The 72,089-nt window shown below is 41.3% G+C and overlaps 2 protein-coding genes across 7 annotated transcripts; both read left to right on the top strand.

The window, feature by feature from the left end:
- Positions 1-18,827: 18,827 nt before the first annotated feature.
- Positions 18,828-34,707, top strand: LOC121876636 (coagulation factor V-like). 4 transcript variants are annotated; one of them, XM_042381918.1, is made up of 6 exons: positions 18,828-19,970; positions 22,579-22,781; positions 25,407-25,547; positions 30,298-30,499; positions 34,121-34,225; positions 34,280-34,707. In XM_042381918.1, exons 1-6 carry the CDS (start codon positions 19,910-19,912, stop codon positions 34,546-34,548), a joined length of 981 nt encoding a protein of 326 aa, XP_042237852.1. In that variant the 5' UTR covers positions 18,828-19,909; the 3' UTR covers positions 34,549-34,707. The 4 variants fall into 4 exon arrangements, with proteins under 4 accessions (XP_042237852.1, XP_042237851.1, XP_042237850.1 ...); XM_042381917.1 differs by having other exon boundaries at positions 22,582-22,781; positions 34,121-34,707; XM_042381916.1 differs by having other exon boundaries at positions 34,121-34,707.
- Positions 34,708-39,402: 4,695 nt separating this feature from the next.
- Positions 39,403-58,155, top strand: LOC121876637. Of its 3 annotated transcripts, none has more exons than XM_042381920.1 (6): positions 39,403-39,459; positions 40,215-40,325; positions 54,018-54,214; positions 56,305-56,428; positions 56,895-57,074; positions 57,418-58,155. In XM_042381920.1, the coding sequence occupies exons 2-6, from the start codon at positions 40,250-40,252 to the stop codon at positions 57,588-57,590; spliced, it is 750 nt and encodes a 249-aa protein (XP_042237854.1). In that variant the 5' UTR covers positions 39,403-39,459; positions 40,215-40,249; the 3' UTR covers positions 57,591-58,155. The 3 variants fall into 3 exon arrangements, with proteins under 3 accessions (XP_042237854.1, XP_042237856.1, XP_042237855.1); XM_042381921.1 differs by having other exon boundaries at positions 39,422-39,454; XM_042381922.1 differs by lacking the exon at positions 40,215-40,325 and having other exon boundaries at positions 39,405-39,454.
- The last annotated feature ends 13,934 nt before the right edge of the window (positions 58,156-72,089 follow it).

Below are 72,089 nucleotides of genomic sequence, written 5' to 3'. Positions count from 1 at the left end.
TGAGTACTTTACATTTGTCCACGTTGAATTTCATCTGCCATTTTTTAGACCATTCGAAAAATTTGTTTAGATCTTCCTGTAGTTTTGCCGAGTCCTCGTCAGATATAATAACACATCCTATTTTAGTGTCATCAGTAAATTTACTTATGTTGCTGTCTATGCCGATATCTATGTCGTTTCTGCATATAATAAATAATAATGGTCCAAGTACTGAGCCTTGGGGAACTCCACTTGTGACGTTGCTCCAATGGGACTTAGTGACGTTAATGCTCACTCTCTGTTCCCTGTCCTGTAACCACGCCCTAATCCATTTAAGGATGTTACCTTTGATGCCATGTGCTTCTACCTTTCTAATTAGTCTTTCGTGGGGGACTCTGTCGAAGGCTTTGCTAAAGTCGAGATATACCACATCATAATTGTGCCCCTCGTCCACCAATTCGAAAACTGATGAAAAGAATGTTTATAGATTAGTTAGACAAGAATGTCCGCTTGTGAAGTCATGCTGGGAATCATTGATCAATCGGTGCTTCTCCAGGTGATTTTGAATAGAGTTTGAAATGATTGCTTTCAATAATTTGCCTACTATTGATGTTAGACTGATTGGGCAGTAGTTAGAGGATAGTGATCTATCCCCCTTCTTGAAAATCAGTATTACATTCGCTATCCTCCAGGATTCTGGTACTACACCTGTTTTTAAGGACATGTTAAACAACTTTGCTGAGGGCATACTAAGCTCTTCCTTACATCCCTTTAATACTCTGGCAAATATCTCATCGGGACCAGGTGACTTATTAGGCTTTAGTTTGTCTATTTGCTTACTAACATCGTTACTAGTCACTACTATCTCGCTTAATTTGTTTTCTTCACTATCTCTGAATAGAGTCGGTGCCTCGGGTATCATGTTTAAATTTTCGGTGGTGAAAACTGTTGAAAAATATTTATTCAAATTATTGCTCATTTCTCCGTCGTTATCAGTGAGCTCGCCGGTATCTGACCGTATTGGTCCAATCTTTTCTCGTGTTTTAGTTTGATACATTTGGTAGAATCCTTTGGGGTTTGTCTTCGCCTCCCTTGCTATCCTTACTTCATTATTCCTCTTGGCTTTCCTTATCTCGGTTTTAACCCTACTCGCCAATATCTTATAATAATCCTGCAGGTAAATTTCGCCACGCTTTATCCTTCTACCTATAGGCTTCCTTTGGCCAATGATGTTCTTTAAATAATTATTTATCCATTTAGGGTCATTGTTGTCTGATCTGAGTTTTTTGTATGGTATGTTCTGCCTGTGTGCATTAAGTAACTCATTATTAAAATTGTCGTGGAACTCGGCAATCTCAGATCTCGTTATCAGGTCGGAGTCATCTGTCAGGCTCACGGCTAAGTGCGACACTCCCTCTCTCAGCTGCCTCTATAAACTGTCAAAATTTGCCCTTCTGAAACCTGGTACTTCAGTGGAATTTTCCTTACGTCTGCCCTGAAAATCTAACTGGAATCTAATTTCTTTGTGATCGCTTCTGTTTTGCAAAGTTCGTTCCCTACCTCGACATTGCTAATATGAGGTTTTCTCCTGTTAAACAGAGAACTAAATCAGTATATATTACCCCGTGGAGTTCTGTTATATGTTAGCAAGGAAACAGTCCTGGATGGAGTCTGAAAATACTCTGATTCTGTGAGTTACCGTGGAGTCAGTCAATCTATTTGGCCAAGGTTAAAGTCGCCTACTATACCACAGACTTTGTTGTGTATGGAAGAGCCTGCGCATTTCATCAGATAAGTTGCTCATTGTCTGTAAAGATTGCGGTCTATATATTACTCCTGTGATTACTTTTTTCCCTACATTAAGCAATTCTATCAAATTGTTTCTGTGTTTCCTCAGTTTTTTTATTTCCTTATTTATTTCACCTTTAGCTAATCCCTAACATAGATTGCTATTCTTTCCCTTTCTGGTCTGCCCCAGTATGGAACAATTTTGTAACCACATTTGGTATTCGACCGGCAACTCACGTGAGTCTGGAATTGATCCATGTTCAGTGAATGCTATTATATCGATTTTTTCGATACATACCAAAACCCTAATATCATCCATTTTGTTTCCTCATGCTTCTGCTGTTACGTTAGTAGACATTTAAGTTAAGTCATGTTCAGGTCCTCCTTTACGCGTTTAGTTTTAAACTCCCCTGTTTAATTTAGTTTTGTCATCATTCCCTAACACTATTTCCCTGTAATCTTTTTACTTTGTTTACCGCTCCTGCAGTTTCCCCCACCCCGTGCCTATATATTTCCCCTAGCAGTTTAAAAGCTTTTGATCTCCTTTGAACTGCCCCCTCTAGAGACCAGCCAGGGTTGCCACCCCCACATCCGGAGACAGGTGCACTCCATCCGGAGACAGGTACCAGCACTCCTTCTAGAGCAGGACACCCGCGTTTGATGGGATCCTGCTTAGACCTAACTATGATTCTGCTGCCTTGAACTTATCAAAACTCCTCATACTACACCGGCCAATATCATTGCCTCCTGCACTGAGGCAGATAATGGGTTTTGTTCCCGTACCAGACAAGATATTGTCCATCCTGTCAGTGTCCCCCCACCCCAGCTCCTGGCAAACACCCCTCACCCAATTTTTGTTTTTACCACAAAGACCCTGTCCAATGCAGCATCCCTTGTCATCCCCTGTCTGACTGTACCCTTTAATTCGTCTATCAAGGGACTGAACGAGTTGGTACCTTAGCTGCTGTTGTCGTTATTTATGCATTATCGCCCGGGTGTATTTCTTCACCACCAGCGGGTCCTCCCTCTCCTCATAACTTTCCACTCGCTTGAGTTTTCGTCAGACTTTCTGGCTTTCCCTGTCCCGCCTCCCCTTGTAACCTCGCCAGCTTGCAGGTGACAGTAAACTCGTGCATGAGTGACGGTTAACTCATTCATGAGTGATGGTTAACTTGTTCATGAGTGACGGTTAACTTGTTCATGAGAGACGGTAACTCGTTCATGAGTGACGGTACACTCGTGCATGAGAAAAAATTACAACTTAATCTTCAGTTACTTCTGTTGATCTCCTGTGAATAACCTAGGTCAACTTAACCCCTATCTTAACCTAACCTAACCAAACGTATTTGTTCCCTCTTTTTAATCCTGGCAGATCAGGGATGTGCTGGAACTGTTAGATGAGAGTCCCGGGTTCGAGATGTGTCACGTTTTCACTTTGGGAAGAGCAAGGATGGTAGACGTAGGTATATTTTAATTATCTATCTATTCTTACGGATTTTTTCTCCTCTGTTAATATCAGTCATTTACTCCATATAACACTGAAGATACAACACAAATTTGAAGGAAAGGAAAATCTATGTGCTTCCCGTGGTCATCCCCCTGCTCTATTGTCGAAGAATTAATACTTCTTGTAACACTATATTTAGAGTACCTGCTTTTATTGTCCCATCAAAACAGTTTTATCGGAAATTATCATGTAAATAAATAAGTAATTACCATTGCAATAAACATAATTGCCAACTAGACATAATCCTGAAAGCTCTGTCCTCTTGTTCAACCTTATTACTGTACAACCCAGGTTGTGCTGCTCCCCCATTATACTTATGTTTTTAAATTCCACTCTAATTTATATGTATATATATATATATATATATATATATATATATATATATATATATACATACAGGTTGTACCTCTCTAGTCCGGCAACCTCAGGACCTGACCGGTGCCGGACCATGGAAATTCACCCTTTTCCTGGATAGATAGTGAATTGTGCTTATGCCTGGAAGCACTAGCACCACTTTCTCTGCGTCATGGTCTCTTTGAAGACATATTGAAGGGTTAAATGTCGTATAGTAGCTTCTCAAATTTCGCGAGTTTTTAATTCTTAACGTATTTTATTGAAACACACAAAAAAATAAATAAATAAAAATATTGACGGCGGAAACTTGAATTTCGACGGGTTTGAACGGCCCGCCAACGTGCAGACGACGTGCATAATCGCGTAAACAGCGTCATTTCTCTTATGTACAAGAGATTCATTATTTTTTATTACTGAATGTCTTTTTTATCGAATTAATGTTTATGTGTGCAAAATGAGCAATACAATTCATTAATAATACGTAGAATATTAAAACACACGAGGAAATGACACAACGTTGTTTTCGTTGATTACAAAACCAGTGACTGACTGGTTCTACATATAAAACTGAAGAAAATAAGACCTTGGTTGTAGCTGTAGTAAAATTAATATGGTTGTTTTAAGTAATGTTATTTAATGTTAATAAATGGAACAATAGAAGTAGCTAACGATAATGGTAAAGGAAAAAAGAGATCGCATATGTAAGTGCGCATGCGCACACGTGAAAACATATCGTCATTACTTTACATAAGAATATGAAAGCAACACTTATTTACTGTTCATATATATTTTAATTAATGTTTCTGAATTTGTTTTTATTGAATTAATGTACGTGTGTGCAAAATTAATAATACAATTTATTAATAATACGTGGAATATTAGAGGAGACGAGACGGCTGCCGGCATTGTTTATGTTAAAGCTTACGAAACCAGTGACTGACTGGTTCTACATATAAAACTGAAGAAAATAAGACCCTGAGTTTAGCTGTAGTAAAATTAATGTAAAAAATGAATATGGTTGCTTGAAGTACCTGTAATGTTATTTAATGTTAATAAATGGAACAATATAAGTAGCTAACCATTAATGGTAAAAAAAAAAGTGAGACTGCTCGTATGTAAGTGCGCACATGTGAAAATATATCGTCAGTACTCTACATAAGAATATGAAAGCAACACTTATTTACTGCTCATATATATTGAAGGGTTAAATGTTGTACTCTGTATAGACAAGCAGAGAGAGAGAGCAGCCGAACTGCCGGATGTAAACAAACGTTAATTTCCCGCGGCTTTTTTTTTTTTAAGGGGATTAGCCCACCCGGGCATAGGTCACTGACCCACATTGGGGCCTGAGGGGCAAAAATTTAATACTCCTGTAATAATAATAATAATTCAGAGAAATAAAAAAAAGAAAAAAAAAGAAAAAAGCTGCCTATCTACCTATTGGACAAACTAAAATCGTTCCGGACCACGGGAGTTTCCGGACCACAGAATGCCGGACTAGAGAGGTACAACCTGTATATATATATATATATATATATATATATATATATATATATATATATATATATATATATATATATATATATATATATATATATGTATATATATATGCAAGTAAATCACTATAGGTGCGCGTGATCTAGGTATATGCTGATAACCACAAGGAAAGAAGAAAACACGAAGTTCCCAAGGGCTTTCGTGTAATTCACATCTTCAGGGGTGAGTACAGACTAGAGAGAGAAATACAAATCAAGGTGTATATATACAGAGAAGGGTGAGACCAGGTCCACAATGGTCAGGTATTAGGTAATGACCCTACTAATCTTTAAATAGCACACAACGGTTGGTGGTCAGGTCAGATGGTCAGGTGACCCGGCCTTCTCACCTGGTCACAAATCTTCTTAATTACAAAATTGTCCAGCTTGTACATGCCGTTACTCAAATTCATGTTGAATGCTTCGGTATGTTTAATAAGACTAGATTCTATGATGATCCTACTATCAATTGAATTACATGGTAATATTGAGGAGGCATTATCCCAGTCAATGCAATGCTTGTTATCCCTCAAATGAACAAACAGAGCAGTGGATTCCTGGCTTGTCCTAACACTGTATTTGTGTTGTTTAATTCTAGTTGCAAGATCTTTACCTGTTCGAGTTCGAAGTCGAAAGACGACTTCATTGAACTCATCAAACTATGTATTAAGGATTGCAAATTCGAATTCAATGGGGAATATTATGCTCAAAAATTTGGTATGGCAATGGGTAATCCACTCTCACCTGTATTAAGCAACCTATATATGGAATTCTTTGAAAATAAACTATTAAGTAATATTTTACCACCCTCAGCAGTCTGGTTTAGATATGTTGAATGCTTCGGTATGTTTAATGAGACTAGATTCTATGATGTTCCTACTGTCAATTGAATTACAAGGTAATATTGAAGAGGCATTATCCCAGTCAATGCAATGCTTGTTATCCTCAAATGAACAAACAGAGCATTGGATTCCTGGCCTGTCCTAACACTATATTTATGTTGTTTAAGTCTAGTTACAAGATCTTTACCTGTCTGACCTAAGTAAAACATATTACATTCCTTGCAAGGAACTTTTATAACTGCAACCAATTATGTTGTTGGGGAGTTCTTGATTAACATTTGTTTAACAGTGCATGAGTTTTTAAATGCCACATTGACGTTCCAGGTTTTAGTTGTAAAGGAATGTGAGAAATTTTTGTGTGAAATGGTAATATTAAGATATTCTTATGGTCATGGGTGGGCTTGGGATCAGTTCTATAAAAGTTTTCTTAGTAATGTTTAGGCATTTGTCAATGAAAGATCTAGGGTATTTAAGGTTTGACCAATATCATAGATATATTTATATTCCTCATCAATGAATTCCGAACTGCAAATTCTCAAAGCACGTAAAAACATTGTTGAAAATACTGAGTGTTTGACTCTATTATGGTGGGCAGAATGATAATGAATGCCCACCATAATAGAGTCAAAATATCAAATTTGTAACCAGGTGAGAAGGTTGGATCACCTTACCCTCTGACCTGACCACCGACCGTTGCGGTGCTATTTAAAGATTAGTAGGGTCATTACCTAATACCTGACCATTGTGGACCTGGTCTCACACCTCCTCTGTATATACACTGATTTGTACTTCCCTTCAGTCTGTACTCACCCCTGAAGATGTAATTACACAGCGCTTGGGAACTTGTGTTTTCTTCTTTCCTTGTGGTTATCAGCATATACCTAGATCACGCGCACCTACAGTGATTTACTTGCATACATATATATATATATATATATATATATATATATATATATATATATATATATATATATATATATATATATTATATATATATATATATATATATATATATATATATATATATATATATATATATATATGTGTGTGTGTGTGTGTGTATATATATGCACAATACAAAAGGCTAGAACTTCGTGTTTTCTTCTTTCCTTGTAGTTATCAGCATATACCTAGATCACGCGCACCTAAGTGATTTACTTGCATGTATATGTATGTGTATATGTATGTATAAATAAATAAATAAACAAAATAATAATAAAAAACTAATAAAAATAAAATAAAAAATAATAAATAATAAAATAAATAAATGTTGAAGTGATAACCGTGGTAACACTATGAGATGTTCTTATTACTACCATGCTATTGTACTATTCCAGTTGATACTAATTATTACATAATACTTCCTTGACATAAATGTATATATCAGGTGCCTCAAAGAGAGCTCAGGTTCTCAACTGGCTCAGCCATGTTAATATTGTTATTATTATCCACTCTGTATCTGTGTTTTTCTGGCTAAATAAACTGTTTCAATTCAGTTCAATGCATTCCTCCCCCCTCTGCCTGCCTCTTCTCTCCCCTACCTAGCCCTCCTCTGCCTGCCTCTTCTCTCCCCTACCTTGCCCTCTTCTGCCTACACCTTCCTTCCCATATCCTGCTCTCCGTTGCCTATCTCTTCTCTCCCCTACCCTGCCTGCCTCTTCTCTCCCTTACCCTGCCCTCCTCTACCTGCACCTTCCCTCCCCTACTCTGCCCTTCTCTCCCCTACCCTTCTCTCCCCTACCCTTCTCTCCCCTACCCTGCCCTCCTCTGCTTGCCTCTTCTCTCCCCTCCCTATCCTGCCTTCCTCTGCCTGCTTCTTCTCTCCCCTACCCTGCCCTCCTCTGCTTACCCCCGCCTGCCCCTTTCCCTACCCTGCTCACCAAACCCTCATTTCTGCCCCCCCTTTTTAGCCCTCTATACCCACAATTGTGTCTCCTATGCCCTACATACCCTCACATGGGTATTCTCCCGCCCTCAGTCCACACAGGAAAACACAACAGCTCACCAGCGGCCTTATGTTGCAGATCTTCAGCTTTGTGGCCACTTACCTCATCATATTGCTGCAGTTCCGGCTGACAGAGACAAGCGTCAACCCCTGCAATAACGGTACACTCTCCCTGAACAACAACGGTACACTCTTCCTGGACCACAACGATACAGTCTCCCTGAACAACAACGGTACACTTTCTCTCGAACACAACGGTACCTCCATGGAGGGAATTTAACAGAGAAGAGTAATTTCGAAATGACAATAGTCACCTTCAACCACAACTTACAATCCCACAACAGTAGGTTACACTCATAGACCCACAACAGTATGCTACACTCATGTACCCACAACCGTAAATTACACACACACACACACGCAAAGATTAGCATTACACGGTACACGAATAAGTGTATAGGTGTGTGTTAACTGTAAACCAACAGTAGTTACATATGTGTCTGTTAACTTCTACACTAACAAGATTTATAATTGTTAACAATATACATACAAGAGTTATGACAACATAACAACAATCTTCATATATTATACACAATTGAAAAAAATCTAGATATTTAGCGAAAAACTTTATTTAAGAACAACTATATTTGCCACGAGAAAGTTTATATGAATATAATGATAATTAATCAACAAATGTAATTGTTATATAAAGTAACACAAATACAACTTAACAGTGTTCTTATTAATTAGAAAATGGTTAAAGATGTGTTAGTATGACATTCCTATTGATTTAGGCCAGTGACATATATTATAGGCAATGTTATGATGGTATTATGAGAGAGTGGTTGAATCCACAACACAGACGGTTTTTATTATTGACCGGCTCAGGGATGGACTGAAGCGTTTCACAGACTACTCCCTGCAACTCACTGTAATTTCTCATGTTGGAAACACGGATGTACTAGCTTCGGGTTACCTGTGGAATCCCTGATTAGAGGTGAGCTGGAAACAACATTCATAAATGTTTATGAGTTAAGTTTTAAAACCCAAATGGTATTTTCTCTATTTATTAATAAAAGTAAACTATTGCACAATTACTAGGATATCACCGTAATTAATACTATGAGCTGTGGGCGTGAATAAGGGACGAAGCGTATATGTAACTGGCTGTGTAAACACACGTCTGGTGTGCTTGAGAGACAGGAACAGACTGGCCAAGGACCGGGGTTATTGAAAGGGAACTTTAAATGTGTGATAACTTCTTGTTCCAGCCTATCCTGAACCATGTGTGCTGGATATGAGGTAGTCTGTAAGCTGATATGTAAATCGGGTTTGTGTCCATTTTTAAAGATATGTGATACGAAGTTAAACTCGACCGACCTAACTGTTCTCCTGATAAGGCTACAATATTTCTGTAGGAGGCAAGCAACTCGAGAAGCCTAGTCTTGCCTTGATGGTGACCAATTACCTTAACGTGTGACGCTATTTTATCTATCCTCTCCTGTCTGGTTTGTGTAAGTGTATGTGTAACACTACCAATTGAGAATTGTGTAGGCTGTAAAGCAACACTTGTGTAGTAAACCAGATAATCATACAAGTAATATCGCTCTTTCAATATTCTGGGAGCACCTATTCTGTTGAGAACGAGGACATCTGTTAGACAACCAGGACGATTCGTACTCAATGAAGATTCACATGAAAAATCTTTAACCTTGGAAGTTTCCATATGACAGACTACATCAGTCCCAGTGAAAACGCCAGGTAAGCGAACAGTGGCCCTGGTTATTTCCTCATTCTGAAAATGCTGAATACTTGTTAAGGCTGCAGGTACTAGTATTCAATTTTTGCTGTTATAATCACTCCGAGTAAATGAGTCGGTAGGGTCTGGGACGTACTGGAACTCGGGATCCATCTTCCTCGTAGTAGGAGCGTCCGATAAAATATTCGTGCATGGCACGATAGGTGACGCCATAAACAATGACAGTACTCGTATGTTGACGTGGCTGGACATTTATCATATTGCGTTTAAGCTTTGGAAGATCAATTAATCCTCAGCTGGTAAGTTAAAGTATTTAAATATGTAAAACTGCTGGAAATGGTTTGCCACATCTAGAAAAATATAGAGGTATGGTTACCAATACCGTATTGTCCAGCTGGGCACCGGAAACTCCTGAAAGATCGGTGTCAATTAGACTAAGTTGAAATTCTCGGAGAGTGATCGTCGCTGTAGTTCTTGATAGGATACTAGTGAGAGTACATTTGCACAAGTGCGTTGGTCCCCACTCTCACCAGAACAAACAACACTTCTGCTTTGTTCAGCGCCTCTATTAACGAAACTGCAATAGAATTACTGCTTGTGTTGGTACTGTTGTACCTATCCTATGTCTTGTTGGACAAGGGGCTGATCTTCCCCCGGCTTCTTATAACAGTGACAACGTGACTGCTGCTACTATGGTACCTCATGCATCATATCCCTATATCGTTGGAGAGCTAGAAATTCTTCAGAATTATGTGAGGCAGACTCATGATACATACACCACATATAAACTGTCTGTACAGTAGCAGACCTGATCTGAGCAACTGCTGAATGGGACCGAGGTGGGTCTTATCGTAATCGTGGATTTGTTGAAGGGGTTATGTGGTGTTTGGGTTTGATACCACCTGGCTGGAGCCTGGAGCTGGTATCAATTGTCAATTGCATGACCGTTCTTATTGCAGTGTTTGCATACTGGAGTTTGTATAGGTTTTGTGCCAGTATCCTTGGAAACCCTTAGATGAACCAGGACCACAGGTGTAACCATTCTGGCCAAGGGGGTATGGGGTACCTTAAGTGCGATCTTACGTGAGTAAGAAAGAATTGCATCAGTGTGGGCATAATCATCAGTCTTAGCTTGATTATACGCATGGTCCTGTATCAACAATATAGAAGTAAGAAATTCAAACTTGTGAAAATTGCTCCAGTGACATTTTGCAGCCAGCATCCATCCATGCCGAATCACGAAAATTAGCCATGATATCTTGACAGTCGTCACCCGCTATGGAGACACTTTTCATAATCTCCTGTGACCATCCAGTGCTTCCAAATCAAAAATACCATTTAAAGTACTTCGGAACACATGATGTGAACGATGAGCAAAGCCAAAAGCATCCAGGTGTTCCCTCGCAAGACTACCTGCCGTTATGTGATCGCAGACGAAAGCCTTGCGATTCTTATCTCCTGTGATTTCAATGTTCTGCATTACATCCTCACATGACCGTAAAAACGTACTGTAACTATGCCGTGAACTCGTGAATGCTGTCATTTTGCAGTAATACCTATAAGATGTTAGAATTGTTAGCTCACATGCTTAAGCCAGCTTTAGTCATGGTGAGTTGGTTTTTAACCAACTTAGAGGTCACTGGAAGATTAGTGGATGCTGGAGGTAAAGGAAGATTCCCTGACACACTGGGTTTCGGTGTGGGATGAGAGGGAACAGGCCAGTAATGAGGTGTGGTGTCATATGTACGGTGTAAATGGTGTAAATCGCCAAAGGATTGATCGATTAATTGTTCACTGCTCTCAATGGAAGTGCGTCGCTGTAAATAAGATTGTGTTCTTTGCAAATCTTCCGGGAGGCCAGTGTCAAAGCCAACTCCGGTAAGAGGCACTGTGTCAGACAGTACTGCATTTTCTGAGGGTACAGAGTCACTGTTGTAGTCTTCCGCAAATTGCGTAATGTCTGAATCCGATAAATGAAATAAATTATCCATAAATGATAATTCAATAATACAAGATTATACTAAACAATAACCTAGGCCACCCATTTACAGTAAATGAATTAAATTATAAGTAAATGAGTAAGTGAAAATACTAATTATATATTATGTCAGAAATATATAAAGTAAGGCACTAATTAATTCAAAACTAGCCTAACATGACGTGTGATAGTAAGCAGTAGAATAAGTTTACTGTCTGCAAAAATTTACTGCATATCTGTAAAATGTCTTGTACGAAGGGTTGATTGAAGTACGAAGACTTGATTGAAGTTCTGGTCGTGAAGTCCGTAGAGTTCTGTGGAGGAGTCGTGTTTCAGTATAAATGTGAAATCCAAGATGGCGTCATGCTATGATGTTTGAGTGACGTTTCCAATATGGTGTCGATGACGTGTCCAAGATGACGTTGATAATGTAGTAGTTGCCAGGAGCTGGCAGAAATGATGACCTAAGCGCTGTCGAAGACAGCTGTCCAATGGAACCCGGGTGCACTGGGTCACACATGCAGTCACACGGTGCAGTCACCGATGGTTGTTGATCAGAATCGAAAGAGCACTGAGGCAGACGTTGACCAATCTGAACAACAAGTAGGCTGATTTACATGAAATATATATATATATATATATATGCAAGTAAATCATTGTAGGTCGAGGGTTCGAGTCCTGGCTGGTGAGGTTGTTGATTATATGTTCAAAGTCCGCATGTTATATGGACTAAAAATAAAGTATATACACATACCATTACTCAAATTCAGGTTGACGGCTTCGGTATGTTTAATCCAGTTTCATTAAACATACCAAATCCGTCAACACGAATTTGAGTAATGGTATGTACAAACTGGGTAATTTCGTAAATAAGAAGATTTATAACCGGGTGAGAAAGTTGGGTCATCTTACCCTCTGACCTGACTACCGACTGCTGCGGTGCTTTTTGAAGATTAGTAGGGTCACTACCTAATAACCTGACTATTGTGGACTTGATCTCACCTTCCTCTACTGTATATATATATTTGCCATGTTATGTATTTCTCCTGAGTCTGTACTCACCCCTGAAGATGTGAATTACAGGAAAGCGCTTGGGAACTTCGTGTTTTCTTTTTCCTTGTGGTTATCAGCATATATATATATATATATATATATATATATATATATATATATATATATATATATATATATATATATATATATATATATATATATATATATATATATATATATATATATATATGAAAAAGTATTGGAAACAGGTTAAAGATAACATGTTTTCTCTCTTGCTTTCAAAATCAGTCGTCATTAACGTCACAATGAATAAATTCATAATGAGTAATTATTTGTCAATATAATCTGTTTTACCTTGTACTATTAATCAAATGTATGTGTCTAACTAAGTAGTAAATCTGCATATGAATATTAGAGTTGTTATATATTTTCCTGAAACTAATGAATGGTGAACATGATGGATATTGCAGGCACTCCTACAAGATTTGTGGTAAACTGCTTCATGGGAAAGGTGAGTGGAGGTAATATCTGAACCAGCACAGTGCACCTCGACGCTCGGAGCGACTTAGGACTAAGAAGTCCGCTCAAGACAAAGACTATGAGCGTGAGGGGGGGAGGGAGATATTGGTTATGTATCTATGCTACTATGCCGAGTAGCAACCTTGTAAATAAGCTAGTCACCACTTGTATTTCTCCTACCCGTTAATAAATGGACTTCAGTGTTACCCGGTGTTTCCCTACCCATCACTGCCTTCTTCAGGGAACACTTGGAACCTTCAGTCACCACTTGTATTTCTCCTATCAGTTAATAAATGGACTTCAGTGTTACCCGGTGTTTCCCTACCCATCACTGCCTTCTTCAGAGAACACTTGGAACCTTCATGGCGCAGTGAGTAGGATGCGAACCTATGCGGGAAAATCCCATCTGATTTGAAATACTAAAATGAATTGTATCCAACGAGTTTGACTGAATAATAACTTCGAGTGGAATGAATTGGTCTCATTATCCTATAATCGCTCTGAAAGCGATTACAGACTGTATGTACATCTCTCGTTTCAATGTTTTCATTTGCTGTTTTATTGTTTCAGACAAAATTTAACTGTAGTAAGTGTGTGATGATGGATCAATTTGTATTCAAACAAAGGCGCAATAATGATGAGCAAGTATCCCAGGTCCGGACAGCTCAAAATGAGGACAAAGGGGGTCAGCAAGCAATCACAAAGGAAGGACATACTCACACCAAAAAGAAAAAGGTACAAGCAATACTAGATGAACACAGAAAGTTTCAAGAAAAATGGACGGAAGAATATATCTTTATGTTTCGAGGTACAAATCCACTTTTTTTAATTTGTCAGCAGACATGCTCTGGTTTTAAACGTGGCAACCTGGTATCGACATTTCAGAACTTTAACCATATGTACCCGCCGGACTGCTACTTGAGAAAAAACAAAATCGAGCAACATTATGCTTTGATCACAGGATGGCGAAAATTTATTCACAGGTCGACATCGGGCAGTGAAAGTTTGCCAGACTCAACATTTGAGATTGCATGGATTTTAGCTAGGAATAAGAAGGCCTTTACTGATACAGAAATACTTAGTGTTTTTTGTCCTCAGCAGAAATAATATACGCCGATTTCAGTAACAAAGATGCATCCCTAAAGCAAATAAGAGGACTACAACTATCAGACACAACCATAATGAGAAGGATTAAAGATATTGGTAATGACATTCGAGAAACACATGTTTGTGTGATGTCGTTCAGATATGGGTATGAGTCCGGTTTCCGAAACAAGATTTATTTCGGGAAGAACTCCTATGTGTATTACCACTTCAAGGCCAAACGAGAGGAGAGTATATTCTAAATACACCTCTAGCCTTTTTTTTTTAGAATAAACTGAATTGGTTAAATCTGGCATCTGTATATGCACTGATGGCGCCCCTTACATGATAGGAAAAGATACAGGATTTGTGGGCTTAATGAGGAAGAGAGAGAAGGTTCCCTACTCTGCTAGTTTTCATTGCATCAGACACCATGAGGAGGCACTTTCGGCGAATTTCAAAAACTGTGAGTTGCACCGCAAATGGTCGTACGAGTGGTTAACTTTGTTGCGCGAGCACTGAATCGTCATTACTTTTCCAAACTGCTGGAAGAGTAGGAAACAGAGTAAGGCGACTTTGTGATACACAACGAAGTGAGGCGGTTATCTGGTGGCAGAGTACTTGAGCGAGCTTTAAGTCTTCTTCCTCAAATTCGTGAATTTCTTACAAGCAAAGGAAAAAGGAGCCAGACTTGGAGAATACGGAGTGGATAATTAAGCTTGCTTTTTTGACTGATATAACCTATCACCTAAATGCTGTAAATCTACATCTGTAGGGGAAAGAGAAACATTCAGGTGCCATGCTGCGTGTAGTCACTGCATTCTAAAACAAAATCACAACACTGTTCATACCTGACAGACAATTTATTCAGTTTCCAAAGATGAAAACGGCCACCAGTATTGGACCCGAACTTCAACAAAATTTCAACTGCGATTCATTTGTGGAAGTATTGGGGCAGTTAAGGGAAGAATTCGCATCAAGATTCAAGGATGTAATGGAGTACAAGGAGTTTTTTAATTTTGAGAATCCCTTTTACGTTCCAGTGTTGCCTCTGACTCCCGTCATCACTGACGTCTACCATGACAGTGCTGTAGTGGAATGCGAGTGTGTTGAGTTGCAGACAAACGACTCCTTGAAAGCTAAACTCAAAACTGGTGTCTATTACTTTTGGAACATAGTCCCTGACACAGGTTACCCAGCTTTGAAACAGTTTATACAAAAGGCAATGTCCTTTTTGCCAGTACATACACATGTGAATCAACATTCTCAACAATAAACAGTGTGAAGAGAACACAAAGAAACAGACTCACCATTGCATATCTACTGTACACAGCCTTACAAGGAGAGAAATGACGAATTACAAGTTTTGTATGAGGAAGGTAAAGCAGCAGGTGGCACACTATCGCGCATCCAATAACGTCTGCTTATTAATATTAATGGTTTGACCAATTGCTTTACTTGATTCTGATATGATTGAATAAAATTGTAGGAACAGACAATATCACTTTATTTAAGAACAACATTTGGGGTATATACATTAATTTGAGGTAGGTGCGGTTCCCATGCAATAATTAGTGAATAACACCGCTTTAAGTTGAAACCAGAAAGAAGTTGGAGGCCTTGGAAATGTGGTGTTATAGGCGAATGCTAGGAAAAGGCTACACTGACAGGAAAACAAATGAAGAAGTTCTAAGATTAGCAAAAACTTCAACGAGAAATATTGAAATGTACAGAAAAAGGAAAATGAGATACTTTGGTCATATAATTAGGGATGGGGGAATAAAAACAGAAATATTAATGTGATTGAGGTGGAGGAAATTAAAAACTGGGTCCCCCAAAGAGATATAATAGTGTGAACAGCTTTTCTATGTGAATTTAAATAAAGAAACTTTCCATGATAGTACTGTATATAACAACAATATAAAATTTAAAGGACAACATTCCCCTCAGTGTAAGTGAAGGACGTTGTCGCTAAACAGATGGCAAGGGAAGAGAGCAACAATTAATGGCTGTATGAATAGTAGAGTTCTCGAGTCTTCGAGTGAAGCTTAACAATACATTGTTATTTCCTTGATGAAGCGTCACAACACTAATAAGCCAGTAAATCAAGGAACATTAATATGTCTCTAGGTAAACCCTAGCCCACTAAACATGTTTCAATAAACCTTGGACCACTAAAACACCTTTCAGTGCACCCTGGACCACTAAAACATCTTGTAGTACATCCTGGACCACTAAAACATATAGCAGTAGACCTTGGACAACTAAAATATCTTGCAGTGAACCCTGGACCACTAAAACATCTTACTATAAACCCCTGACCTTTAAAATTACTTGCTATAAACCTCGGACTACTAAGACATCTGGCAGTAGACGCTGGACCACTAAAACATTTTGCAGTGGATTCTAGACCACTAAAACATCTTGTAGTTGACTCTAAGCCACTTAAACATCTTGCAGTAGACCCTAGACCACTTAAGCATCTTTCAGTCGACCCTGGACTACTAGAACATTTTTAAGTAGGCCCTGAACCACTAAAACATCTTGAAGTAGACCCTGGGCCACTAAAATATCTTTCAGTAGACCCTGGATTACTAAAATATCTTGCAGTAGACCCCTGGATCACAGAAATATCTTGCAGTAGACCCTGGACAACTAAAATATCTTGCATTAGGACTTGACCACTAAAACAGCTTGGAGTAGGCCCTGGGCCACTAAATCATCTCGCAGTAGACCCTGGCTTACAGAAATATCTTGCAGTAGATCCTGGGTCACTAAAATATCTTGCAGTAGACCCTGGACCACTAAAACATTTTGCAGTAGGCCCTGGACCACTAAATCATCTTGGAGTAGGCCCTGAATCACTAAATCATCTTCGAGTAGACCCTAGGCCACTAAAATATCTTGCAGTAGGCTCTGAACCACTAAAACAGCTTGGAGTAGGCCCTGGGCCACTAAATCATCTTGGAGTAAACTCTGGACCACTAAAATATCTTGCAGTAGACCCTGGATCAGAGAAATATCTTGCAGTAGACCCTGGGCCACTAAATCATCTTGGAGTACACCCTGAACCACTAAAATATCTTGCAGTAGATCCTGGATCACTAAAATATCTTGCAGTAGACCCTTTACCACTAAATTATCTTCGAGCAGGCCCTAAACCCCTAAAATATCTTGCAGCAGGCCCTGGGCCACTAAATCATCTTGGAGTAGGCCCTGAACAACTAAGACTATCAAAACATCTTGATAAGGGCCCTGAATCACCAAAACATCTTGCAGTACACCCTGGACCACTTAAACGATGGACTGACACTATAAAGTAAGATTGTTATTCCTCTTAATAAGTTCATTTTAACTTAAGTGCAAGGGTTTACAGTGAAATGCAGTAACCAGAGTCAGCAGCATAACTGGGTTGATGGGGAGAACTACCCGAGGGAGGAAGTCTGATATGATGAAAGTCACTGTTAAGATCCGCCCTTCAATAACCATTTGGTTCAGGAAGGAGAAGTAGGAACTGCCGATAATGCTGTTCATTACCGTCGTCAACAAGATCAGTGTTATCGGGAGTCCTACGTAGTCGTGCAGGAGGCGATGGAACTCGTGTATTTGTATCAAATTACTCTGAGTGTTCTTCAGGATCTTTTGCTCCTGTAACTTGTCCAAGGATATGTCAGTGAGTCCTCCTCTTGTCCTAAGGGATTCATTGACAGTAAATGCTGAGACAGTGATGACCTAATGTTGTCATACACTACACACCTGTGACGTATCACCCAATAGAAAACCGACGATGAAGGAACTGTCAAGAAGCATATATAGTCATCGTATAATTATGATCCTTAGAGTATTTAAGCCTGGGTTCCTTACTAAGTATCAGCAACGATTTACAATAATGGATGTATTACTAAGAATAATTACCAGTAAGCAAATGGTTGGTGGTCCACTGTTGCACAGTCACCCACAAAAGTCCTGTCACCCCTCCTCCTGAACCACGAACCCTGAACCCCGAGATTCAGACTTGTGAATCCAACGCATTTATGGACAAAATAATGCATCAGTATCTATTGTTTCGGGTTCATGAGTTTGTGTATATATATATATATATATATATATATATATATATATATATATATATATATATATATATATATATATATATATATATATATATATATATATATATGTGTGTGTGTGTGTGTGTGTGTATACCTCGTATCTGTGTGTGGATATACATGTATTTGTTATTCATATAATTTCATTATTTATCACACCATCTTAATTAAGATACACTTTCCAAAATGTTACATTCCATCAAATGACCGTCATCATCACTGTAAACAAATGAGTCACACATAAAACATTCTCTGACGTCAGCGAACCACAGACAGTCAAATGATATTTAGAGTAACCAAGGGAGAAGGAACCCGTCTACGGTGTTTTGAAAGATGCCCAGCAGGGCTCCCCCACCGGATATCCTAAAGTGTAAGCAACAACACAGAGGGGGTTAGCCACAGTCTGAGAGGCGTGACGGACAGGTTAGGACACTCTTCCGAGACAGAGAAAGTCCCAGCAATTAAGTCAGTGACTGATGGACAAACCCTTAGGATATCCGACTACCAAGGCCATTGGATTTGATAGTAAAAAATATTCCTTTAATATTTTGTAGAACAGGTCGGTTCATTTGTTCTGGCATCCTTATTAGCGGCGGAGGTCCTGCCAAGTGTGTTCAGAAGATCTTTCCATCAGGATCAACTTTACGATCTTCTAAAACTACCAGTGCTGTGAGGGGTGAAGGACATGTTAGTTGACTAGTCTAGACTCCTTCCACTACAGAGAGGAAGGGCCCTGTCACAGCTTAGGGTTGAAAAAGTCACAAGTCCAGAAAATTGTGAGGGTAAACTTTTTCGGAGTGAGAATTGTGAACTCTTGGAACAATCTGTCAGAGAGTGTTGTGACGGCGCCCCGAGCGTGATCTCTTTCAAGCGCAGACTTGACCAACACTGGAGCAGGTTTAAATACATTCAGGAGCCAGTGCATGCCCAGTGCTTGTCAACAGTGCGTAACAGAGACTTGACCGACAGCCCAAGCGGCTAACGAGCCGATCAGTGGTGAAGACGATAAAAGTAAAAGTTCCAGTACATTTTCTCAAGGCTTCTTACACTTCTAGAAATTAACGAGAGAAGGAATATTTGTAAACAGTTGACTCGTGAAGCAAATATCCCAAAGACAATATAACTTTATCAACGTCAAAGAAGGATTACAAAACTGAATGGAAGCAAAAATCATTCTGAGGTAACAGTGTATGGCAACAGGCGTATAGCACCAGAAAGATAGTGAGAGAGAGAGAGAGAGAGGTCAGAAAAACTAGAATAAGGTAAAAGAGAGAAAGAGAGAAAGAAAGGTTATAGGAAGAAAGAGAGAAGACTAAGACAGAACAATAAAGACAGGAAGAACACAAGAGAAGAACAAATATAGAAAGGAGACAAAACGAAAGAAAACAGAGAAAGAAAAAGACACGAAGAAATCCAAAAAATAGAGGAAGATAATAAAAAAGAAATATAGAGGGACAAAATTTGAGAGACAGCGAAAAAGGAGAAAGACAGGTCAAGATGAATGCTGTAATTCATGTCATAACTCTCTGCATCATCACCACCGTCACCATAACAGAAGGTAAACCAGTTACTTCAATATGTATGTATGTATGTATGTATGTATGTATGTATGTATGTATGTACAGGGTATCTATGTATGAATGTATGAATACACTCAGTATATGTCTGTGTTCAAAAGGTTAGGTTAGGTTAAGCAGCTTGACGAAGGCATAAACACAGATAAATACAACCTTCACACTGTCTCCAGTAGTCCCTGTGACTCTATACTGTGGGTGTAGTGTGTTGTAGGTGTAGTGTGTTGTGGGTGTAGTGTGTTGTGGGGGTAGTGTGATGTGGGTGTAGTGTGTTGTGGGTGTAGTGTGTTGTGGGTGTAGTGTGTTGTGGGTGTAGTGTGTTGTGGGTGTAGTGTGTTGTAGGTGTAGTGTGTTATGGGGGTGTAGTGTTGTGGGGGTAGTGTGTGATGGGGGAAAGGGTGTGGATGTGTAGTGTTGTGTGGCAGTGTAGTGTGTTGTGGGGTAGTGGTGTGTTGTGGGTGTGTGTGTGTGTGGGTGTAGTGTGTTGTGGGGTGTGTTGTGTGTGTGGGGTAGTGTGATGTGGTGTGTTGTAGGGTGTGTTGTGGGGGAAAGTGTGTCAGTAGTGTGTCATGTGTGGTGTAGTGTGGGTTGTAGGGGTAGTGTTGTGGTGTAGGTGGGGGTAGTGTGTCAGGGTGTAGTGTGTCAGGTGTAGTGTAGTGTGTGTGTAGTACAGGGGGTAGTGTGTGGGGGTAGTGTGTTGTGTGTTGTGTTGGGGGTAGTGTGTGTCAGGGGGTGGGTGTGTGTGTGTAGTGTGTGTCAGGTGGGTAGTGTGTTGTGGGTGTAGTGTGTGTTATGGGGTAGTGTGTGGTGGTAGTGTGATGTGGGTGATGTGGGTGTAGTGTGTCAGGGGTGCACTGTGTTGTGGGTGTAGGTGTAGTGTGTTGGTGGGGGGGTAGTGTGTTGTGGGGGTAGTGTTGTGAGGTGTTGTGTGGGGTAGTATGTGGGTGTAGTGTGTTGTGTAGTGGGTGTAGGGGTGTAGTGTTAGGGTGTAGTATGCAGGGTGTAGTGTGATGTGGGCGGGTGTAGTGTGGGGTGTAGTGTGTCAGGTGTAGTGTATTCTAGGTGTAGTATGTCAGGGTGTAGTGTGATGTGGGTGTAGTGTGTTGTAGGTGTAGTGTTGGGGGTAGTGTGCCAGGGGGGTAGTGTGATGTGTATGTCAGGGTGTAGTGTGTGTGTGTAGGTATTGTGGGTGTGTAGTGTGCTGGGGTAGTGTATTCTAGGTGTAGTGTGTAGTAGTAATGATGTGGGGTGTAGTATGTCAGGTGTGTGTGTGCTGTGGGCGTAGGTATTGTGGGGTGTAGTAGCCGTGTGTAGTGTATCTCAGGTGTAGTGTGTGTGGGGTAGTGTGGTGGGTGAAAAGTTGTGTGGTAGTAGTGTGTGGGGTAGTGATGTGGGTGTAGTGTATCCTAGGTGTAGTGTGCATTCTAGTGTATGCTGTTGGGTGTGAGTGTGTTAAAAGTTGGCTGTAGTGAAGGTGTGTGCTGGGTGTAGTGTGTCAGGGTGTAGTGTGTTGTTGGTGTAGTGTATTGTGGTGTAGTGTGTTGTAGGTAGTATGTTGTAGGTGTGTACTGGTGTAGTGTGTGGGGTGTAGTGTGAAAGGTGTAGTGTGTTGTAGTGTGTTGTGCTGGGGTAGTGTATCTTAGGTGTGTGTAGTGGGTGTAGTTGTGAAAAGTCAGGTGTAGTGTGTTGTGGGTGTAGTGTGTTGTGGGTGTAGTGTGTTGTGGGTGTAGCATGCTGTGGGTGTAGTGTGATGTGGGTGTAGTGTGCTGTGGGTGTAATGTGCTGTGGGTGTCGTGTGTTGTGGGTGTAGTGGGTGTTGTGGGTGTAGTGTGCTCTGAATATAAACTAAATCCTGCTATCAGTGATGACCTTGTGTTAACTATTGTACTTCTCACATTAAGGTTTGTGTACCTGTAGGTATTGAACTTCTTCATCTACGTGCATTTAATATTTTCAAACTTGTTTTATCTTTCAGTTTTCAAGTCATTTTTTTGTTTATTGTTACGTTTTAAAAATGTTCAACTAAATAAATGTTCTTTTACGATGATGAAATAACTGGTGTTCTACTAACAACAAAAACAACAACAAAAACGACAACAATAAAAATAATAATAATAAATACGCATCGTGAAATTCAATAAAACTCCAGAAATGTGATCTAAGAAACTTCCTTCAAATTTCCATTTTCACATGAAATGACACAGTCACTGGAGGCTCTTTCTCTTTGTCTCTCTGCCCGACGGATTTTGTTGTCGAGTTGTCTGTCTATTCGTTTCCCTGTCTCTTCCCTGTCTTTCGGTCTATCTATTAGTTTGTCTACGCTGGGCAGCGAGCCACGTGATATTGAATAATATTTTCACGAGCTAGCTAACAAAAATCATATACTGTGTGTGTGTATATATATATATATATATATATATATATATATATATATATATATATATATATATATATATATATATATATATAGTATATATATACATACATTGTGTGTGTGTGTGAGAGAGAGAGAGAGAGAGAGTATTTCAATACATTTTGTACATGCAATTAAAATAGGCTTATATATATATTTCTATCTTGTTTATCATCCAGCAGGTAATGGAGTGTTCACCACTAGTAAAGACAACGTGTACAATGTTACTGTGCCTAAGAACAGTTCAGAGTCCAGTTTCTACTTGTGGGCGAACCATCCCAACACCTCGGTGAAGATCCAATTTGTGAGCGTCTACCCCTACAGCGACTCCTTCACCATTACACAAGTTAATGTCTGGCATCTATCCTATGTCTACCAGCCTGTGAGTATGAAAATGTGCTTTAAATAAGAATGTAAAGTAAAAGAAATACATATATTCACTCTTTCAAGCACGTTTCTCTCTGGATAAAAGAGGTGCCGAAGTGCAAACACCAGTCTGGTGGCTCTCCGTTAGACATTTTCAATCAATTGACAGTCCCTAGCATATCTCGGAGACCAGACGGGGTGACAGTACTCCAGGCGGGGAAGCACATCACTCTTGAAAATCGTTACGAGGGACGAACCGTCTAGATACGTGAACGACCTTCTTATAAGACCTACTAGTCTAGTTGCTTGATTCACTTTCTTCTCACAATGGCCCGAGAATTTCAGTTCATTGTCACCATACTCACCCAGGTCCTTTTCGCATTCGGGCTCTATTCATGCAGTTCCTTCATCCCGTTGGGAAATATGATACGTCTCCTTACTAGTGGTACGACCCAGGTGCATCCTCTTACACTTCATGAAACTGAATCTTAGCATCCATTTCTTCGACCACTTTTGAAGCTCTTCACAGTCTGTTTGGTTCTCAATTTCCCTGAAGAAGTTGGCATCGTCCGCAAATATTTGTATAGAGAAGTGTAGAGTTTCCGGCATGTCATTTATGAAGCAAACAACAACGGGCCCAATACACTGCCCTGTGGTACCCCACTTGTCACGGGTACACATGACGATTTCGTCCCATTAATCACCAGACACTGCTTGCGATCATGCAGAAAGTCTCCGATCCTTGCTAGGACACTTCCTTGAATCCCTACCCTTCCAGTTTAATTCTCACCCTTTCATGAAGGACGCTGTCGAAAGCCTTGGCATATTTTTTTTTTTTTTTACGAGGATTAGTCCACCCGCACAGGTCACTGACCCACAAAAGTAGGCCTAAATATATTATTAATACACAATAATAATAATAATAATAATAATAATAATAATAATACACACACTATAATTCATTTCATTACAACAATTAATAGCAAATAGTAAAATATAAAAAATAATAAAATAAATAAAATAATAATAATAATAATAATAGTCATAATAATAATAATAATAATAATAATAATAATAATAATAATAATAATAACAATAATAATAATAATAATAAATAATAATAATAATAATAATAATAATAATAATAATAATAATAATAAATAAATAAATACAAAACGAAAAAAATAAATCAAGAGTGAGAAACGATATACATTATGTATGTTGTGTTGTCCAAGTAAGAGAAACAATTGAGACCCAGCAATTGTGTGTAAATGAGGCAGAAAGTCAGATCAGCAACCTGGGACTTGGTCACAATTTTTGTGATGCCATATGGCAGCAGGGTCTACCATTAGACAACACATTATGCTTCCAATATCTTCCCAGGCGGTAGTACCTCCCTGTTTGGTAGCTGCTTAATACCTGTAGGTATATATTGTCGATATTGCCACCCTGTTCCAGAATTTGGGTCCAAACATCCAGTAACTTGAGTAATTGTGTTAAACAGAAGTGTCCCGGCATAAAAACGTGTTGGTAGTCCTTTACAAGATTGTTTCGTAGTTGATGTTCCATCTTGGCATCTCTATAATACTCTCTAATTATTCTAATACTTTACACACTATAGTGGTCAGACTCACTGGTCTATAATTATTCGTTGAGTGACGATCGCGCCTTCTTGAATAGGGGACTTACATAAGCCATTTTCCAACCACTTCGGATTCATCCAGGCATTTACAGAACAGGATCTTCAGGGGCTCAGCAAGCTTGTTGCACAACTCATTTAGCACTGGGATCCACCATGTCAGGGCCGGGACTCTTATTTCTTATACCCTCTTCTGAGAACAAAATGTGGGTCAGCACTGTGTCAAACTGTCGTTCCTCAAGCGCAGGAATATTTTTCGTATCCTCTCTTGTGAACACCGAGGAAAAGAATCTGCTCAATGCCTCCGCCTTGTCCTGGTCAGAATCGAGTCGCGTTTTTAATTTCGACTTTGCGTAGCGGTAAAACGCCTTTAAGTTTGATTTTACCTCACTCGCAATCCGCTTCTGGAACTCTTTTTCAGCCCATCTACACTCTGACTTTGCTTGGTCCCTGGATCTGGCATACACCCTCCTGTCCTGCCTATCATGTGTCCTAACCCACGTCTCGAATTTCTGGGTTTTCTTCTTAACTTTGTCGACCACCGCATGGTTCATGTGTAACAGTCTATTTGTATTCCTGGAGGCACTGGGTTTGGTCTTTTGTATATATTTATCGATCAAATGATTCATTTTACTGGCTATGATATTCAGTAAAGTGGATGCGGCCTGTAAATACTCATCTCCTCCCCCATCCCGTCGTAATTACCCTTGTAACATTTGAACCTTCGCCTGGTTTTATCATGAACTAAGTAACAGTTAAATCTGAAGGACAACGTTACATGATGACTGGTGCCAACAGGGGGGCAGTCTGGTGCTTATTATACCCCGCAGTTAGTTATGATGAGGTCCAGCGTTACAGTCAATTTCATTACGGTCAAATACTTCAACACTTCTCTATACGAACCTTACTACTAATAACACTGAGAGAAAAATTAAATACAGAGAGAGAGAGAGAGAGAATTCCAGTCTCTTATATTCTAAAATAAGTCTCTTTTACTTCCAGACAAAAGAGAAGCCCTTACAAATACAGATCCCACTCGACCAAGTGTATGTGCAGATGGATTATTTCCCGGTAGAGGAAATAGTCTTCTCCAGCGATGCCCTCGTCTACTGGTCCTTCTGTAGCCAACGTCATACCTGTAGTGAGTGTCTCTCTGTCTGCTCTGAGGGAGAGATAGAAAGGGGTTAAAGGAAAACGGAGAAAAAGAGAGAAAAAAGGGAGAAAAGACGGAAAATTTATAATACTGACTTGTACTGTCCATGGTTAGGTTAGGTTAAGAACCCAGCCCGTTTCTCTCTCTTTCTCATCTACCAACTATAGTATTTCCACGCTAACCTGGCCCGTAAGCCACGCTCTTCTTTTATAAAAATAGATTATTTGTTCATAGAAATTGTTCATGTGGCTGTCCATTTATTCAAACTAAATGTGTTCACAATGGGTAAGCAGACCTGTTATTCTCTAGAATAATGTTAAATATCTGGACTTCAAAATGCAAATGCTTTCAAAGCATCAGCACACCAGAGAGGATGTTAGACAATTTTAAATATTTATCATCAAAAGTCAAAGTCAAAGGTGAAATTTACTTTCAAATGAAGTTGTGGGGTTAACGTGATGTTGAATCGCATTAGGATGGAGGTGAGAAGGGAAACTCACAATGGCGTTTTCTATATAATATATCATATGTACAATGCAGTGTCAGGGAGTTGCTGTGTGGTGAGGAGCTTGTTGAGAGGAGGTCTTGTCTGTTTGAGAGCGCTCAGTAGAATCCCTTCTTGACTTGACTTGACGTCTGTAGATAAGGTAGAGGGCTATTGCTTGTAATGCTGAGTGGGAGGACAGGGATTAGGATTGGAAGTACTATGATGGCAATTTGAGGGAGGTGGGAGGGGATTGGTTTAGGATCAAGGAAAATGAGGGAGAAAAATTGAAGGAAAGTTAGAGATTGGCAGTATCCGGGCTCAACCAAATATGCCGAGGTTATAATAATTACATTTGAGCTTACATCTTACTTGACTAGGTTCTAGCTCTCAAGCCTTTTTCATTTAGTTAAAAATATGTTTATTTTTGCAATAGCCATTGTTCCAAGGAAGGGGTGACGACCTCTGGCCAGGTTCGTGTGGGGCTGGCTGAGCAACGTATCTTTTGTTTTAATAAGAGTGGAAGGAAGGGGCAAAAAGACAAGTGTTGGAGAGGCCAAAGATAGTGTCCTTTGGTCACTCTCATCTTTTTAATTCCCTTCACGGCGAGGCTGTGGGCTTATATACGAGTCCACCGGAAGTAAGCGTCGCTGTTGGCCAACCCGGCGCCGTCAGACGCCAGGCTTGTCAGAGAATCTCGACGCAGGATCGACTGATCAGCGACAATCGGCAGTGGCAGTTGTAGGGAAGAGTATCCACGACAAAGTCTTTTCGTTATTTCTTTGTTTTTCACCAAACATAAAGCAAACAAACAAATGATACCAAACATATAGCACAATATGTAATGAAATACAGTTTGTACGGCTGGATATATCCCAAATCATTTACATAACTGATAAAACTCGATATAAATGCTTGCAGTCAGGGAGGGGGATAAAACGCTGAGAGGAACAGCCATTGGACTTGCAGGAATTTCTGTCAGACCTTAACTTCAACTGTCAACAGATGTCATCGCTATGGTACTTAACCAACAAAAACATTTCTCACACCCACCAGCAGATTATTAAATACTTTATCCACTAACTTGGCATCTCCCAATCTTAAATGCTGAGATGTAGAGGTGTAGAGGTTTAACATTTTCATCCTCTGTCATCAAGTATGAGGAAATTTGGTGTAATTGAACGAAAATCTCTGCCAATGATGGACGATGTATAGTTAGTTAATTTATGTAATAGTACTGTATTAGTGATCGTGGGCCCTTCGTGCCCGGTGGCGAGTCCAGTGGTACAGATTACCGAGGCGTGAAAGTTCAAGAGCTCTTGCTTGGCTAGCGCTCAACCGCCGTCCGGCTGACAGCGTAGAGCGACATCGTTTTCCAGATGGCCGTGGTTGTTATAATCATGGTTGTGGTTATTATAATCATGGTCGTGGTTGTTATAATCATGGTCGTGGTTGTTATAATCATGGTCGTGGTTGTTATAATCATGGTCGTGGTTATTATAATCATGGTCGTGGTTATTATAATCATGGTCGTGGTTGTTATAATTATGGTCGTGGTTATTATAATCATGGTCGTGGTTGTTATAATCATGGTTCTGGTTGTTATAATCATTGTCGTGGTTATTATAATCATGGGCGTGGTTGTTATTATCATGGTCGTGGTTACTATATTCATGGTCGTGGTTGTTAAACTCATAGTCGTGGTTGTTATAATCATGGTCGTGGTTGTTATAATCATGGTCGGTGTTGTTATAATCATGGTCGTGGTTGTTATAATCATGGTCGGTGTTGTAACTGGCGGTCGGTTGTTATAATCGCGACGTTGTTATAATCATGGTCGTGGTTGTTATAACTGGCGGTTGTGGTTGTTACACCGGCGATCGTGCCTGTTATACTATGGTCGTGGTTGCTATAACTGGCGGTCGTGGCAGCATAACGCGGTCAGGTTGTTGGTAACTGGCGGTCGTGGTTGGTAACGCGTCGTGTTTAGCAGTAAATCATGGTCGTGGCTGTTATAATCATGGTCGTGGTTGTTATAACCGCGTATCGTGGCGCATAATCATACGTCGTTGTTATAATCATGGTCGTGGGTTGTTATAACTGGCGGTCCTGGTTGTTATAACCGCGGTCGTGGTTGTTATAATCATGGTCGTGGTTGTTGGTAATCATGGTCGTGCTGTTATAATCATGGTCGTTGTTATAACTGGCGGTCGTGGTTGTTATAATCATACGGGTTGTTATAATCATGGTCGGGTTGTTATAATCATGGTCGGCTATAACCATATGGTCGTGGTTGTTATAATCATGGTCGTGGCTATGTAATCATGGTCGGTTGTTATAATCATGGTCGTGGTTGTTATAATCATGGTCGTGGTTGTTATAATCATAGTCGTGCTTGTTATAATCATGGTCGTGGTTGTTATAATCATGGTCGTGGTTGTTATAATCATGGTCGTGGTTGTTATAATCATGTTCCTGGTTGTTATAATCATGGTCGTGGTCGTGACACTTACAGTATCTAATATACTATAAGAAGGAATAGAATAAAGGTTAGAATAATTAATTAAAGAAATATTCGCCATAAGGAGAGGTTAAAATCATAAAAAAAATTATTATGAATCACCGATGATCATTCCGAGATAAAGTATATTATGAAGAGAAGTGACCTTGATTCTGGTTATATTAGTCACCATCTGCTTAAGTCATCACCTGTGTTAAGTCATCATAGTCAGCATCTACGTTAGTCAGTTTTAGGCCCATCTCACATGACTGACCGACCATGGATGTTCTTTCCACGCGAGGGTGTTAGTTCTCAATGCGTCTTATTATTTACACTGGTGGATGTAAGACCTCCTACCCTCACTGACGCAGCTATGGTCAATTTGGTGTTATTCTTGTTTATAAATGCCTTCTAATCTGTCTCAAGTCTATCCGTCCTGTCTATTGCCATCCCAACTGTCTGTTCGTCTGCCTGGTGTTTAAATGTAAGCCCGTCTGTACTCTTTGTGACGTCAAATCTGTCTGTCTTATCCGTTGTTGGCGTGTCTGCCTGTTTTTCTAATGAGAACCAGTTAGTCAGCTGTCTGTCTGTCATGTTAGTTGCCATATTGTCTATTTGTGCATGTATGAATCTGTCTATTTTTGTCAACCTCCTGTCTGTTTCACTGTCTATAGTCACCCTGTGTCTATTGTAGTCATCTTCTCCATGCACTCCTTTTGTTATCTTTTTTTCTCGTCTCCTTTTCCATGTACAGTCACCCACAGGAATAAGTATACACTGTAGCTGTAAGGTCGTCTGGTAACGTTGAAACTGCGCATCCAGACGCATGATGAAACTCAGCTCCCCCCCACCTGTTATCTCTAACTATTTTCTGTTTCCCCTTCTTTATTCTTCTATTTACTCATCTTCCTTCCTTTACTGATCCAAACAAAATTTTAAAAAAAAGTAGGCGAAGAAAAAAGTGAGGGGGAGGACGAGGAGGAAGATTCACCAAATTTGATGAAAAACAATTGTGCTGCTTCGGGTGCCCAGAACAGACACACACACACACACAAACATATATTAGATGCCCGCTGTACCGTATTGGCAGTCCGCGTCAAGTGTCCAGCTGATCTGTCAGAATTGTCGTCGATGCGGCTGCGAAGTCCAGTGGCTGTACTCCTGAGCGTTATTCCCCCTCCCTGACTGCACGCATTTATATCGAGTTTTATCAGTTATGTAAATGATTTGGGATATATCCACCCGTACAATCTGTATTTCATTACATATTGTGCTATATGTTTGGTATCATTTATTTGTTTAGTTTATATTTTGTAAAAAACAAAGGAATGATGAAAAGACTTCATTTAAAAGTAAATTTCACTTTTGACTTTGACCTTTGATGATAAATATTTAAAATTGTTCATTCTCTCTGTGCTAATGCCTTGAAAGCATTTGCATTTTGATAGTCCAAATATTTAACATTATTTTAGAATAATGGTCTGCTTACCCATTATGAACACATTTAGTTTGAATAAATTGACAGCTACATGAACAATTTCTATGAACCAATAACCTATTTTTATGGAAGAAGGGCGTGGTTTACGGGCCAGGTCGAAATAGTTATAGTGTCATCATCCTATTGAATTTCCCTTCCATATCTCACTCTCATCTACCAACTAGTACCATCATCCTATTGCAGTCCCCTTCCATCTCTCTCTCTCTTCCATTATGTTTACACAATTAGAATCTAAAATACATGGAACTAATGTTGCACCTGATGGCTCCAGTGACTAATAGCGGTAACATCAGTAGTCGATCACTAGCAGCAGTCGATGTTGGTGATGATGGTAACAGCCTCTACCTTACAATCTCCTTGGCGGTGGCGTGTGGGGTGCTGCTGATAGCTGTAGTAACTCTCGCTGGAATGCTCTGCTACCAACGAAGGAGCAACGTCTTCCATCACTATGAGAAGCCAAGTAGGTCTTCACTTCCTGGCCTGATTATATTGTGTTAAAACTAAGTAAAAGACACAGAAATAAATAAAAAGAATCCACACCCCCCCCCGCCCACACACACACACTACTACTACTACTACTACTACTACTACTACTACTATTTCTTTGCTGTCACTCTGAATCACCCAGCTATGATAAAATTATATGAGTTATTTAGGATGTCACCTTCGGTGGTGAACTCTGGGGTGACTAGAGAGGCCGATACGGGACCGGCAGGATCGTCCAGATGTTGCTCGTGTGGAGGGCTACATCTAGTGCAGGAGAGGGGGGGAGGCGGCAGCGTCTTTCTGGTGATGGCGCTTGTCCGCTTGTCTGCCTCTTAATCGGTAACCTGAAAGTATTGACACCTTCGTGTGCCCGCGTTACTGTGTGTAATAATCGTCAGGTGAGGGGTAAATTTGGTTTCAGGTTTGTCTTAAAACTATCCTTATACCTTTTCAGTTGCCCGCCAGCATTCTGTTTACTATACTGTAAAGTAGCATGCAGGTAATATTGCCAGTCCAACATAGTTGTTCATGGATAATGGCAGCCTCGGTACTTCTACAGTTGGTGTCAGCGACAATACTGGCATTTGTTCTCTAATCTTCCCAACGAACTCAGAGGCTGGAATGTAGAATACGTTGGTGAAAATTTTCAAGTGCCTTCAGGTGCCTCCTGTATGTGACCCATGTATCGCTGCCATATAGCAGGGTGGGGGACCACGTGCAACTTTGAAGATAATTTCAGCTCCCTACAACTGAAGACATGGGTACGGAGTTTGCCAATGGCTTGAGATCCACATCTGATCCGTTCAATCTTTTCATCAATGTTCACAGTGATGGACAGTTGAGAGCCGAGATACTTAAAGTGGGTAACATTGGAAAGGGTAGTACCGTTAAGCTGGATTGATGGTGGAGGTGTAACTGAACTATTAGCAGGCTGAAAGACAGTCTTACGTACATTCACCTGAAGGCTATAGTGTGCATACTCATCTGCATTGGCGTTCAGGATCTCCAAGTAGGTTGCGTTCAGTGTGAGTGACAGGGGTGAGGTCATCTGCATACTGAAGTTCAGTAATGAAAGCTGTCAACACCTTTGTTCCTGCCTGAAGTCGTCTTATGTTGAAAAGACCCTTCATCCGGTACTCAATGTCCACCCCGGATAAATTGTCACTAGGACGATAGAGGAAGGCAACCAAGAAAATGGAAAATAAAGTTGGTGCCAGTACACATCCTTGTTTACTCTCATTTGCATGGGGAAGAACTCAGTCTCGGTGCTGGCCGTTCATGCCAAAGAGGAGTTGCATCACAATGGCGATGAATTTTGGTGGGCAGCCAAAACAGCTGAGGGTCCGCCAGAGGGCTTCCTTCTTCACTGAATCGAAGGCCTTGGTTAGGCACTTTTCCCATTCACAGCAAAATGATAATTTAAAGCCACATTAAGACTCTGGGAAAAAGTTTTCCGCCTCAGGAAGAAGTCTTGCCAGCTACGGACAGCAGCGAGATCCCGCGGTAGTTGCCACAGTCTGACCTGTCTCCCTTGTTCTTATAAATATTGACGAATGAGGGTTATTTCAGAGCTTCGGGGATTTCTTCATTTTCCCATATATTCTCCAGGAGAGAGTGGAGACCGAAGCAGAGGTCCTCCTGCTTTATACACCTTAGCTTGGATTCCATCAGGCCCATTCAGCACAGGGATTTGGGTTGTTTGTTGTCGGGCTGTTTATCAGCCCATGGTCTAGCTGGTCTCTCAAGGCATGTGCTACCACTAGATCCTCCGAACGCTTTGTGTTAAAACCTCTTCTGGAGGCTTGTTGCCTTCGTTGTTTGGGGGCAATGAAGTCACCTAGGAGCACAACCTTAACTTCCCTGGGGATAGAAGTTAGCACTCTGTCAAGGTCGGCATAAAAGACCTCCTTGGTGTAATCCTCTGCATCCAGTGTTGGGGCATATGAACAGATGAAGAGGGCATGACTTGAGTGAATCAGGGGGACTCTGAGCATCATGAGATGCTCGTTGATCTCAACAGGCATTTCAGTTGGCCTGTGTAGGATGTGTTGACTGATGGCAAAGCCAACTCATAAATGCAGTTTCTCCCTCGCAGTAGGCTTACCCTTCCAGGAGGTATAGCCAGATCCCCGTTTTGTGAGTTGACCCTCGTCTGGGAGCCGGAAGTCACTAATGGCTGCAATGTCGATGTTATACCAAGTTAGCTCTTTTGCCACAAGAGCGGTTCTTCTTTCAGGACGCTCATTCGTGCCAGTATCTAGAAAGGTCCTGACATTCCATACAGAGACCCTAAGAGGTTGTATAGTTCGTTTTTGTTTTGATCTGTGATTATGATTGTGTTTTCGACCGCATAAGATGACCTTACTGGGTGTGGTTGCCCAGTCAGTTGGTTCTTTAGGCAGGAGATGTTTAGTGGCTCCTCAAAAGGGCTGCTCAGTCGCACAGACAGGACCGGATTACACTGTTGCCTGGATCCCAGTACACAAATAACCATCTTATCTATGCCGCCCAATGAGCAGAGTTGTGACTAGAGACTTCTGGTAGTCATATTTGCCTGTCCCCGTCACCACTTGTCCGTCGCCATGGGACTTTTGGGGGTATGGGGGTTTTGATGATGATAACTATGATGACCTGGATGATGGCTGCTCATGAGTTCTATTATGTGGTGAGGCAGGAGTGCAAGCTGCAACCACATCTTGGCTTTACCTTTTCCTGATCCAGTGGTGCAAGTGTTGTAATAAATGGGGAGAGGGAAAGTTGTAATGGACTGCCGATAGCCCAGTTTGTTGGGTTTCGCCTTAGTAGCCTGTCCACCATGCAGTGCCTTCGTCCATTGGTGTAGTCATTCGGTTCCTATGCTGGTCACCTCTTCCGCCTATACCGCTGTTGGGGTGTTGTTGGAGCTTTGTAAGCATGTCTGCCTGATGTGGGGCTCCATCGCAGGTTTTTCATTCCGGGTTTACTCCCGTAGCCTTATACCTCTCAAGGTTAATCCGCAAGGCAGCTGGGCAGTGATTGGTAGGCGTGCCGTCCTTCTGAGCCTGCTGCTCCGAGATCCCCTGCTGGTCTAGTCTGGGCCCGCGAGGCACTCAGTTACCGTGTGTTGCCACGAGGAGGCACAGCCGGCGGGTTGGTGTCCACAGGAACACCGCTGCACAATGGATTCATTCGATGGATTCATTCGGCGACACCTCGAAACTGGTGCTACAGACGACAGGTCTCGGAGCGGCCGTCCACGCTGCACCACCCCTCAGGACGACCAGGTTGATTGGTTTGTTGGTAGCATAAATTAATGTGGTAATATTCACAAGTATCACAAATAATTTTGTTAACAGGGTGCTCCTCATATTTCATACTGTCTATTTATCACTTCCCGACCTTATTTATAACGGTTTGTTTCACTTGACCAGAGCTGCCAACATACAGCTGGAACAACTCGCCTTTCCCAATACCTATCGTCACTGGTCTCAAATTGTTCACACTACAGTATGCACCGATACTTTTTGTTGCGAGTGTACCTTGATTATTTTTGTTCTCTGTCTTTGTCTCCAATTCTTAAATAACCTTTTGTCTGTCTGTCTGTCTGTCATTTCAGTACGACTACCTCTACCACCACCTGTTCCAAAAGGCATCCACCCCAAGATCAACAGCAACAGCAACCAAGACTTCCCCGATAACTGCGGTACACAAGTCTCCCCAGATAACTGCAGTTCCCAAATCTCCCCAGATAACCGCGGTACACAAGTCTCCCCAGATAACTGCAGTTCCCAAGTCTCCCCAGATAACCGTGGTACACAAGTCTCCCCAGATAACTGCAGTTCCCAAATCTCCCCAGATAACCGCGGTACACAAGTCTCTCCAGATAACTGCAGTTCCCAAGTCTCCCCAGATAACCGCGGTACCCAAGTCTCCTTCGAATACCGTGGTATACAAGTCTCCCCCGACTACTGCAGTACCCAAGACTCCCTCGATAACCGCGATAACGACACGACCTCGGAGCACTACTACAGGGTGGATCAATGACGACAAGACTCAGTTGACAGGCGGCAGTGAACATGAACACGAGCGTGTTAACAGTATCTATGGAGTTAATTTGTGGCATTATAACTCGTGTGAAGAGATATAGAATCACATAAAAGGTTCATATTTATATTATATACTGTAGATAGATATATATATATATATATATATATATATAGATAGATAGATGGATAGATTAATAAAATAAGATCAAAATTTCTAAAAAGAAAAAACAAATGTAAAATAAACAGAATAAAGGAACTATTTGTTGACATTATTTACTGTATTAATATTATTCCCAAAATAAAATATATAACATCTTAATGACACTATTTTATTTACTCAAAGTTGATAATTCCGTCTATATATAATCTAATAATAATAATAATAATAATGCAACATAGGTCAATTGTGGACTATGTACGTCGTGGTAGGTCGTAGACTACACCCGGTCCCCATACCAACACCACTACTCTATTACTAAGAGGACAACCCTAACCAGAGTCACTTCAGGAAGGTCATAAATTTGAGGTCTATATGTTAATTCCAATGTCACTCAGAGGGTAAACAGGAATGGACCTCCCATAGCCGGGGGAGAGTAGTGAGAAGAGAGGGAGGATGATTGAGAAGAGAGGGAGAATGAGTGAGAAAGAGGAGAGGAGGATGAGTAACAAGAGAGCGAGGTTGAGTGAAAAGAGGGAGGATGAGTGAGAAGAAAGGGAGGATGAGTGAGAAGAGGGAGGATGAGTGAGAAGAAATGGAGGATGAGTGAAAAGAGAGGGAGGATGAGTAAGAAGAGAGGGATGATGAGTGAGAAGAGAGGAAGGATGAGTAAGAAGACAGGGAGGATGAGTGAAAAGAGGGAGGATGAGTGAGAAGAGATGGAGGATGAGTGAAAAGAGGGAGGATAAGTGAGAAGAGAGGTAGGATGAGTGAGAAGAGAGGGAGGATGATTGAGAGAGAGGGAGGTGAGGTGAGACGAGAGGGAGGATGAGTAAGAAGACAGGGAGGATGAGTGAGAAGAGAGGAAGGATGAGTAAGAAGACAGGGAGGATGAGTGAAAGAGGGAGGATGAGTGAGATGGAGGATGAGTGAAAAGAGGGAGGATAAGTGAGAGAGGTAGGATAGGTGAAGAGGAGGATGATTGAGAAGGAGGGAGGTGAGTGAGAGAGAGGATGAGAAGTGAGGAGGTGAGTGAAAAGAGGGAGGATGAGTGAAAAATGGAGGATGAGTGAAAAGAGAGGGAGGATGAGTAAGAAGAGGGATGATGAGTGAGAAGAGGGAGGATGAGTAAGAAGAGAGGGATGATGAGTAGAAAGAGGGAGGATGAGTAAGAAGACAGGGAAGATGAGTGAGAACAGAGGAAGGATGAGTAACAAGACAGGAGGATGAGTGAAGAGGGAGGATGAGTGAGAGAAGAGGGAGGATGAGTGAAGAGAGGGAGGATGAGTGAGAAGAGGAAGGATGAGTGAAGGGAGGAGGAAGAAGAGGAGGATGAGTGAGAAGAGAGGGAGGATGAGTGAGAAGAGAGGAGGATGAGTGAGAAGAGGATGAGAGAAGAAAGGAGGATGAGTAAGAAGAGAGGGAGGATGAGTGAAAGAGAAATGGGAGGATGGAGTGAAAGAGGGAGGATGAGTAAGAAGAGAGGGATGATGAGTGAGAAGGGAGGATGAGTAAGAAGGGATGATGAGGAGAAGGAGGATGAGTAAGAAGACAGGGAGGATGAGTGAAAAGAGGGAGGATGAGTGAGAAGAGAGGGTAGGATAGGTGAAAAAGAGGGAGGATGAGTAAGAAGAGAGGGATGATGAGTGGGGAACAGAGGATGAGTAAGAAGACAGGGAGGATGAGTGAAAGAGGAGGATGAGTGAGAGAGAGGGAGGATGAGTGAAGAGAGGGAGGATGAGTGAGAAGAGAGGTGGGATGGGTGAAAAGGGAGGATGAGTAAGAAGAGAGGGAGGATGAGTGAAAAGAGAGGATGAGTGAGAAAGAGGTAGGATGAGTGAAAAGGGAGGATGAGTAAGAAGAGAGGATGATGAGTGAGAACAGAGGAGAGGATGAGTAAGAAGACAGGGAGGATGAGTGAAAGAGGGAGGATGGGTGAGGAAGAGAGGGGAGGATGAGTGAGAAGAGAGGGAGGGTGAGTGAGAAGAGAGGGAGGATGGTGAGAAGAGGAGAGGGAGGATGAGTGAGAAGAGAGGGAGGATGAGTGAGAAGAGAGGAGGATGAGTGAAGAGAGGATGAGAGAAGAGAAGGAGGATGAGTAAGAGAGGGAGGATGAGTGAAAGAAATGGAGGATGAGTGAAAGAGGAGGATGAGTAAGAGAGGGATGATGAGTGAGAAGAGGGAGGATGAGTAAGAAGAGGGATGATGGTGAGAAGAGGAGGATGAGTAAGAAGACAGGGAGGATGAGTGAAAAGAGGGAGGATGAGTGAGAGAGGGAGGATGAGTGAGAAGAGAGGGAGGATGAGTGAGAAGAGAGGGAGGATGAGTGAGAGGGAAGGTGAGGAGAAGAGAGGGAGGATGAGAGAGAAGAGAGGGAGGATGAGTAAGAAGAGAGGGAGGATGAGAGAAGGAGGATGAGTAAGAAGAGAGGGAGGATGAGTGAAAAGAGGGAGGATAAGTGAGAAGAGAGGAGGATGAGTGAAGAGAGGGAGGATGAGAGAGAAGAGAGGAGGATGAGTAGAAGAAGAGAGGGAGGATGAGAGAAGAAGGAGGATGAGTAAGAAGAGAGGGAGGATGAGTAAGAAGAAATGGAGGATGAGTGAGAAGAGAGGAGGATGAGTGAGAAAGAGGGAGAGGAGGAATAAGAGGAGAGGAGGATGAGTGAAAAGAGGGAGGATGAGTGAGAAGGGAGGTTGAGTGAAAAGAGGGAGGAGGTGAGTAAGAAGAGAGGGAGGAGGTGAGAAAGAGGAAGGATGAGTGAGAAGAGAGGGAAGAGAGAGAAAGAGAGGGAGGATGAGTGAGAAGAGGGAGGATGGTGAGAAGAGAAAGTAGGATGAGTGAGAGAAGAGAAGGATGAGTGAGAAGAGAGAGAGAGGATGAGTGAGAGAGGAGGATGAGTAAGAAGAGAGGGAGGATGGGTGAAAAGAGGGATAATGAGTGAGAAGAGAGGGAGGATGAGTGAGAAGAGAAGAAGGATAGTGAGAAAGAGAGAGGAGATGAGTGAAGAGAGAGGAGGATGAGTAAGAGGAGGATGGGTAAAAAGAGGAGGATGAGTGAGAAGAGAGGATGATGAGTAAGAAGAGAGGGAGAATGAGAGAAAAGAGACGGTAGATGAGAGAGAAGAGAGGGAGGATGAGGTAAGAAGAGAGGGAAGAGATGAGTGAGAAGAGAGGAGGATGAGTAAGAAGAGAGGGAAGATGAGTGCGAAGAGGGAGGATGAGTGAGAAGAGAGGGGATGAGAGAGAGAGAAGAGTGGGAGGATGGGTGAGAAGAGTGGGAGGATGAGTAAGAAGAGGGAGGATGGAGTGAGAAGAGAGGGAGGATGAGTGAGAAGAGAGGGAGGATGAGTAAGAAGAGAGGGCAGATGAGTGAAAAGAGGGAGGATGAGTGTGAAGAGAGGGAGGATGAGTGAGAAGAGGAAGGATGAGTGAAGAGAGGGAAGATGAGAGAGAAGAGAGGGAGGATGAGTTAGATGAGAGGGAGGATGCGTGAAAAGAGGGAGGATGAGTACGAAGAGAGGGAGGATGAGTAAGAAGAGAGGGAGGATGAATAAGAAGAGAGGGAGGATGAGTGAAAAAAGGAGGATGAGTGGGAAGAGGGAGGATGAGTACGAAGAGAGGGAGGATGAGTAAGAAGAGAGGGAGGATGAATAAGAAGAGAGGGAGGATGAGTGAAAAGAGGGAGGATGAGTGAGAAGAGAGGGAGGATGAGTGAGAAGAAAGGGAAGATGAGATAAAAGAGAGGGAGGATGAGTGAGGAGACAGAATGGGAGAGAGAATATGAGAGATACAATTCAGACAGATAAACGTGGAAGGGTAAGAGAGTAAAGACAAGAAAGAGAGAAAATGAAAGAGCTAAAAGTAAATACAATAAAGTTCTCTCTATTAGTGAGTCAGTCAGTGGATTGGTGAGTCAGTCAGTGGATCGGTGAGTCAATCAGTTGATCGGTGAGTCAGTGAATCAGTTACACAGTCCGTGGATCGGTGAGCGAATCAGTGCATCAGTGAGTCAATCAGTGAATCAGTGAGTCGGTTAGTGGTTCGGTGAGTCAGTCAGTGGATTAGTTATTCAGTGGATCGGTGAGTCAGTCAGTTGATCAGTTAGTCAGTCGGTGGAACGGTGATTCAGTTTGTGGATTAACGAGTCAGTGGATCAGTGTGTCAGTGAATCGGTGAGTCAGTCAGAGGTCAGTTGACAGAGATGACTTTACAGTTAAAAATAATCACACAATGACAAGAGTTTCAATCGTGGTGAAGGTGTGAGTCATCGTGATGTCATAACCACCATTACCGGATGTTTAACACACACACACGATGGGAGTCTAGATCAACTTGTACAGGCCTCGTGTGTGTGTGTGTGTGTGTGTGTGTGTGTGTGTGTGTGTGTGTGTGTGTGTGTGTGTGTGTGTGTGTGTGTGCGTGTGCGTGTTTATCAAATTATTTTTTATTGCTTCAACTTAATGGAAATTAATTTGTTTATATTCAAATGTGCTCTTATTTATGTCTGTCTGTCTGTCTGTCTATGTATGTATGTATGTTTGTATATGTGTAGGTATGTATGTATGTATGTATGTACGCCTGTGGATGACTGTGAGGGAGCAACACGTCATTCAGTATCCTGTGGATTTCCAAAGCCAGTAAAAACAGGATAACTGTGGCTAACACGACCCGCCTCCCGCCTTCGGTATTCAGTACAGTACCAGATAAGGTTTAAGTTACATCTCTCTAATACATGGAAGGAGAGTTGAGTTAAGTGGGGAGCTCTTTCTTTTACAGTTCAAAATATAGTTATGAATTCTGGTGGAATATTAGCTTAGTACGTGGAAAATAAAACCTGTAAACTCTCAATCAGAATACCACGAAAAGAGTGAAGTGGGGAGCTCTTTCTTGTACACCTCAAAATATGGTTATAAACTCTAGTGGAATATTAGCTTAGAGTTAACGTGGATTTCTATTAAGTCAAAAGAGTTATCGTAATGTTTGTTAGAAAACCGTAGTATTATCCTGGTATTCTGCTGAGTGGGATGTTTAGGTGTGGAAAATAAAAAATTTGGGACTTTACAACAGTGACAAGAAAGATGTCATGAAAAACTCTTTATATTGAAAAGTTAAAAGAGAATTTCGAAATTATACTGAAGGAACAAAGAAAAAATAATGTAGAACACGATAACTCAACCTCATCTCAACCTCACCTCAACTTCATCTCAACCTCATCTCATACTCATCTCACCTCACCGCAACTCAATTCAACTAAACTAACCTAACCTAGCCGAGTAAGGAGATAAATATTTTTTATCTCCTCGAAATGAAAACTAGTGTAGAACTTTATAATTCTACATAAGTGACAAGAACAACGCGTGAATGAATAAACCTACATAGTAAATAGTTAAAAAAAAGAAAATTGTACTAAAATTGAACAGGAGAGTTAGTGTGGAATTCTACCAACTGGAGAGTTAATTTAAAGTTTAAGAACTTTACTTTAATATCAAAACTAAATTTCTTATTAAGGACTCCTACGTACTGCAGGCTAGAGTTTGAATGCCATGATGATGATGAGTGTAGTGATGATGGTGAAGATGGTGATGATGGTGATGATATTATGCCCCCTCACTCATGCAGGTTAGTACAGGTCTTTATGTCTTGTTCTATCTAATAATAATAATAATAATAATAATAATAATAATAATAATAATAATAATAATAATAATAATAATAATAATAATAATAATAATAATAATAATAATAATAATAATAGTAATAATAATAATAATAATAATAATAATAATAATAATAATAATAATAATAATAATAATAATAATTAACGGTTTATTGAAAGAGCATGGCAGCCGGAAGGCTAAAAAAATACAGTTACATTATTAGGGAATGTGTCTCTTGATTTACAAATAATATACAAGTAACATAAGTGATACAAATATGATATATAATGACCAGGTGGGGAGAATCTCAAACTACAGGGCATTTCAACATGGTGACAGTGCAAAAAGTAAGATTTACTGGGAGTGAATATACTGGTTGATTACAAGTTATTGATAATTTTTACAATGGTTGGGGCTGGGCTGTTCTTATAGCGATAAGTTCGTGCTCGTATGGACTGGATGCGGTTGTGGTGTCGAACAGCAATTCTCGGACGAGGGATTTCGGGTAGTAGTAGGAGCCGGTGTCGAGGATGGTGCAGAAGCTTCTCGCCAAATTTGCAGATGAGGTCGTGGTGATGGTCAGAAAGAGCCTAGAGGGTCAGTGTGTTGGGCGTTACTTCTTGATATGTGGAGTAGGAATGGGAGAGAATAATCTTGCATGCCCTCTTTTGCACTTTCTCTAGGTGTTTAAGTTGTGTGGCATTTAGGCAGCAAGACCAGGTAGGGGAGCCATAGGTGAGCTTGGGAAGTATGAATGTTGATTAAACACTGAGGAGCTCGGGGGCAGGAACTCCGAGGGACTTGAGTCGGTGGAGGAGGTGGAGACGGAAACTGGAGGATTTGAAACCTTCACTGACGTGTGGTTTCCAATTTAGTTTGTGGTCTATGGTGACGCCAAGGAGCTCAGTGGAATCTACAACCTGCAGTGTGTTGGAACCTAAAGTAATGGAAGGTTGTGGGACAACGTCTGAGAAGAGGTTGATGTGCATAACCATGGTTTGGTATGGTTGATGGTGACTTGGTTGTTGGTGGCCCAGTTTTGGAGACTGTTCAATAAATCCTGAAGTGTGGTGTGTGTGTGTGTGTGTGTGTGTGTGTGTGTGTGTGTGTGTGTGTGTGTGTGTGTAACTTCCCTGTAACTTCAATATAACTTCTTCTGAAGACTCACACTTGTTTAGGGAATTACCAGATATTATTCATAAAAACCATCTATCTTAGTTCACTTCTCTGAGATGGGTGGACAGATACAAGTCGTTATATGTATGTACACATATATATATATACATATATATATATATATATATATATATATATATATATATATATATATATATATATGTAACTCATCTGTAACAATTCCTTCATACATCCTACTTCACTTAGTGGCACTTAAAACATTAAACAAAATATTACTTCCACCAATGAACATGCCTTAAGTGCATCCGACAAAATTATGGCAATCACTGAGGAATAGAAATCCCGATTTACTCATACGACACAAGAATATGGATCACTCATAGCCTGTCTGGGATGACCCACAAAATACTATAATCCTAACTGCCCTAACTACACAGAACCCAAAGGTTGTAACTGCTATCCTGCCAAGTGGCAGGCATTCACATGAAACCGAGAAAATCACTCATGACCCGTCAGGCAGGCGGGTGCTCCGCTGTTTTTTTCATTACTCTTTCTAGGTTTCAGGAGTCATGAGTGTATTTTTCCACCAATACCCGTAACATGCTTCACACATAAGTTCAGAATGCACCCGTACTTTAAAGTACTAACAGTCTTTCACAAACTTTTGAAGAGGAACTCCTACGTCTCATGTGTGCAATCAACCATGAGGAACGTTGATCTCACACCTGGACTTGGCTATTCTAATCACATTTCACCCAATACTGGGGAGATAAATGTCTCTATGTAACCACTAGAACTCCCGGTCCCAGCGTGTGACCTTTCATTCACTCAGTCTGCAGCCAGTTTACTCCCAGTTCTTCATGGACAGGAAGAGAGCGACCGTCAGCCCGCTTAGTTAGGCCATCTCAGAGTACAACCAGGTGAACCCTGCCAACTGAGGGAGGTGTTCTACTTTCCCGTTAGTAAAAGTTTTTCACTGACTGACTGAAGAGATGTGATGTTGTATGAACCAAGGTGGGGAGATTTGATGAGCCAGATCAGCCACCGACCAAAGTGCGGCTGTTGGTCCCAGTAGTTAGTCGTCAGAGACACCTGTTCGCCCACTGCTCGGGTTGTCTCACCTCGGGTTGTCTCACCTCGTGCTTTGCCAGCTATATCTTACAAACCCGACCACCGACCACTGACCAAGTGAATTCTCGTAACCCTGTAAAAAGAGCACTTTATTAACTACTGTTAAATTCTTCGCCGCCCTATCTATACACTCTCTGAGATCGAATAAAGACTTACTTGCAACACGAATGAACACGCAGGAAGGGACGAGGCCATGTGGTCGTTTTTCTTGGCAGAACGCATAGTTAGACTTCAGTCTGGGTCAATGACCGTGAGCTAACTGAGACCCTATCACCCCAGGCGTCCTTCAGGGCGCTCGCCTGCCCTCCCTCCATGACTTCATTTTTCGCGTATTTCTAATAGTTTCTTTAGGACATGCGTAATATATTTAGACTGGGAAACTATCCACAATAACTATAAATTTTTTAATTGTCCCTTAACTTCATGAATCGTGTCTACATTAATTCGGTAAAGTGCATTTAAATTTCTATAGGCCTAGTTCAAAATGCTTCCACCCCCTGACTAAGGGCGTTGCTTGGAGGCCTTTCTTTTAACTCGCCACGAGGCATGAGTGCTTCTGCCTACTTATGTTTTCCTGTTCGGCAGATCGGTCATTTTTGTTCTAACGTCTCTAAATATCACAGTAAAATTTCTGACCATATATATATATATATATATATATATATATATATATATATATATATATATATATATATATATATATATATATATATATATATATATATATATATGTAATATTCAGAAATTTCAGAGTAATTTCGAATGCCCCGCCATTGGCAACACTGAGCGTTCAAGGTCATGGGAGGGAAGAGAGCGCTTCCTGCTCATAGCGAGAGATGGTGGAACTAGGCCTATATGATATTAAATGTAATTTACCGAATTAATAATGATGCGATTCATGAAGTAAGGGACTATTATTGAATTTGAAATTATTATAGATCGTTTATCAGTCTGAATAATGTTACGGGTGTCCCAAGGAGTTATTAGTTAGGCGGAAAATATGTCACGTAGGCCTAAGCTAACGCCTTGAGAGACGCGACGCGGGCCCTCCCTGAGTCACGGAGAAGCATTCAGACATACAAGACGTTCCTGCGCGTCCGTCACAGAAATAGTCACGTGGCCTAGTCACATGTGCTGCGCTATTGCAGTATAACAAGTAAGTCTCATTCAATCTCAGACAGGGTTAGATAGGGCAGTGATAAAGTAAACTAGAGCTAACAGTGAGTTCATTTCAGGGTTTCCGTCAGAACCCACTTGATTGGAGTTGACAGGAGTTGACCGGAGTTGACTGCGAGAGATTGACTGCCGTTGATGATTGAGGGTGGCGATTGTCGCCATTGGACCGATCAGTGTAGGCCTGTCACTGTTTAGCGGGGTAGCAAAGGATCTCTTGAGTGAACGAGTGCTCCCGACAACTAAAACGACACGGGACCAGCATCAGCAGTGGGTGATCAGTTCTTACCACTCGGGTGCACAACACCACATGTCCCGAGCAGCTAGAAGTGTTACCTACTGGCCATAGACACCTGCTGGCGTTCTCTCTTCCTGCCCATGGACGCACTGGGAGTACACTGAGGCTAGCTGAGTAAATTAATGGTCACACACTGAGACCATGAGTCTAGGACTCTAGGAGATACCTAGAGGAACATTTTATCTCCCTTATTACGGGTGTATGTTGAGTTGGGTGGAGCATGGTTCACGGGTATTGGTGGACCCAGTAACAAACCAAAAATAGTGACAATATATTTGTGTGTAGTTAATACCATTTCTCAGTTGCTGATGTTATCTTGACGTGTGTGGTTTAATATTTCTTAAATAATTTTGATAGTATTGTTGTTTGAATGTTTGTGTCACTAAGTGGAACCAGAGTGATACTGTGATTTGATTCTTTAATGCATCTAATTTTTCTTCATAATTCTGATCTCAGGGATAACCTTTGTTCCCCAGAGTAGTGGTTAAGTTAGGTTAGGAAGAGTGCATCTGTTGGGGTGATATAATTTTGTTGAAAACCCTTAAGGCCTATTCATTGTAGAGTAGTTAATTTCTTATTTTTTAATACCATTTCCTAAGTGACTGATATTATTTTGTGAAAGCCCTTAAGGCCTGTTTCATGTGTGCAAGCAACATTTCTTAATACTTCAAATTTATTGTTGCCTGAGTTTCTAATAATTTCTATATCATGTATAACTTTTATTCCCCAGAGTAGTGTTTTAAGTTCAGGTTAAGAGGTGCGCATATTGGTGTACCATTATTTGATTGTGTTTGTAGTGTTGGAGGGAATATACCTAAGTGTCTAAATTTTACAGTGTGCCTCATTCATCCCAGTCACAGACGCTATCCTTCCACGGGTCACGGACAATTCATTTTGTTTAGTAGATTTAAGTGTTCTTGTGCTGGTTCGGGATTTTTCTCAAAGGGGCGCTTCCACTGCCATTACCATCTATTAATTTTTAATAAACCCCAAGTCAAGTGAGAAAATAAAGTCCCGTATATTCCGACCGGTTACATATATATATATATATATATATATATATATATATATATATATATATATATATATATATATATATATATATATATATATATATATATATATATATATATATATATATATAATATATTTATATATATGCTAGGAGTTATAATGGCTTCAGACACCTTACTCCAAACCTGTATAGGAACACTACGTAAAATGATACCAAATTGTAAAAACTTGACAATGGACTCAGCACTAGTTCCAGGGTTACTCCCGTTAACTGAAGGTAGGTCTAGCCATGTAGACTTCATGAGTAAGTAAAGTAAGTTTTGTCTTGCGCGATCAACACGCACTAAAAACTGTGAAGGTTTTTCACCAGAGTTCCGTTCCATTGTCAAATAATCATGTAACGTTGAAAAAAATCAGTCTGACGTTCATTTGAACAGGCTGGTCGCCAAGCTTTCTTAAATTCATCCCAGGTAGAAATCTTACTCATCTCCCCATACTCGGCAATATACCTGGTCTCAGACTGGGAATCCTTGTGATCTATTGAATTGTGAGCACAGTTAATTATTTGAAGATCTGTGGGGTTCGTACCTATACACTTAGACCTAGCAAATTCTACACTGTTGGCAAACCAAGCCTCAATTTAGCTTAATTACCCTGAAAAATGTGGGTACTTAAGGTCGAGATTGGTATAGGTGTGGTTTACCACCTGGGTGGGTGGAGGGGCGGTTGGACGAGACATGAGAAAACTGGCTCTTCTAATCCCTTTCCTAAACCTTTTAAACACTGAGGCAATAGGAGCACTAGACGATCTACGTCGTAATTTATAACATGGCTGTAAATTGTCCAAATTACCAGAACAGAATGACAAAAAAAAATACTCCTCAGGTAAGTCATGAACTCAACACTTCAATGGTTAATTAACAATGAGTACAATTAGTGTAAAGGCCACTTAGCCTTGTCAAAAGTAATAGCAGGTGGTGACTGAGGAGGAAGGAGTGACTGTGTGGCTCCCAAGGTCGCTCAGTGACTGACTAACTAATGACTAATAACAGGGGAGAAGAAGGTTCAGGGAAGGATAAAGGGAGGATGGAAGTAAGTTTTAGAAGGAGAGGAAAGGTGCAGTGGCTTAAACACCGCTTGCGTGAGGGAGTAGGCGACATCGCGCCAGGACGGGGGGGGGGGACGGGATGGGCCAGCGCCGGGCCAAGCGTAGGTGCTCTGGCTGTATCAGTGAAGCGGAGGAAGAACAGCCCTGCCACAGTTGCCTCTGAAGATGTCTTGAATAAAGACGAAAGCTAAGGTGCTCCGTTGTTTCCCTTATCCGTGTGATTTAATCAAGATTTATCTTATCCACGTTTTCATTGTGGATCTACATGAAATATATATATATATATATATATATATATATATATATATATATATATATATATATATATATATATATATATATATATATATATATATATATATATATATATATATATATATATATATATATATATATATATTTCATTAGCCCAATAAACACGAGGACTTCTACATACAATCAATACATCAATCCGCCAGGACTCGAACCCACGGCCCACGACGCCATGACAGTCATGGGCTCGTGGGCCGTGGGTTTGAGTCCTGGCGGGTTGAGGTGTTGATTGTATATATATATATATATATATTGCTACGAGTTGGGGATTTAGAATATAGTTAAAAGTCTACCCAGATCCCAACAGGCAACAACAAAAAAAACCAAAGACAATCGGACTATAAAAGGGTAGACAAAGGATGCGAGTTTTTGTTGTGTATAATAAAGTACCATAAATTCCTTAACAAAATATTCAGCTATCTATAATTTACCCTTAACCATACTGAACCTAAACATTAACAGTATATACATATTTATACAACATAAACAATTTTGAAGCAAGTGGACGTGGGGGAGGCAATATAAGATTACAAATACTTAAGTGCGGAGCTGAGATGGCTGACGAGCAAGGCTGAGTATTGTAGAAGACGGTAGGTAGTCACTGTGCCGTAGGTTTCCAGGATAGGTGATCCTATGGTCACTTCCCAGAGTGTAGTGAACTCTCCTCGAACTCGAGCTGACAAAGAAGACTTGGAGGAAGTGACGAAACAACCAGGATATGGAGAAGGGAAACCCCAGAGTGGAAACTAAGACGAGTCATATTCGTGTCTCGTCCCTAGATGGCGTTGCTCGTGGTACTGGGTAGGTAGATCAGGACAATAGATGGCGTGGTTCGTAGTGCTGGGTAGGTAGATCATGACAATTGGTGGCGGGGTTCGTAACACACCCCCCCTCCAAAGACCTCCGTAGCGCGGGCGCGAAGGAGGTGATCACCTGGTGCGTCTGGAGAGTAGCTGCTGCATTTCCACTGGAGCTCGGGATAAGGAGTCCGCAATCAGGTTGTCCACCCCCTTATTGTGCTGGACTTGTAGGTTATAGGGCTGGGTGAGGAGAGCCCAGCGGAGGATTCGCTGGTTGGAGGTCTTGTTGGTTTGGATGAACGTGAGTGGGTTATGGTCGGTGAAGACTAGGGTTGTTTGTGGGCAAGACTGGAGGTAACATTCAAACTTCTTTATTGCCAACACCAGAGCCAGGGCCTCCTTCTCTATGGTCGAGTAGGTGGTCTGATGTTTTTTCAACTTGGCGGAGTAGTATGCCACAGGGTGAAGGACATCAGTGGTTGGGTCGGGTTGTAGGAGCACAGCCCCAACTCCGACACCACTAGCGTCGATTTGCAGATGGAAGGGCAAGGTGTAGTCAGGGGGGTGGACTACAGGCTTGGAGGCAAGGAAGGCTTTGAGGCGGTGGAAAGACTGGTCGCACCTCTGGTTCCAGATGTAAGGGACCGCAGAACTGGTAAGGTCTGTGAGGGGTCCGGCCACGCTGGAGAAGTTACTGCAGAACCGACGGTAGTAGCCGCACATCCCCAGGAAGCGCATGAGTTCCTTCCTCGTCCTTGGAGTGGGGAAGGACAATATGGCTTTAACGTTTGCGTCCTTGGGTCTCACCATACCATGCCCAACGATATGTCCCAGGTAAGTAACCGAGGCCCGGCCAAAAGCAGATTTAGCCAGGTTTATGGTGAATCCAGTCTCTTGCAGTTGTGCGAACAGTATCTCCAAACGCACCAGATGTTCGTCCCAGCCGTCCGACACCACCACCAGGTCATCCAGGTAGGCGAACGTCCAACCTAGGTCCTGAATTAGGTAGTTGATGGCCCTCTGGAATGTGGCCGGAGCATTAGAAAAGCCAAACGCCATAACCAAATATTGAAAAAGACCAAATGGAGTTATAAATGCCGAGATTATTTTTGCCCTATCCGTGAGTCCCACTTCATAATATCCATTCAACAGGTCCACGGTACTGATAAATTTTGCACAGCCTATGCTGTCTATTATATCTTCAATCAAAGGTAAAGGGTAGGAGTCTGAGACAGTGACCTGGTTCACTTTACGATAATCGGTACAGAAACGAAAAGTGCCATCAGGTTTTGGAATGAGAAGGCAAGGTGAAGCCCAGGGGGAGGTACTAGGCTCAACTAAGTTATGTTTTAACAAAAAATCTACCTCCTTTTTCATAATCTCTCTTTTTTGTGGATTTAGTCGATATGCTGATTGCCTAATGGGTTGTACATCATCTGAGATTAGCTTAATATCATGTTTAAGTATATTGCAAAAACCTGGGAGGTCTGACGTGACTTTAGGAAATGTTGATAATAACTTAGTGAGATCTTTTGCTTGAGATGGATTCAGAACAGAAAAATACTCATCCAAGTTGTTGAGTATGTGACTGTTAGCAGGGTTTTCTTTAGGTAGAGGGAAGACTAAATTCTCTAATAGATCCATGTCATCTGTCTCCGGCTCCGGCCCTGACAAAACCGTATGCAATACAGGTAGGCTTATAGCCTCTGGGATGTCTTCCTCTGACTGCCTGGAATGGTAAAGTTTCATGACATTAATGTGAACAAGTTGTGAATCTTCTCGGCGATCAGGAGTATGGACTATATAGTTGAGGGGAGATAGTTTATTAGCATTGATTTGAAAGTTTTGATGGAACCGTTCCAAGCAACCTTGGGATGGTGGGTGGTAAGCCTAAGATGTACAATGGTCCACACTGAGGTCTTTCATCACCTGTTTGAACAAAGATGGATCAGATTGTTGGGCTGTAATGAGGTCATCCTTACTAATGGTCTTATTGTACAGATCTTCTGGGGGTAGGAAGACTTTGGAGGTGGTTTTAGATGAAGACGGCCCATTTCGCACACTCTGTGACCGGGTGACAGCACAAGATGGGAAAAGATGAGGAATAGTTTCTTTAAGGTCAGTGGTGGAGTTTACAGGTAAGGGAGAGTCGACTGTCTTTATGTTAGGAACCACTAGATCTCCTACCAAGTCATTACCCAATAATAAATGAATGCCGCACACAGGCATTGGGTCTTTCCTAATGGCTATTTGCACTTCCCCAGTAATCAAGGGACATTGGAGGTGCACTTTAGCTAAAGGATAGGAAGAATGGGATGAGTGATCTGAAATTAGAACACTCATTAGTAAATGCGGTAGATATATCAGGAATGACGTTAAACAGGAGGATAGATTGTGCTGCGCCCGTATCACATAGTATACGAATAGGGAAAGAACGAGACCCCTCTATGATTGAAATTTTCCCTCATAGGTGAATGAAGAGAAGAGATCCTGATGGGGCCTTTCCACATTGGTGGTTGCTATTGGTTTGGATTTGGGATCCAGGGAACTACTTTTAGCAATTCGACACTTTGGGTGTTTACAAGACTGGATCGTATGGCCTGGGTTTTTACAGTAAGAACAATAAAACTTGGTTGCATCAGGTGGGGTAGGTGTGGGACCTTTCGACCTACCACTCACGTCCCCAAGGTTATCATCAGAGGAGGACCTAACATGTCGGAAAGTACCACGTTCCCTACGGCACAGTGACTCCACCAGCAAGGCGTACTCATCAGCCAGCTCAGCCGCACGCCCTAAATTAACCTCTCCACGATCCTCCACATGCTTCAAGATGTGAAATGGTATCTTGCTCTTCCACTCCTCCAGGACTACCAAGTTTAACAAATCCTGAGGTGGCCATTAAGAAAACCTAGATAAATTAATTAATGGTCAAAAGATAAGTGGATTACCCTAGAAAATATCACGGCAGTGGATAACCAGAAAGTCCCGGAAACTACCCAAGTTATACCTAGGGAAATTACACTTATGAATATTGTTCTTCTGAGAATATCCTTAGATAAGGATAAGAGACTTGAAAGGGGAAGGGCGTATTACGGCATTAATATAAAGATCCGGATTAACAACCCTGAGATACTTGAAAGAGGAAGGGCGTATTACGGCATTTATATAAAGATCCGGATTAACAACCCTGAGATACTTGAAAGAGGAAGGGCGTATTACGGCATTAATATAAAGATCCGGATTAACAACCCTGAGATACTTGAAAGAGGAAGGGCGTATTACGGCATTAATATAAAGATCCGGATTAACAACCCTGAGATACTTGAAAGAGGAAGGGCGTATTACGGCATTAATATAAAGATCCGGATTAACAACCCTGAGATACTTGAAAGAGGAAGGGCGTATTACGGCATTTTATATAAAGATCCGGATTAACAACCCTGAGATACTTGAAAGAGGAAGGGCGTATTACGGCATTTATATAAAGATCCGGATTAACAACCCTGAGATACTTGAAAGAGGAAGGGCGTATTACGGCATTAATATAAAGATCCGGATTAACAACCCTGAGATACTTGAAAGAGGAAGGGCGTATTACGGCATTTATATAAAGATCCGGATTAACAACCCTGAGATACTTGAAAGAGGAAGGGCGTATTACGGCATTTATATAAAGATCCGGATTAACAACCCTGAGATACTTGAAGAGGAAGTATTACGGCATTTATATAAAGATCGGATTAACAACTGAGATACTTGAAGAGGAAGAGTATTCGGCATTAATAAGATCGGATTACTTGAAAGAGGAAGGGCGTATTACGGCATTAATATAAAGATCCGGATTAACAACCCTGAGATACTTGAAAGAGGGAAGGCATTTATATAAAGCGTACCCTGAGATACGGCATTAATATAAAGATCCGGATTAACAACCCTGAGATACTTGAAAGAGGAAGGGCGTATTACGGCATTTATATAAAGATCCGGATTAACAACCCTGAGATACTTGAAAGAGGAAGGGCGTATTACGGCATTTAATATAAAGATCCGGATTAACAACCCTGAGATACTTGAAAGAGGAAGGGCGTATTACGACATTAATATAAAGATCCGGATTAACAACCCTGAGATACTTGAAAGAGGAAGGGCGTATTACGGCATTAATATAAAGATCCGGATTAACAACCCTTGAGTTTGGTATGATTGACCACGAATGAGATAATGAGAAGAACAATAATGGAGGCTTTATAATTATGGGGTCCTGGTAGAGCGGGGCATCCCAAGATATCACTTCACCCTAAACTAGTGACTATGGAACAGCCTACTCTGTCGTGAGGGTACGGCATTAAACAGATCCGGATTCTTCCCTACACTCGATAAGACTTACTACACGACTGCCACGTGTAATAACAGGTAAGCCTTATGATACTTGGAACCTAATATCCTACATCTGTCACTCTTACTGTACGGTAATACCAATATATGCATACACATATGAAGGAAACTTTAAACCACCGTAAAGCAATTGTGAACAGAAGTGACTGGGAGGAATAATTAACAAGGAGTTACAAGGGAGGAAGGAATATGGTACTTAAGGTCGGGTCCTGTCACGGTCGCCATTTGTTACGAGTTGGGGATTTAGAATATAGTTAAAAGTCTACCCAGATCCCAACAGGCAACAACAACAAAAACAAAGACAATCGGACTATAAAAGGGTAGACAAAGGATGCGAGTTTTTGTTGTGTATAATAAAGTACCATAAATTCCTTAACAAAATATTCAGCTATCTATAATTTACCCTTAACCATACTTAACCTAAACATTAACAGTATATACATATTTATACAACATAAACAATTTTGAAGCAAGTGGACGTGGGGGAGGCAATATAAGATTACAAATACTTAAGTGCGGAGCTGAGATGGTTGACGAGCAAGGCTGAGTATTGTAGAAGACGGTAGGTAGTCACTGTGCCGTAGGTTTCCAGGATAGGTGATCCTGTGGTCACTTCCCAGAGTGTAGTGAACTCTCCTCGAACTCGAGCTGACAAAGAAGACTTGGAGGAAGTGACGAAACAACCAGGATATGGAGAAGGGAAACCCCAGAGTGGTAACTAAGACGAGTCATACTCGTGTCTCGTCCCTAGATGGTGTTGCTCGTGGTGCTGGGTAGGTAGATCAGGACAATTGGTGGCGGGGTTCGTAACAATATATATATATATATATATATATATATATATATATATATATATATATATATATATATATATATATATATATATATATATATATATATAAAATATATATATATATATTTATATATATATATATATATATATATATATATATATATATATATATATATATATATATTATATATATATATTTATATATAATATATATATATATATATATATATATATATATATATATATATATATATATATATATATTAAAATCACGGGAAAATGGAAACAACGAGTACCTTAGCTTTCGTCTTTATTCAAGACATGTTGTGAATAAAGACGAAAGCTAGGATTCCGTTTTTCCATTTTGTATCATATCTTATCCACGTTTCATTGTGGATTTACATGAAATATATATATGTATATATATATATTATATATATAATATATATATGTATATATATATATTATATATATAATATATATATATATATATATATATATATATATATATATATATATATATATATATATATATATATATATATATATATATATATATATATATATATATATATACAGAGAGGCTGGCCACTTGATCTGGGACTGAGGACTGTGAGCCTGAGAGCAGTGTTAGAGATGCTATTTAGATCTGCTAGGACTGACGGGGTCTCTCAGTCTACTGCTCAGTGGTAGATCAGTAATGTGTGGTGTCCAGCTAAAGAACTGCCTAGCTCTTCCAGGGCGAATCTACCCCGGGGCTAACTGACAATTACGTCACGAAGGATGATGCATGGGTTCAAGCTTCCAGAAGCTCCTACCAGCAGGGAGGGTCGGTATGAGTCAATTCCTTGGCATGAACACCTGAATCAGTGTCAGCAGCGTTACAGAAATAGCTGTCTGGAAATGATCTTGTTGAGCCATGAATCATCCTTAATTGACGTTGCAAATATCTGACTAATCTGACTAATAATTTACATCAAATACTTGGAAGTCTACTTGTGATAATCAATGTACCTAGTTATCAAGTAATAGTCATTAATTAAATAAGTAATGAGCTTCAAAGGTATTATCGTCATATTGAGACATCTCTGGTCGACACACTGTCTCCAGACTGTGTACGTGACTAAAGCAGCTGCGTTTGAGCAGGCTAAATATATGCTTACTACGTGGTTGCTATGAAAACTTCTTTGACCCTGCGGGTCAATGTAAAATGCATAATGAAACTTATTCATCCATCGTGTATAATACTCTGGTTGCTATATTGGTTACAGGCTAAACGTGTGCTTACATGTGTGTGTGGTTGTGTGTGAGTGTGTGTGCGTGTGTGTATTTGTGTTATTGCGTTAGTGTGAGCGTATATGTATGCAACACGAGCTTACTATACGTTTCATTTTATTCAAGACGTTGGATAATGAATAAGGAGTGAGAGAGAGAGAGAGAAAGAGAGAGAGATTACACTCTTTTGATCTCAAACTAACCCTTTCCCCCTACAGTAAGGACCAGAAACGGTATGCCAGTGCTTCTTGTCGCTCCTCAACACCTACAGGTCTACCGTCTATTACTGTACACCGACGTGCCCTCCACCCAGGCTTCTGTCATCTTCTACGTCAACAACTACAAACAATCTTACTTCAAAAATTTCACCATTAATCAAGCTCATGTTTGGCATATATTTGATTTCTATCCAAGTGTAAGTTGAACAAGAATCAAGGCAACGGGATACAATTGGGTAACATTGCTAAATCCTCTTTATTTTTTGGCCCAATATTTTCCTCATGATTGTTTCTACAGATTTCATACAACTTAACATGTATTAGTAACTTGTTATTCAACAAAATATGTGAAAGTTTTTAATTTATGTGCAAAAAGAAATAGTGAAACCTCTATTAAATGTACAACATAAAGATGAAAATCCGTTATATCGACGGTCCGTTAGATGTGAAACCCTCAATTCATGGATTATATATATATATATATATATATATATATATATATATATATATATATATATATATATATATATATATATATATATATATATATATATATAATATATATATATATATATATATATATATATATATATATATATATATATATATATATATATATATATACAGTATATTATTATTTTTATTTTTTTACGGTGATTAGCCCGTTACTGACCCACATCGCGGCCTGGGGGGTGAAAATGTAATAATAATAATGATTCAGATCAGTAAAATTTTTAATACAAAATACAAAAATAAATAACAAAGACAATAATAATAATAATAATAATAATAATAATAATAATAATAATAATAATAATAATAATAATAATAATAATAATAATAATAATAATAATAATAATAATAATAATAATAATAATAATAATAAAGAACCATAAAGAAATAAAGAAATTAAAAAAATAAAAGATCAGGAGTGAGAAACAATATACATACAGGTATGTATGTTGCTGTCAATGGTAAGAGAAACAATTGAGACCCTGCAATTGTGTGTAAATGAGGCAGAAAGTGAGATCAGCAACCTGGGACTTGGTCACAATTTTCGTGATGCCCTATGGCAGCAAGGTCTACCATTAGACAACACATTATGCTTCCAATATCTTCCCAGGCAGTAGTGGGTCCGACTAATTACCCAAATGTACCCAAATGTACCCAAATGTAGCCAAATATACCGGAATGAAGTCAAATAATGGTCTTAGATGAATAAATCGGACTGCCAATCACTTCTCGACTAGTATTTGGTGTCAGAGTCACAAAAAATTGGAAAACTTACTTTAATCTGAGTTAATAGATCGCGTGCATGTACCGAGGGAGCGAGGAATTACCCAAATGTACCCAAATGTAGTTTTCCAATTTTTTGTGACTTTCTGACACCAAATACTAGTCGAGAAGTGATTAGCAAATCCGACTTATTCATGTAGGACCATTATTTGACTTCATTGCGGCTATATTTGGCTACATTTGGGTACAATTGGGTAATTAGTCGGACCGGGCGGTAGTACCTCCCTGTTTGGTAGCTGCCTACCTACTATGTAGAAGGAAGTCCGTTCTATGGAGGTATCACTGTACAGTATAGTTAGAAATAATAGAATGTATACATGGAAGAATTAGCAACTTTAAAAGTGTATATGTTCAGTTACCAGAAAAAAAATGTATATATTTTTACCAGGGGCATCGTTGAATTTCAGATGGAGCACTACGACTTCTGTTGTATTGGTAGGGATGTCAAAATTCTTCGTCTGTCGTATCATATTGTTTAAAGTACAGGTAATTTTTGTAAAGATCGTTTTCTGATCGACTGTGTATGTGATGTGTGTATGTAAAGAACCAATGTCATTCTTTTTCTTGTGGTTAGAAACAATGGCTATAATACAGTGAACCCTCTCAGTAGTGGACTTCTCAATAACAGAATCCTCCCAATAATGGACAGGGCTTGCAAGAATTAGTCTGTTATTGAGAAGGTTTACTGTATCCATTACTGTTTTGAGAGGTCCACTATTGGGGAAGGTTTACTGTAGCCATTACAGTACTTTATCAAGAAGTTTGTTATTGAGAGGGTTCACTGTATCCATTACTTATTAAGAAGTTCACTATTGGGAGGTTTTACTGTATCCATTACTTTACTGAAAAGTCTGTTATTGAGAGGTTTTACTGTATCCATTTCTTTATTGAGAAGTCTGTTATTGAGATGGTTTACTGTTTAACAATGGACATAATATATATTATTATGGTTTCTAGTTAAGGTAGTCACCCACCTTCCTCTCTTCGACAGCCTCAGAAGGTGTGGATAGCGGCCCCAGTAGCTCAACTGAAGACTTACGTGAACCATGTCATCAGACGCATCAAACTCAACAGTGATCATATTGTGGACTGGGTTCTCTGTGACTACTCCTGTTGTAAGTATTGAGAGAGAGAGAGAGAGAGAGAGAGAGAGAGAGAGAGAGGGGGGGGGGTATGTTTAACAGAAAACTGATTAAATGAGACAGAAAATGGTGAAGTGAAAACGAGAAAGATGTTTAACAAAGAAAATTATACAAAAATAAAACAGTAAACAAAGAAAATTGTAAACAAAGAAAACAGTAAACAACGAAAATGGTAAACAAAGAAAATTAAAACAATTATATAAAATGAAAAACAGTATAACTAACACTTATAGGATCCTTCATTTCCTCTACATGAATATCAGTTTATGATATTCTCAATACTGAATATCTCGAGATCACAGTCACTTGGTTGTAACTGGGCATTGGAGGCGTCACATCAGATGGTTAATGCTGCCACAACACTATTTTGGAAGCCTTGTGTGTGTGTGTACATTCCTCTTTATCGTCAAATTACTCAAATATCTTAATTTCCTTCTAGCTCTACCAGCACTAGCCAGTCCCTGCCCTACCACATCTACCAACACCACTACCACAGCCCACATCACCACAACCAGTACCTTTAACATCATCCTAGGTGTGATGTGTAGTGTGTTTATCCTCACTACACTCACTCTGTCACTCTATATTTGCTTCAGCAATAACAATCAACACTTGACCAGTAAGTATTATATGGTAGATTAATGTACAGTACTTAAAACATCAGAATTTTCATACTAGAATTACATGTTTTGTTATTTTTTGTTCGGGTTAGTTTAGGTTAGGTTAGGGTACATTAGGTTAGATTAAACAATGTTGGTTTTGTTAGGTTGAGTAAGGATAGGATAGGATAGAATAGACTAGACTAAATTAGGTTCGGTTAGGTTAAGCTAAATTAGTTTAGGTTATTTTCGGTTAGGCTAGGCTAAGCTAGGTTAAGTTAGGTTAGGTTATGTTACATTAAGTTCTATTAGTCGTCATACTGTATGTTCGGTCTTAACAATGTCTTCTTCACCCCACCACAGACCCCCCTCTGCCAGCTCACGTAGCATCTCCAGCAGAACCAGCAATGTGTATGAAACAGGAGTACTATGGAGAAGCCTGTGTAAACCACAGTTCTTCCCACGAGAGTGAGAGGAGCCTCTGTGGGATAACACTGCACAGAGAATCTGAATGGTCAAATGACCATCAGTTATAATGGATCCCAGTAGTCTTGAGCTGTGTTTACATTGGGAATTTTTCTTCAAATAAGTTCAGTGTACAGTAATTACAACCATTTTTAACTCCATCCTAACCTAATCTCCACGCCACCACCTCGGGAGAGGCTCCAGTGTTCATATTGGAACTATCGCCTCCGTCCAATCCAGCGTAAATGTAAACAAACCAGTGTTTCTCCCGTCATAGCATCATATACTGCAGGTATTATAGTAAATGCAGATTTATTGTGCCTCAGTCAGAAGGCGTCAGATCTAGTGGACCCCACTCCCTTGTAATAATTTTTTGCTACACATACACCGATTATTCATTAACCAATCTATATTCTTTATGGTGTTTTCTCCATTAGAAATAAAAAGCATTAACAGTGAAATATGTTCTAATTTATGAAATAGTAACCAATACCACTACAGGGTACCAAAAAAACTTCCAATTCCATTCAGAAATGAAATTTAATAAAAATCGAGGTTACTACTACTACTACTACTTTTTTTGTTCTTTTCTTTTTTTTAAACGTGGCCTCCAGCCTCCCCCAAAAGCCACACCTTCGCCGCCATTTTATTACCTTAATATTAAATTTCCTAATACATAAGTAGCTATCCTAGCTGTGTTGAGTTAGTTGAGCTGCAGATCTATGCAGCTGTTGTCGGCTTTGAGGCCGAAGCTCTCGTTCCCCTGAGGCAGAGCAAAGTTGACCGAAGGAGAGAGACGGACAGTCGACATCTCATCCAGGCTGTAACATAACTTCTGGGCTGCTGCTTCTGTTCGGAGATCACCTCCGCAAGTCCGACGTAGAAACATCTTGCACTTTTTCCCATTCCACCAGAGGTTGTGAACACTAGAGGAGTGAAGCTGCCTTGATCAACGTTCTGAATTCTCTCCCTGTATGCCCATATCTTGTCGTTCTCGTTCCTCCTGCGTGCAGCATCGAGCTACTACTACTACTTTCTTTCTTTTTTTCTATGGCCTCCAGCCTCCCCCAATAGCCAGATCTTCGCCACCATTTTATTACCTTAATATTAAATATCCTAATAATTAAGTAGCTATCCTAGCTGTGTTGAGTTAGTTGAGCCGCAGTCAATATGTGCAGCTGTTGTCGGCTTTGGGGCCGACGATCTTGTAGTGGATACTCTCCCCGACAACTACCACTGCCTTTAGTCGCTAATCAGCCGATCCCGCAGCGAGTTTCTCTGTCAAGCCTAGCTGTCTGGACTGCGTGGTGGTCGGCCAGCAGCAACGTTCACTTCCGGCGTACACGTGTATATAAGCCCACAGCCTCGCCGTTAAGGGGATGCCCAGATTCTTTCTACTCCTACTGTATTTCAGTCTCACCACTTTTTCTTCAATTCCTAATAATCTTCTTTCACCTCTTAACTAATGACTTCGTATCGTATCGTTAAGGGGATTCTACTCAACGCTCTCATACAGACATGACAAGACATAACAAGCTCCTCACCACACAGCAACTCTCTAGCACTGCATTGTATATATATATATATATATATATATATATATATATATATATATATATATATATATATATATATATATATATATATATATATATATTTATATATATATATATATATATATATATATATATAGGGCGTTTTTATATATATATATATATATATATATCATGTAGATCCACAATGAAAACGTGGATAAGATAAAGCTTGATAAAATCACACGGGGAAAAGGGAAACAATGGAGCACCTTAGCTTTCGTCTTTATTCAAGACATCTTCAGAGGCAACTGGATTACATAGACCCACTAAATAACTATCCTACATCTAGATCAAAGGTTTTCAAAGCATTTTTTAACCTTGGGCTTTGAAAACCTTTGCTCTAGATGTAGGATAGTTATTTAGTGGGTCCCTTATTTTTGACCTGACCTGACTAGTCACGTCGCCCCTTCTCTTAAGCTCCTCTACGTGTGTTGGTGTTGGTGTGGGGATTAGTGGATGACATCATTATGACCTGACCTCATGTTTAATAAGGTCACCCTGTATATTTAAGCCTCTCTCTGTCCATGTAATCCAGTTGCCTCTGAAGATGTCTTGAATAAAGACGAAAGCTTAGGTGCTCCGTTGTTTCCCTTTTCCCGTGTGATTTTATCAAGATATATATATGCATATATATATATATATATATATATATATATATATATATATATATATATATATATATATATATAGAGAGAGAGAGAGAGAGAGAGAGAGAGAGAGAGAGAGAGAGAGAGAGTCTGCCCGGAATATTAAATCGCGATAGGGCCGACGATCTAAGTTCTTGCAAAAATAAGATCATATGTCGTGAAGGCTGTCCTGGGATGCGAGTTGTCAAAACGTTTGGTTTGCTGGCAAGTGGTGACATTTGGCAACTGAGTACACATCACGGTCAGGTTTGCCAGATGGCCGTTTCCACGGCCAAATTTCTCTAATTAGGCCGTAAAAAACTTCGCCTGGCCGTGGAAAAATGGATGGTCACGGCCAAACTATTTGGCCGAATTTTGTAAAACACGTATCAATTCCTCATCTAGTGGATTTTGAAGAAAAGTCTAGCAGATTTTCAAATTTCACAATGAAAATGTTGGCTCAGTGACCTTGTAGTGGATCCCCTACAAACTACATCCACATTCCAATGCGACAGTATCCTAGTAACCAAACGAGCGGCCCAGGTGGGGGGGGGTGCGTCACCAGCTGCTCCCGTATCCTGGCAACACGGGGGGGAGGGGGGTGGATCGCCATCTGCTACGTCGGAGCCAAGAAACCGGCGAGTTCCCACGGGTTTACTTCCGGCTGCTGTTTATATAAGCTCTGTCTCTCCATTGAGATTTATTCTGGCCTACGTTCCTGAACGCGCAACACCTCCTCCAAGCAAGCTCCTCGCTGTGCAGCCCTCATTCACCCTGGAGGACAGCAACTTGCAACGTCTCTAACTAAGCTCCTGCACAGATACCTCCTTCAGCATGCTACTCACTGAACGTATCTTCCAAGCAAGCTCCTCACCACACGGCATCTCTAGCACCAGACTGTCTTTCATATAATATATTTTATATAAGAAAACCACCACCTAGAGTTTCCATCCATCCATCCTGAGTGCTACACAACATAATATCACGAACTCCTACAACTTCACCTCTTCACATGTTTACGTGACCTACTGAGCTGACTGATCTTTCTAGTTACTACCTTAGTTGTTCAGTCTGAACGTGTCCAGCTTATGGGTTAAGCTTCAGAGCTCTCAAAGCCATCTGAGTTACTTTCTGAAATTCCGAGTGCTAATTTTCAAAATGTCCAAGAGTAAATGGAAACGGTCCTACGACAGTGGTAGAAAATATAACAAACCAGGGGACGATGACGAACTAGACGTTTTTGCTTACGCCAACTGGTGTTATCAAGTTCTTCACCATTATCATGCTCCACTACCATTTCAGATTAAGGTAAATCTTCACTGTAGATTATATATATTATGTTAATGTAATTATTGGGCTCTCAATTCTAAGTGAAAATTTGGTTTTATTACGACATTTTAAGTGGATATTGTAGGGGATAATTTTATTTTGCGTGGATTGCAAAAATAGCCTTGTGCTTCCAATCAAAAAAGTTTTGGCCGTGAAGCTTGTCGTTCATCTGGCAACCCTGATCACGGTTTGTAGTCAGTGCGCCTCTGGCAACTGTGAGGGGAAGATTTATTGTGCAGGTTCCCGCGCCATGTGGCCGTGTTTTGTCTAGTTTAAGGTGCATTAACCTGACATAGTGGCCATCAGAGATGTCCAGGAGGGTTACTACAAGAGACGATATTGCAGCAGTGATTGCATTGTACAAAGCGAACCATGTACTGAGAGAAATATCGGCTCAGACTGGTGTGGCATTACGAGTTGTTCAAAATCTTGTCAAACGTTTCCGTGACCTTGGAGAGGACGAGTTACCAGCTCCATTACCTAAGTCTGGTAGGCCTAAATTATTGTCTCCACGGACACTTAAGGTTATTTCTCGACAAGTTCGGTCCAATCCCTCACTCACAGCACGTGAAGTGAAAGAGAGAAACACCCGTCTTTTGAGTCACGTCTCGTTACGTTGTGTTCAACAAGCCCTGCACGATGACCTGGGATTTAAGAGCTTTCGTGCCCGCCGTAAACCTCTGTTGACAAAGAGACAGAAGGAAAATAGAGTGAAATTTTGCAAGAAATATGAAGTGTGGGATTTAGAGACATGGAGGAGTGTATTATGGTCGGATGAGGCTACGTTTTCTGTGACTGGGAGTAATGGAAGGAGGGTGTACCGCCCCCCCCACTCAGACGCGCACCTCCCACAGTACACTGTTAAGCACCCTGCCTCGCTTATGATTTGGGCTTCCTTTACGTATTATGGTGTTGGTGAACTAGTAATCCTCCCTAAGAACCAGATGATGAATCAGTACAACTATCTTGAACTGCTCAGTGATTTCTTACCTGAATCATTTGATAAAGCTAAGGCAAGCCTTTTCATGCAGGACGGTGCCCCATGCCACACTGCTAAAAGTGTCATACAGTGGCTCAAAGACTGTGAGGTACCTTTCCTTAATGACTGGCCTGGCAGTAGCCCAGATCTTAACCCAATAGAAAATTTGTGGTCCATTGTTAAGCGTCGTCTGCGCGACGCTGACACATCATCAATCCCGAAGCTAGAGGCAGCCATCAAGGATACCTGGGCTAACTTGCCACCTGACCTCTTGCAAAACCTTGCTGACAGTGTTCCTCGAAGGCTAAAAGACTGTCTGAAGCGCAGAGGAAACACTACAAAGTATTAATTGAAGTGGTAAGTGTTACTTGACTTTATTTATATAACATAATCGTAAATATCAATATTTTTTCAGCACACGATCTCACAATCCGCGCAGAATATTTATATATATATATATATATATATATATATATATATATATATATATATATATATATATATATATATATATATATATATATATATATATATATATATATATATATATAACGCCATAGTGAGTTTCCCTTCTCACCTCCATCCTAGTGCGATCCTACATCACGTAAACACCACAATGGTGACCCCCGGAGTAACGCACTCACACAGGATGGATGAGAAGTGGATAGCTCTTCCAGTCTTCAATCACAACATTGATGACTGGCTAATCCACACGGAGGCAGATCTCATTGACTCTACAGCTACAGACGAACAGAAGTACGTCTCCCTGGTCTGTTCCCTGCCCACAGAAGTCGCCACACAAGTTGCAGAAGTCATCACTAAACCCCGAGATGACAGCAAGTTCGCAGCTCTACGAGATGCTCTCAAGAGGCGATACCAGCGCCCTGACACTAGTTTCCAGCAAGACCTATCCAATCTCTCCCTCGGCAACTCAACGCCTGCACGCTTCTGGGACGAGATACGGAGACTGAACTCCCACCACAAAGACAGGCTTCCTGACACTATCCTATGCCAGCTTCACACTCAGAAGCTCCCTGCAGAAGTTCGTCTCATTCTGACTGCACTGGACTACTCTACAACCCCGGCGACCTACGCAGCCACGGCAGACAGAGTATTCCATGAATACACTGCTGTGCGCCATGCTGCCGCAAACAACTCGGCGGCCACACCGTCACTTACCCGATTTTGTCAACCGGATCAACGTTCCTCAGACGAGCAACACCTCACAAGACATGAGGGTCCTGCTACAGTCTACACCGCAGGATGGACACCCTCGAACAGCTCTGCTCCTCCATGCCTGCTGCTGCTTCTGTTCCTGCCCCACTCACTGTGTCCTACCAACCCTGATATCTTCGTTTTGCCTCGGACGCCGCCGCCATCTCCCATCACAGTGCGCCTACCCTCTGCTGGTACCATCAACGCTTCGGTGCTAACGCTAGACGTTGTGAAACTCCCTGCAGATACTCGGGAAACGGCATCGACGGGGATTGGTAGACGCCACAACCTCCTTCACTTCAGGCGTCTCACTGCTGCATATCACTTACCACATCTCCGGCAGGACATTCCTAGTTGACACAGAGGCATCGGTCAGCATCATCCCTCCCTCACCACAAGACACATCAAAGCAGCCCTCATATGATCTCTTCGCTGCCAACGGTACCCCCATCGCCTCCTATGGCGCACACATCCTCGCCTTAGACCTTGGTATTCCTAAGACTCTGCACTGGTCCTTCGTGATGGCAGATGTCTCTCAACCCATCCTTGGCTTCGACTTCCTCACCTTCCACAAACTTGTCGTCGACCCAAGCAACCTCTGCCTCATCCATGAGCCTACAGCACACCGATCCGGGGTACACGTGCCACAGTCGCCGACACTACCACTTGCCTCTCGCCATCCAACGAGTTTTCCTCCCTGCTCAAGAAGTTCAAGGAACTTTTCTCACCCCGAGTCTCTCCACCACCACCTAAGTCGGGAATCTTCCACCACATCGAGCTCCAGGACCTCCAGACTTCTCACGCCCTCGCCGCCTTTGCCCTGAGCTCCTGAACGCAGCCAAGGCGGAATTCAACAGACTCCTGCAAGACGGCATCATACGACCTTCAAAGAGTCCCTGGCATCTCCTCTTCACATGGTTCCAAACCCATCATCCAACGAGTGGAGGATATGTGCTGACTACAGAGCCCTGAACCTCGTCACCAAACAAAACAGGTACCCTATCCCGCATGTCGAGGACTTCCACCACAAACTCCATGGCAAGACCATCTTCTCGAAGATCTACTTGGAGCGTGCCTTCCATCAGATTCCAGTGGCACCTGCAGATATCCAGAAGATTGCCCTCACCACTCCGTTCGGTCTCTTCGAGTATGCCTACATGAGTTTTGGACTACTCAATGTAGCTCAGACCTTCCAGAGGTACATGGACCACATGCTTCGCGACCTCGACTTTGTCACTGTCTACAGAGACGACATTCTCGTCGCATCTACGACGCCTGCCGAGCATCACCACCACCTACAGCTCCTTCTCCAACGCCTGCAGAACAACATGAAAGTTCATCCCACCAAGTGCGTCTTCGGAGCCTCCTCCATCGACTTCCTCAGTCAGAGTCTCGTCGAGCGGCATCCAACCCCTACCACAGAAGGTAACTGCCATTAAGGAATTCCCCAAACCTAAACAACGAAGAAGCTCCGAGAATTCCTGGGTTTAGTCAACAACTACCACCGCTTCATTGCCCAGGCTGCTAACAGCCTTGCTCCTCTCCAAGATCTTGTCAAGGGACTCCCCAAGACGTCTCACAAGCCTCTCATATGGACTCAAGAGGCTTTTATAGCATTCACCACTATCAAGCAGCACATCACACGCCTTACCCTGCTGGCTCACCCTGCTCCCAACGTCCAGACCACTCTCACAACAGATGCTTCTTCTACTGCCGTGGGCGCCATCTTACAGCAGGAAATCAACGGAACTCTCATGCCTATTGCCTTCTTCTCACAGCGGCTTCAACCACCTCAACTCAAGTACAACACCTTCGATTGAGAGCTCCTGGCCATATATCTTATTGTCAAGCATTTGCAGCACTTCTTCGAGGCCCGACAGTTCACCATCTTCACTGATCACAAGCCCCTCGTCCACGTCTTCGCTTCAGCCTCTCAGACACATACACTTCGTGTTCTTCGCCACTTGGCTTACATCTTGGAGTTCACCAACGACATCCAACACACCAAGAGCACCCACAACGAGATCGCCGACACCCTCTCTTGTTGTATATCCAGCATCCTTCCCTCATCTCCACTCATGGGTCACAGACAGCTCGCCATAGCTCAAGAGAACGACGAAGACCTTACAGCATACAAGACATCTCCCTCAGGTCTCGCCCTCCAAAAACTCCCCGTTCCCGGCACGAACATCAAGTTGTGGTGCGACATGTCCTGTGGGCAGCTTAGACCGTTCGTGCCTCACATCCACCTCCGCACCATCTTCGACCGCATCCATGGTCTCAGCCACCCAGGTGTATGGGCCTCCCAGCGCATTCTCACGCAACGTGTCGTCTGGCCCGGTATCAAGGCTGATACTCGGAAATGGACTGCCCAGTGCCTGGCCTGCCAGTCCTCTAAGATACATCGACACACAAGTGCTCCCTTAGAAACCTTTCCTGTACCCAAAGGACGCTTCCAAGTGGTGCACCTCGACATTGTGGGACCTCTTCTATCATCCTGCGACAACACCTACATCTTCACCTGCATTGACCGTTTCACCAGGTGGACAGAAGCCATTCCCATGTCTAATGCTATAGCAGAGTCAGCCATATGCGCCTTCCTGTCTGGTTGGGTCTCCCGTTTCAGTCCTCCCACGACTGTCATCACTGACCGAGGAGTTCAGTTTGAGTCTCACCTCTGGCATAGTCTCCTGCAGTTCCTCGGCACTTCCAGACACTGCACTACTTCTTACCACCTTCAATCCAAAGGCATGGTAGAGTGGTTTCATCGTTAGCTGAAGGACGCCATCAAGGCACAGCACGACCCCTACAGCTGGATGGATGCTCTGCCCTTAGTGCTCCTTGGCATCCGCGCATCACACAAAGAAGATGGACTGCAGCCCAGCAGATCTCACCCTGGCTAACCCCTTCGCCTCCCCAGGGACTTCTCACCTACTCCTGACCAATTTGTATTGGTGGACTAATACTACAGCTGGTTGACCACCCAGTGCAAGCCAAAACTTGTTGAGGTCGGCTCGAAGCTCGTTAACCGAGGGTTGCTCGTTAACCGAATTTAGAATCTTATGGGAAATAACTTGTTAACCGAAATCTCGGTAACCGAGGACCATACACACACACACACACACACACACACATATATATATATATATATATATATATATATATATATATATATATATATATATATATATATATATATATATATATATATATATATATATATATATATATATATATATATATATATATATTTTTTATATATATATATATATATATATATATATATATATATATATATATATATATATATATATGCAAGTAAATCACTGTGAGTGGCGTGATCCAGGTATATGCTGATAACCAGAAAAAAAGTTCCCAAGCTTTCATGTAATTCACATCTTCAGGGGTGAGTCTCGGACTGAGTAAAAAACATGGTATATATACTGGGTGGGACTGAGGAACTAGTCACCCAGTAGATCGGGGTTCGATTCCTGGCTGCAAAGGTGATATTCCAAGTCGAAGAATGGCATCCAAATGCTTATCAGTAATGCAGGTTCGGTAATTAAATTTATTTATCTTCATCCGAGAGAATGACTGTTCACACACATAAGTACTTCCAAACTGAACAGCCCAAAAACATGCACTGTGATGAATGGGTGGTGGCTTTTCCTTGTCCACTCTCACATAAAATGCAGCAAGACTGTGGTCGGCAAAGAATGCTTGAAGAGAAAAGTTGGCCTGGATGTCAAGTATTTCTAGCTGCATTTCTGCATTACTAAACTCCCCAGCATTCACGAGGAAGGGATTCTTAAACAAAGATAGGCTCTTTTCTCTTCCATGAAGATCCTGAAAGCGCTTCTCAAAGTTTTCCTTCAAGTCTTCACAGTGCTTAACGAATCTGCTGTATTCAGGGGGCACCAGTTTCATCAAGCATTGACTGCATTGCTTTGAACTGCAAGAGATTGCCCTTTTCTAGTTGCTTCTGGAAGAGAAAAGTTTGCTTTGGAAATTTTTGACATGGTTCATGAGTTCTGTGATCAGCTGATCACATCCTTGCATCCTAATGTTAAGAATGTTCAGGTGCTGAGTTATGTCCACTAGAAATCCAAGGTCCAGCAGCCATTCAGGATCTGAGAAAATACTTGAAATTAATTTTCCATTTTTTGCTTTTAGTTCTGGCAGCTTATTATTGACAAAGATCTCGATTTCCTTTCTCAATGCAAGAAAACATCCCAGGATTCTTCCTCTGCTCAACCATCTCAGAGTGGTAGGGAACATCATTGAACTCTGCATCTATTTCTTCTAGAAAAGCTTGAAATTCTCTGTGCTTTAGCCCTTTAGAACAACGTTCATTAAAACACTTCACAAGAACAGCCATTACATGACCCATGTTCATTATTTTTCCAACCAGAGCTTCTTGATGAACAATGCAGTGAATTGCCAAAACATCTTGATCTGCATTTTCATTTTGCACTTGTTCTTTATGAGAGCTACAGCTCCATTTTCCTTACTCATCATAGCTGGTGCCCCATCTGTGGTCAATCCAGCAAGCTTACTCCATGACAGCTGTGGCACTGTTTCTGCAATGGCCTTCATAACTGCTTCCTTCACATCCGCACCACATGTTCGCTCATGAATACTTTCAAAAGCAAGAATATTTTCATGGATAATAAATTCTTTTGTGATACCTCGGATGAAGATGGAAAGTTGTGCAGTATCAGTCATGTCATTGCTCAGCTCTCATCGAAAGCAAGACTGAAGCGGGCAAACTTCTTGGATTTGTCACTTAGCTGTTCACTAATATTTTTACTCATTTCTTCGATTCTTGACACCACTGTATTCCTTGACAGACTCACCATTTCAAACAGTTGCTTTTTCTAAGGCACTAAGAGTTCTGCTGCTTCTTCCATGCAGTCTTTAATGAATTCACCCTCAGTGGAAGGTTTCTATGCCTCTGCAATTTTTTTGTGTAATGATGTAACTGAGTAGTAGGTAGTAGGCACTGAGTAGTGGGTAGTAGGCAGCTCCCAAACAGGGAGGTACTATCGCCTGGGAAGATATTGGAAGCATAATGTGTTGTCTAATGGTAGACCCTGCTGCCATATGGCATCACGAAAATTGTGACCAAGTCCCAGGTTGCTGATCTGACTTTCTGCCTCATTTACCCACAATTGCACGTCTCAATTGCTTCTCTTGCTATTGACAACACATGTACCTATATTATTTCTCACTTTTGATCTTTTTTTCATTTTTGTATCTTTAAAGTATTTTTTATAGTGTTGTTACTATTATAATTATTAATTTATTATTTTATTTTCAAATTTGTATTTTTTTGATAAATTTTATTTACTATGAATTATTATTATTATTATTATTATTATTATTATTATTATTATTATTATTTTTATTATTATTACTGTTATAATTATTATTATTATTATTATTATTATTATTATTATTATTATTATTATTATTATTATTATTATTATTATTATGATTACATTTTCGCCCCCCAGACCGTGATGTGGGCCAGTGACCTGTGCCCATGTGGGCTAATACCCATAAAAAAAAATAATTATGAAAAATAAATAAAATAAAAAATAACTTTTGTAAGAGCTTTGTTTTCCTGAACTGGATTTTGGAAACAGTTCTGTTCTTGCTTAGACAGTCGTTTTTTTAAGATCAATAAGTAGTTTTTTCTCATTTTCTGTCATATTTCCATACCTGGTTGCCTGTTTGGTGTCAAAGTGTCTCTTCAAATTGTATAATTTAAAGACGCTCAAAGTTTCTTTACAAACAAGGCACATAGGTTTCCCGTGAAATTCAACAAACTAGAATTTTGAGGTTCATTCCTCTTGAAATGCGAGAGGTTTGTAGTGGACGTCTCCCCTACAACTGCGTATCCGCATTCCAATGTCACCGCATCCTAGCAACCGAACCAAAAGACCGGCGACTTTCTCGGGTTTTCCCAACATGACTCATAGAGGACTCACGGCTGCTGGGTATATAAGCTCTGTCTCTCCATTGAGATTCATTCTGGTCTCTCTTCTTGAACAAGCAACACCTCCTCCTCCGCCGCTGCCTGGCGGCCCTCGCCTCTCCTCGCCTGCCTGGCGGTCCTCGCTCCCGCCAGCGAGCATGGCGGCCCACCAGCTGTCCTTCTCTGAGCTTCCTCACCAACCAGCTCTCATTCTGGCCCATCTTCCTGAACACGCAACACCTCCTCCAGCAAGCTCCACGCTGTCCAGCTTTCATTCAACCAGGAGGCCAGCAACAGGCAACATCTTCTCTAACGAAGCTCCTGCACATCTACCTCCTTCAACACGCTACTCACCGAACGTCTCTACTGAGCAGCTCCTCACCACACAGCACCTCCAGCACCAGACTGTAAATCATATAACTTATATTATACAAGAAAACCACCTTAGAGTTTCCATCCATCCTGAGTGCTAGACAACATTATACCACGAACACCTACAAATGGTGACTCCCGGAGATTAGCACACACAGGATGGAGGAAACACTGATCACGCTCCCAGTCTTCACGCAGCATAGAAGAATGGCGTATCCACACAGAAGCAGCTCTGTTACTCTAAGCAGACACCAGCTCTCTTCCTGCCCGCAACATCCTGACGACCCCACACACCGTCCTGCAGACCCCGCCCAGCAGTAACCCCTGCTCCTGACAGGCACACACCCCAGCAGGTGCATCTGACGACCCTGTACCTGTCGTGAAGGAAGCACAATTCATCGCCTCCACACACCCTCTTTCTCCCTCAGGTACTCCCTGCTAATGTCCTGCACCCTGCTGCTGTCGTGGACCCAGCTGCTGTCACGAGCCCTAATCCGCTTCTGCTGACACAGCCTGCTCCTGACCCAGGCCCACACACACCCCAGCAGGCGCATCTGACGACCCTGTGACCTGTCGTGAGGGCACAACATTCATCGCCTCCACACCTTTTTCTCCCTTCTCCCACAGATAATGTGTATCTAGACAGTTGTATTTCAGCGATCGGCTCATTCACGCCATCGCCGTTGTCTCACATGAGGCATGCACTGCCCGGTCTGCCTCCACATGTGCTAAGCAACTCTACAGACAACAAGTCTCCTACACGCTTGGAGGAAGGGGAATATTAGTGGACGTCTCCCTACAACCGCGTATCCGCATTCCAATGTCACGTATCCTAGCAACCGAACCAAAAGACCGGCGACTTTCTGGTTTTTCCCCAACATGACTCATAGAGACTCACGGCTGCTGGGTATATAAGCTCCTGTCTCTCCATTGAGATTCATTCTGGTCTCTCTTTCTTGAACAAGCAACACCTCCTCCTCTGCTCGCTGCCTGGCGGCCCTCGCGCCCTCTCCTCGCCTGCCTGGCGGTCCCGCTCCCGCCAGCAAGCATGGCGACCCACCAGCTGTCCTTCTCTGAGCTTCCTCACCAACCAGCTCTCATTCTGGCCCATCTTCCTGAACACGCAACACCTCCTCCAGCAAGCTCCGCTGTCAGCTTTCATTCAACCAGGAGGCCAGCAACAGGCAACATCTTCTCTAACAGCTCCTGCACATCTACCTCCTTCAACACGCTACTCACCGAACGTCTCTACTGAGCAGCTCCTCACCACACAGCACCTCCAGCACCAGACTGTAAATCATATAACTTATATTATACAAGAAAACCACATAGAGCTCCATCCATCCTGAGTGCTAGACAACATTATACCACGAACACCTACAGGTTCATCCCCTTTTCGTTTAGTTGCCATTTCAACAGTAATCTGCAAACAAAGACGAAATAATTCCATAGCTCTATGTTAGGATTTTACACAAACAAACAGACAGACTTACAGACTGAGAGAAGAGAGAGATTAATAAAGAAACTGGTAGGTAGATATATGATTTACAATGCGCCCCAAGGAGAAAAAATATGAATCTGAACTGAACCCGTACGCGGAAGTCTAGCGCAAGGCAGTGGTTAGCGGGTTTGATGCATTCGTCATGTGTACAAAGTTTCCCTACTAGTCTTATATATTCTTTTCTATTTCAAAGGACTGACTACACATCAATACTACATATATTTAGTCATAGCTATAGATTACTGAGTTATTAAAAGACGAAGTATAACCCACGATTTCTCAAAGAAATGGAGAGGTCAACAGCATACACCGTTTTTTTCTCGTCTGTTAGCCTAGTGTTGCAATGTTTGGCTTTTGCCTTTTGTTCAGATGCCAGAAGTATTGCTTGGCTTCGTTTTTTAATTCCTTACGATAGTCTCTTAGTGATTTCGATTTTAAGCATTTTCCTTTTACAATAGTATTATTATTAGTATTAACAATATCAATTAAATTATTGCCATGATGATGTAAAGATCATTTCGGAATTTATTCTCTTATTCATATCTGTATTTTTTCTCCTTCATATCTTTTCTATCATAATGTCACGGGCTGATAAATTTTACTGTCATCCACAGCCACACCTGACCATCCCGCGGGCCATGAGTTTGCACACCCTGGTCTAAAGCCATTGAGATTCTGGGAGGAAGCTTTCCGCCTCAGGAAGAATCTGTTTTGGAGGACTTGAGATAATCTTGCCAGCTACGGACAGCATTGAGATCCCGCTGTAGTTGCCACAGTCTGACTGGTCTCCTTGTTCTTATAAATATTGGTGATGGAGGCGTCTTTAAGAGCTTGGTGATTTCCTCCTTTTCCAATATATTTCTCCAGGAGAGAGAGGATGGCTGGCAAGCAGAGATCCTCTGTTTGCGTTGGCTGGGATTCCATCAGTCCTGAGGCTTTGTTATTTTTCCATCTGTTTGATGGCAGTAGCTAC

The sequence above is a fragment of the Homarus americanus genome, unplaced genomic scaffold (assembly GCF_018991925.1).
Source record: "Homarus americanus isolate GMGI-L3 unplaced genomic scaffold, GMGI_Hamer_2.0 scaffold28, whole genome shotgun sequence".
Lineage (NCBI taxonomy): Eukaryota > Metazoa > Arthropoda > Malacostraca > Decapoda > Nephropidae > Homarus > Homarus americanus.
This window is presented reverse-complemented; position numbering and strand designations above follow the sequence as displayed.

What these genes read in the sequence shown, in the direction of transcription:
- LOC121876636 (XM_042381916.1), top strand. Translation starts at nt 19,910, where the DNA reads ATGAATGCTGTAATTCATGTCATAACTCTCTGCATCATCACCACCGTC. An exon ending in CACCGTCACCATAACAGAAG is followed by an intron (nt 19,971 to 22,578) that starts GTAAACCAGTTA and finishes TTTATCATCCAG; the next exon opens with CAGGTAATGGAGTGTTCACC. An exon ending in GCCAACGTCATACCTGTAGT is followed by an intron (nt 25,548 to 30,297) that starts GAGTGTCTCTCT and finishes CTAATGTTGCAC; the next exon opens with CTGATGGCTCCAGTGACTAA.
- LOC121876637 (XM_042381920.1), top strand. Translation starts at nt 40,250, where the DNA reads ATGATGATGATGAGTGTAGTGATGATGGTGAAGATGGTGATGATGGTG. An exon ending in TCTCTGTGACTACTCCTGTT is followed by an intron (nt 56,429 to 56,894) that starts GTAAGTATTGAG and finishes ATTTCCTTCTAG; the next exon opens with CTCTACCAGCACTAGCCAGT. An exon ending in TAACAATCAACACTTGACCA is followed by an intron (nt 57,075 to 57,417) that starts GTAAGTATTATA and finishes ACCCCACCACAG; the next exon opens with ACCCCCCTCTGCCAGCTCAC.